Here is a 56304-nt window from a genome sequence, read left to right on the forward strand (position 1 = left end):
TGCTTCATCCCCAGGAAAACATGTTGTCACATTTGAGGGAACTTAGGCATTTGTCCCTGACAGATTGTGTGCTTGGGCACTGTTGTGATGTTTGATGGGAAAAGATAAATGTCATACACTGTTTACTCTAAGATCCCTCCACACTCAAAGATGGAATTGCTTTCGTATTTCTTATAAATCGGCCACTAAAAGTATGAACACTAACTACACATGGGTGCTGGGCTGTGGGTGCAGCTCCCTGCTAGGATTCTAATTCTATGGGGCACTTGCTAGCTGTCTCTTCTCTGAAAGTTACTGAACTTCTGCTGGGTAAGACCGATACCAACAGCTCCATGTTGTTGCAAGGTGATAGATTAGTATGTAATCTTAAAATCAGCCTTCACGGAGAGCTACTACAGGATCCCTGCCAGCTCTGGCTGTTATGCGTTCACTCCTTTCCTCCCTCCATCATTCCAGAAACACTACTTTTTTTTGTTTGTTTTTTGTTTTTTCATACTTTGTAGCTTTGCGCCTTTCCTGGAACTCACTTGGTAGCCCAGGCTGGCCTCGAACTCACAGAGATCCGCCTGCCTCTGCTTCCCGAGTGCTGGGATGAAAGGCGTGCGCCACCACCACCCGGCGAAACACTACTTTTAACCGATGTGGAAAGTGGTTCCTGCCAGGAGACCACCTAAGCTTATGCTTGAACTGGCAGCAAAGCCTTGACATTTAGCTGGGGAATGGTAGTTTAGCCTGGGTATGATAGGGTACACCATTCCTGTAATTTTAGCACTAAGGAGCCTGAGGCAGGAGGATTGTGAGTTCAAGGCTAGCCTGGGCTATACAGGAAACCTTTCCTTGAAGGGGCATGGGGCTTAAAATGAAGGGAGTGAAGAGGAATTTCAGGAACTGGGGGAAACAGAACTTAGGTATGGGTGCTTTCTACTTCACTGAAAACAGCAGCTCTTTCAAAACCTCAGTCAGGGGCCGGAGAGATGACTCAGCAGCTGAACACTTGTTCTTGCAGAGGACCTGGGTTCTATTCCAGGCATCCAGGAACTGGCTCACAGTCATCCATACCTCCAGTTCCAGAGGATCTGAAGTCCTCTTCTGACTTCCTTCCCCACCAGGAACACAGGCAGTGCACATACACACATACATACTGGCAAAACATTCAAACACATTTTAAAAAGACATTAAAAAAAGCAGCTTCCAGTCACTGTCCTCATTTGGTCATTTCTCATAGAATCCTAAGTAGAACATCCACTTTTGGGGGGGTGGTATCCTCCTCTATAAAATGAGGACAATGGAGAGAGTATGGCCCCTGAGCCCTCCACATGTCTCCAGCTCCAATGTAGCTTTGGAAGGTGTGAGTGAGAAAGGGTGAAACCCCACCCCGCCCCCATCTCCCACGACCTCTCTACCATGGTCAGCAGGACACCTACCCTGGAGGCTATAGGGACAGGTTCCAGGGGATCAGGAGGGAACACCTTCAGAGCACCCTCCTGGAGACTGGGGATGCTGGGGGTGGAATGCTCCACCCTGCTGGGCATCTGAACCCCGGGGCAAAGCTAGGGACACCTGCCGGCCTGCAACCTGGAACCCAGGAGCACGTGGCACAATCACGGGCCAGGGAATGCAGCCCAGGCAGTTCCCACGGCTCCCTTCTCAGGGTGGGACCCCTGGCTTGGCGGGGGCCATTGGAATGTCACCTGACAAAATATTAATTACTGTTGCTTCCAAGGTCCCACCAGTCACAGCGGTGGCGGGCCCTGCCCAGGAAGTCCAAATAATCGGCATCGCTGGTATTTTAGTCACCCCGATGGGGAGCCGGGTCACCTGACTCCACAGCTGCTTCCCGGGCAGTCTCAGGCAGAGCCACTTCCCGGAACCGAGGGGACCTAGGCAGGTCAGGGTGGGTGGCGGTTGGGGGGCGTGTTGGGGAGGAGGAGAGGAGAGTATGGAAGACAGAGTAGAAAAACTTGCCATCTGAGCACAGCGTGCTTCTCTTTAATCCTAGCAGAGATACATGACTCTTTATTTTACCAAAACAGGTTGAGAAATCTAAGAAAATTGCCCGAAGTCCCAGCCTGGCAAGAGCCAAGGCTGGGACACTTTCCACTAATGGCAGGTAATTTCACAGGCTGGAAAAACCGCTCCGGCCTAATCAGTGGTTGAGCATATTGAGAACGTGAGAAAGCAGTGGGCAGACTAATCAAGATGACCCTGGGCCTGTGGACACGCCCTCCTTGGTGGCATCAAAAGGACCCCGGGAAGAGGAAGGTGGGCCCACCTGCACTCCCCTCTCACCCACTCTGGGTTGTAGGAATTGAAGCAAACAGCTTCCCCCAAAACCCCTAGAAATAAAATTTAGCAGAGGTCAAATGTCAATTAAGTATCTGCTAGTATTTCAAACAATAATTCCTGAATCTGAAATGGTTTTTGTTAAAGGATATTTGTAATTTCTACACACACACATCCGGTCCCCCCCCCCCCAACTCCCCAATCCAGTTGTTAGGGAATGGTGATTACCAAGAGTTAACACAGGGAAGTGCAAATATTACAGGGCAGGCTGTGTGCACACAGCTAGGTACACAGACCATCACAACTGCTCAAAGGCTTGGTAATGAAGTGCCCAAATCCTCCTGCCCAAGGCCGAGGGCAGATCAGCCCAGGGCAGACCACAGTCAATCAAGCCCGACTTTCCAGCCCGAGGTCTGGCTCCTGGTCCCCGAGGGCCCTTGGCTGCCACTGCCTTCACTGTGCTGTCTGGCTGTGGTGACAGGTCATCCCCAGCACACTCTTCAAGCAAAATGGCAGTTTTAGGCCCTTGCTACTCTGGGGCTACAGATGTTTTCATTTATTGCTTATTTTTCGAGACTGTCGAGTCTCAGTTCCCTGCCAATTCTATGCAGTGGACCCTCTTGTTTAAGATTGCCAGGCTGTTTCTATGACTTGTCAACTCAAGTCCTGATCCCTATCAGCCACTAACCACTATTCCAGAGCAGGGCTCCAATCAGACATGCTCATCATGTCCTATGCATTCAAGTACCCTGTGCCTCCCACTCCTGTCCTAAGTGTGATGGAAATTTCTAGAAAATAAACCAGAATCGTTTTCTTGAAAACATTTTCAGAGGCTGAAAACCTACCACCCACTCTACTACCGTGGGAACAGGGAAAGCCATGTTGTGAAGGTCAGGAGGCTAGAGGGGATGATGCAGAGGATGGAGAGGGTGCAGGGGTGGGTCAGCCTCCCTGGCACTTCCTGCCTGGCACCAGAGGCCTGACTCAGTAGAGGCCTCCTCCCCACCTTCCTTGACCTTTGGAATCTGAGAGAGGAAGCCCTGGTGGGTTGGGCCCCCATGGCCCCTGGCATGCCCCGCTCCTGTGCTGGACAGTGGCAGCTTGTTTACATGTCTACCTCCATGCAACTGTTAACTTCTACAGGACAAAGACTGTGCCTTTTCCACCCTGAATTCCTGATGCCTGGCACAAAATGTCATTAGAGTGAATGGGAAGGTAAATGCACGGAGGGAGCTCCTTATCTCCAGCCGAGCAGCTGCGCCACCATTTAACTAGGATTTTCCAACAAGTCTTGGTTAGGTCGAATAGCCGTGGCCTTTAGCACTGATAAACTGCTTGGAACTCTGGCTTCTAACCCGCAAGCAGACTCCTCCCTAACCTCTCCTGTGCCTCCTTCTCCTCATCTGGAGAGTGGGGTAGAACAGATACAACAGTGCCTGTGCCTGGTGGGCCCTCAGGACAGGCTGGTGTGCGCGTCCTTCTCCCACACTTCGTTCTGACTCAATTACTCCTTCCTGTTCCGCACCTGAGGAAAAGTCCAGAAATGGGGCAAAGGTTAAGTACACTAGAGCCTACCAGAAGACAAGAAAAAGATATTAGCAGTTGATAAAAGGTTTGACCAGTGATTTTTTTTTAATGGCATAGAAAATGTGTATTCACGTGAGATGGAAAAGGAGCTGAAGGATACATATGTTATACTGTGCATACTTACGCTTGTATATATAAGGATACATATGTTATACTGTGCATACTTACGCTTGTATATGTAAGGATACATATGTTATACCGTGCATACTTACACTTGTATATATAAGGACACATATGTTATACTGTGCATACTTACGCTTGTATATGTAATAGAGAACTTCTGGAAGAGTCTACAAGAAACTCTAAGTGATTTCCTTCTATGGAATGCGAAAGGTAGAATTTGACTTCTCACTGTATAGCCTTCTGTTCTGTTTGTATTTGGGTGTGCATGTATAATTGTGCTTTATGGTATGTGTGTACACACATATGTCTATGTTTTTCTGTGTGTGTGTACACATATGTCTTTGTTTTACTATAAGTGTGTGTGCACACATATATGTCTGTTTTATTACATGTGTATACACACGTTTGTATGTGACATATGCATGTATACATGTTTGTGCGGAGTCTAGAGGTCCACTTTGGGTGTCTTCTATTATTCTCCGCCTTATTGTTTTTATTTATTTTTATGTGTATGAGTATTTTCCCTGAATGTATGTACGTGCACTGTTATGCTTGCCTGGTGTCCACAGAAGTCAGAAGAGGCCATCAGATCCCCAGGACTAGGGTCACAGACAGTTGTGATCTACCAGGTGGGTGCTGGGACTCTGGAAGAGCAGGCAGTGCTCCCAGTTGCTCCCCACTCAGTCACTCTAGCTCCCCACACCTTAGTTTTTGAGACAAGGTTTCTCACTGAACCTGGAGCTCATTGATTTCATCAAGACTAGCTGGCCGGCAATCAGTCTCCAGGATCTCCTGCTTCTGCCTCCCCAAAGCTTCAACGACAAGACACTACCTTGCCTGGTGAGAGCTGGGGAGCCAAACAGCTGCTCACGCTTGAGGGGCAGAGGCTTTAATGACGGAACCAGCTCTCCAGCTCCACTGTGAGTATATGCTAATACTTCCACGAACACCAAAAACCAGACCGCTTGGTATGGTAGTGCACACTGGAATCCAGCACTGCAGAGGCAGAGGAGATGGATCTGTGAGTTTGAGGCCAGCCTGGTCTACACAGTGAGTTCCTTCCAGGATAGCCAGAGCTGCATAGAGAGACCTGTCTTGAACAAAACAAAACAAAAAGACAAAAAAGAGCAACAGCAACAAATAGACAAAAATAAAGTAACAAGATCTCAGTAGTGGTTCTGTTGGCAATAGTGGAATTATTGAAATATTGTTTATATTTTCCTGCCTCAAGTGCTGGGATGAAAGGCGTGTACTACCACAACTACCCTAATATTTTTTAGTCTTTCCAAGCTGTACACAACTAGATTTTATTTCCTCGATAATGTGCATTAAAGACAAAAATCATTTCAAGTAGCTTCTCCCCTTCAGGGTGGGGGGCAGATAAGTGACTGTGTGTGCCGTGTGGACAGAGTGGAGGCTGCCATAGTCCTGAAGCCATGAGGTTTCTGCTGAGTCATCTAACATTGCTCAGCCTCAGCTGGCCAGTGGAGGCGAGCAATGCTCCACTCTTGGCTAGGTCATTCTTAGTCACCCTCTGGGTGATCAGGGCAGGGGGCAGGGGGCAGGGGCAGGAAGCTAGTTGGAAGGAGCTTCATTCTGGCCCTGGAGCCTTCTAGACTGAAGGAGTCAAAGACCTAGGCCTCCTACCCATGTGGCACTGTCCCCTGAGGGCTGCCGGCCCGCTGGGTGGAAGGGTTGGGACAGGATGCAGGAAAATGCCCCTGGCCTTTGGCTGGCACCATCATCCTAGGGAAGCTGTTGTGAAAATTAATTACCATTTGTCTGGAACTTTGAGATTCCCCAGATGAAAGACCCAGTAGAAGGAGACTCATGATGAATACGTGTTTACGGTACTGACTTTCATCCTAAACATCCGACATGACAATCACATGTCCCTCCCCTAGCCTCCCACTGCCCGGACATCCTGCCTCAAAGTGTCAAAGGTCGTGCTTCAGAATTGAATCAGCACCAATGTGGGGAGGAGGGAGGGGAGGAGGGAGGGAGGGGAGGAGGGAGGGGAGGATATGAGACAGGTGACATCCTGTGTTTCAGATAGCTGAACTCAGGTGCTCCATTCTCCCAGGACTGCGGCAAGGCTGGGGACCTGAGGCTTGCAGAGAGGGATTATGGGATATTCTGAGCTAGTCCTCCTTCCTGCCACTCTCTAGAATTGAGGAACGGGAGGAATTCCAGAATGCTCTAGCTCTGGCCTCATCGCAATGCTTCTCCTCCAGCAAACCGCACTGACTCTTTGTCGATGGCTTCTGAATACCGACGAGACTGAGTCCCGCTGTCCCTGCTTCCTGGAGAACTCTGGTTTTCTCGATTCTTTTTTTGCCTTTCCATCTTCATTTCATACATGATGACAGATGATCTGTAAAACCATGGAAAGTTTTCTCTAGCCAGGTAGACAGGGTGAATCCATTGTCGGGGGAGGTCTTTGGTTTCTTTATTAAGTTAGACAGCTTCTCATTGTCTAGCTCTTGCTTTTGCACCAGGCTGGCTTTGAACTCACAGAGATCTGCCTTCTCCTCCCCAGGACTGGGATTAAAGGTGTTGAACACCATGCCTGACTGTTTTTAAATTTTGTTTTGATTTGGGTTTTTTAAAACATGGTCTCATGAAGCCCCCAGACTATCCTTGAACTTGATAGGTAGCTGACCAACTGGCCTTGAGTCCCTGACCTTGCTTCCACCTCCATGCACTGAGATTATAGGTGTGTACCACCATACTAGCTTTTTATATACTTATTTTTTTAATTAATTTTTTTTGCTTCCTTCTTTTTTAGACAGGGTCTTGCATTATAGCCCAGGTTGACCTAAACTTTAATCCTTCTGCCTCTGCTCCTGAGTGCTGGACTTATAGGTACAGTCACCATACCTAGTAAGAGAGGATCTTGAAGGCTCCAGCCCCTCCCCCAAGAAGACTGAATTAACCACCTAAGGGAATAGTTAGGCGGAGACTGGCCTGTGCTCTGAACTGGAGAAGTCAGGAAACTGTCCCAGGCTCCAGGTGTGGAGGTCCAAAGGCATGCAGCTGAAGTAGATCTTGTCAAGAGAGCCCAACACGGCCAGAATGGAAGAATCCATTCCCGTGAGGATGGGGCTGGCAGACAGGCAGGCGGGGCAAGACTATGGAGGCCCTGAAATGCCAAGTCAAAGATCTGGGATTTGCCCAGAAGATTCTAGAGACCCCTGCAAAATCTCTGAGCCGTGGGGGGATATGATGCAAGTTTGAGAGGAAGATGAGATATTCCAGGAGATGAATCTCATCGTCTTCCTTCTCAAACCACCCAACTTCTATTTTAGCCGATGATGACACATTGGCACCGATGTCACCTCCCCCTGCTCTCTGACACACTAGCCAGTTTTATTTTCATGGCACTCAACGCCCTCAGCAATGGCCGTATATACGCTTGCTTACTTCCTGTGCTGCCGTGTCCCACAGAACATAAACAAAATAGGGTAGGTGGGGGATCATTAGCTTGTTTTGTTCCCGGCTGCCTCTCCAGCACCTGTGACAAGCTAATGGCAGATGCTGTGAGTGTATTTGTGGAATGAATAGATAGATTGATAAATGGAATGATGACATCACTATTTCTGTCCCAGGGCCCCAAGCCCCATGGTGATGCTTGACTCATTCTCCTGTGCAGAATCCGGCCATCTCTTTGTCTAGCTGTGCTGTTTCTGTTTCCCTCCCAGCCCTCCGCCTGTGTGTGCAGCCTCTACCCTCCCTAACAACTGCGGGCTCCTTGGGCAGAGGTTCTGCCCAATGGTTTTCCCATGGGGCCCTGGAGCCTTGACCATGACAGTTCCCATTGACCCAACCTCTATGATAAATGAATGACTGCTGTGTACAAGATTGACAACGGGGAAAACTGGAGGTCGGAAGGGCAGCTGAGGAGAATGTTGGTCTTCACTGACCCCAAAAGACAGAAAACCATAGGAAGGCAAATGAATGGAGATGAGGAGAGTGGGTGAGGCTGGAAAGCCCAGGCTGACTCCCCAGAAAGTAGATCGCTTTGTCCATGTGCTATGTGTTCCCTCTGCAATCATCTAGTTATTTCAGACAGAAAAAGCACGTAGGTAACCTGGGGGAGGGTATCAGAGACAAAGTAGAAGGGGCACCAGGATTCTGGGTCCAAAGGAAATCATATTTACTGGTTTATGTGAGTTTACTATTTCTAAGAAAAGAACCAGTTCCCCTGAGCAAAAATTAGTATGCAAAGGACAAAAAATACATAAATTTAAAAAAAACCAAAGCTGGATATGATGGTATACTTTAATCTCAGCTACTCAAGAGGCTGAGGTACGTGGGTCATTTGAGCTCCCAAGTTCAAAGCCAACTCTGGTGGGCTGCAGAGATGGCCCAGCAGTTAGGAGCATGTTCTAATTCTGCAGAGGACCTGAGTTCCATTACCAGAATCCACCCAGCCTTACAACCAGCTATAATGCAAGATGTGAAGCTTCTGGCCTGAGGACACCAACACTAATGTGAACATCTTCATACACATATACATACCTAATAATAAAATAAAATACAAATTTTAAGTCCAACCTTGGCATGATAATAAAACTATTCCAAACAAACATTGACAAAAGAGTTGGGTCTGGTGTCACAGACCCATAATCTCAGCTCCTTGGCAGAGGGGCAAAGACAGGGGCAAAGGCAGGGACAGAGGGGTAGAGGCGGAGGCAGAGGATCACAAGTTCAAAACCTTCTTAGGCTATAGGCTACTGAATGGATTCAAGGCCAGCCCAGGCAACTTAGTGAGACACTGTCTCAAAAAACAAACAAACAAACAAATACAGACTAGGAAACATATGTCAGTGACAGACGCTTATCCAGTATGCATGAGGCCCTAGGACCAATCTCCAGTGCTGGGGTGTGATGGGGATTAAACAGTTACTTCACCATTCAGCTAAAGAAGCTGGGGGTCTAGCTCTATTGATAGAGTATTTGCCCAGCATGCACAAAGTCCTGGGTTCAGGTCCCAGTACTGCCTACAGCAAGTCAGATTATGTTCACCTGTAATCCAAGTACTCAGGAGGTGGAGGCAAGAGGATCAAGGGTTCAGGGCTGTCCTTGGCTACATAGGAAATGTGAGGCTGCCGTTCTGGGCTACATGAGGGAAGTGAGGTGTCTGGAAAGCTGAGGCTGTCTCCGCAGGGATCAGACTGCTCTGTCCAAGGGCTATGTGTTCCGTAATGAGACTGTCTCAAAGAGAAAGAAAACGTTATTTTAATGTTTTAGTGTTAATGTGTAAAACCTTTCAGATTATATAAACATAATCACGAATACTTGTATTTATAAACTGCATTCACATGAAAATATTTAATATATTCTATACACTTATATATAATCTAAATTAAAAATATTTACACAAGTGTACGTATACACTGTTGTTAGTAAGATGGGATTCATAGTTTGTGGTGGTTTGAATAAAAATGGTCCCCGTAGGCTCATAGGGAGTAAGTGACACTATTAGGAGGTGTGGCTTTGTTGGAATACCTGTGGCTTTGTTGAAGTGTGTCATTAGGGGGTGGGCTTTGAGGTCTCAGAAGCTCAAGCCAGTTCTCTGCCTGCTACATGCAGATCCAAATGTAGGACTCTCAGCTACCTCTCCAGCACCATGTCTGCCTGCATGTCGCCATGCTTCCCATTATGATGATAATGGACTAAACCTATGAACTATAAGTCAGCTCCAATTAAATATTTTCCTTTATACGAGTTCTGTGGTCATGGTCTCTTCACAGCAATAGATACCCTAACTAAGACATAGTTTTATAACCTGCTTTTTGTTTACTTAATTATATGTGTTGAATACAAAGGTGCTTTTATAAGCCCAAAGGGCAGTTTGAAAAGATAACCTTTGGGGTAAACAGGAAGGTAGGAATGATGTATGGATGTGAAGTGAGCTCTGTGGTTTTGATAAATATTATTAAAGTAAATAAATCTTAGCTGTGCTGCCAGGGTAGGTACTCATTAGCTCTGTGAGCAAAGCCACCAATGAAGACTCCTGGAACAGTGGTGCTTCAAGGAGCCATTGAGGTCATCGAACTCAATCCCCTTACCTTCCTCCTGAGAAGCTACAAGCCAAAAGCCATTAAATAATACACTAAAGAGATGTCACAGGACTGGTGGCACAGTCAGGCCCATAACCTGCTGTCCCAGCCACTCAGGAGGCTGTGGTAGGAGAGTCACAACTTCAGGGCCTGCCTAGACTACAGAGTGAGTTTGAGGCCAGTTGGGGCGTTTAGTGAGACTTTGACTCAAAAAGAAGTAAAAAGGGGCTGGGGCTATAGTATAGTGAAAGAGTATTTGCCCAGCAAGCGTGAGGCTGGGATCAACCCTTAGCACTAAAGACAGGAGGAGGAGGAGGAAGAGGAGGAGAGGGAGGAGGAGGAGGAGAAGGAGGAGGAGGAAGAGGAGGAGGGAGAAGGGGCGGAAGAGAAAGAGAAGGAGGAGGAGGAGGAAAAGAAGCAAGAAAAGACAAGATGAAAAATGAAAGAAGAGATGGTTGATGGATAAATGGGTCAGAGCACACAACGCTCTTCCGGAGGACCCGCATTCTATTCCCATTACCCATGTCAAGAGGCCCACAACTGCATGTAACTCCAGCTCTAGGGTGATCGTATGTCTCTGGCTTCCATAGGCACCTGCACTCGTGTGGACACACACATACACACATACACATAATTAAAAATAAAAAGAAATCGAAAAAGAAAGAAAGAAAGAAAGAAAGAAAGAAAGAAAGAAAGAAAGAAAGAAAGAAAGAAAGAAAGAAAGAAAAAGAAAGGAAAGAGAATTGCTGTGGGGTGTTCTGTATGGCAAATGTGTTGCTGATTAGTCAATAAATAAAACACTGATTGGCCATTGGCTAGGCAGGAAGTGTAGGCGGGACAAGGAGGAGAATAAAGCTGGGAAGTGGAAGGCTGAGTCAGAGAGACACTACCAGCCACCATGATGACAAACAGCAAGTGCTGGTAAGCCACGAGCCACGTGGCAAGGTATAGATTAATGGAAATGGATTAATTTAAGTTGTAAGAACAGTTAGCAAGAAGCCTGCCACGGCCATACAGTTTGTAACCAATATAAGTCTCTGTGTTTACTTGGTTGGGTCTGACGGCTGTGGGACTGGCAGGTGAGAGAGATTTGTCCTGACTGTGGGCCAGGCAGGAAAACTCTAGCTACAGAGAATAGGGAAAGTCACTGTAAAAGCTGGTCTGAGAACCCAAGCCCGACTCCCAGTTAGTATTTTCAACACCGACCGCACTAGTTACAGTCTGTGCTCCAGTCACACCAGACTGGCGTGTGCAACAGAAAGAAAGGAGGCCTGTTCTGTTTGCTTTCATCTCCACATCTGAAAAAGGGGAAAGCAGTCATCTCTCCCTTGAGCACTGTGGTGAGAATTAGGAAAAAACACACACAGAAGATGCAGCCGCGTGTCTGCACGTAGAAAGAGCAGAGTAAGCGTGAGTTTACCGTGTTTATTCACACTCTGGCAGGAAGGCTCTGTCCTGTAACCTTTAACGGAGCTTGAAGTCACAGAGGACATCCATTAGAGAAGACAGAAGAGCGCCGTCTGTGTGCTGGGCAGCCCTGTCTACTAGACGGCAGTGACCGGGAGAGCACACTACTGAAGACAGGTGTGGAGAGTGAAGCTGTGGGCTCTGGGGACTCGAGGACCGTGTGACACTTACGACAGAAGGACCCCACCCCAACAGTAGCTGAGAGGTCACATCCAAATTCCTTGGACCAGCCACTTAACCAATTAATGGTCAAGGGAGGCTGCTTTTCCTGTATTAAATATCTATCTTAACTGCAACCAGCTGTTTGCAGCAATGATAGTAAGTCACTGTGGGTTTATAACATATCAAAGTGAATTAAATTTAACTTATTACAATAGCACTTTTTTTTTTTTTTTTTTTTTTTTGGTTTTTTGAGACAGGGTTTCTCTGTGTAGCTTTGTGCCTTTCCTGGATCTCGCTCTGTAGACCAGGCTGGCCTTGAACTCACAGAGATCTGCCTGCCTCTGCCTCTCAAGTGCTGGGATTAAAGGCGTACTCCACCACCGCCTGGCAATAGCATGTATTTTTAAAGAAGGGAGTCACATAGGTAAATCATTATGTCTTTCATTCTACACAGAGGATAAGAATGACGTTGTTTAAAGGTAATGATCAGGGGTATATCATAAATCTTGGCTAAACTATTAACAACAAAAGAAATATAATCAGTCTGGATATGATGGTATACATCTTAATCGCAGCACTTGTGAGTTCAAGGCCAGCCTAATCTGCACAAGGATCGTCCAGGGCTGTTGCATGAAGTGGAGAAAATATGAAATCATCTAAAAATACTCAATGTATCCAAAAGAAGGTAAGTACAAATAAAGGATAAGCCGAAGAAAAACAGCAAAGGATAGATTGAAGTTATGTTGATTGTTATATAAAAACTAGTTTAACATAGAAGATTCAAAGAGAAACACGAAGTCATACTGTTTGCTACTTACAAACAACTCTGGGGGCCTGGATCTATCTCAGTGTAAGACCCTTTGCCTGGCATGCATGGGGACCCAGGTTCACTTTTGGTAAACCAATGCAATGTGCAGGAACAACAAACCCTCTGAATATGAATACACAAACTCAAAGTAAAGGGGCTGAGCCTGGAATGATGGCACATGCCTTTTATCCCAGCACTCTGGAGGGAGGCAGGGACAAGTGAGTTCTGGGCCGGCCTGGTCAACACAGCAAGTTCCATCACAGCCAGGCCTACATAGAGAGATCCTTTCTTAAAAACAAACAAATGAACAAACAAACCCCTTACCCTCCCCCCCCCCCACAAAAAAAGAAAACAAAGGAAAAGTAAAGGGGCTGAGGAGATAGCTCAGCAATGGAAGAGCATAGCTCCTCTTCAGAGGACTGGGGTTCAATTCCCAGCACCCACATTGTCTTAGTCAGGGTTTCTCTTACTGTAAAGAGAGGCACCATGACCACAGCAACTCTTATAAGGAAAACATTTAATTGGGTGGCTCACTTACAGTAACAGAGATTCAGTCCATTATCATCATGGTGGGAAGCATGGCGGCATGCAGGCAGACATGGTGCTGGAGTAGCTGAGAGTCCTATATCTTGCAGGCAGCAGGAAGTGGACTGAAACACTGGGCGGTATCCTGAGCATAGGAAACCTCAAAGCCCATCCCCACAGTGACACATTCCTCCAACAAGGCCACACCTCCTAATAGTGCCACTCCCTGTGAGATTATGGGGGCTGATTACATTCAAACCACCACACACGGAGGCTAACAGCTATCTGTAACTCCAGTTCCAGGGTATCTGATGCCCTTGTTTGGCCTCTGCAGGTACCGAATGCATGTGGTGCACACATACATATATACATACAAAATACAAACAAAACACGTACACACATAAAATGAAAATATCACTAAAAAGAAAAGAAAAAGAAAAAAAAAAACCAACTAAAGTCAAAGTTAATACCATTCAAGGCATGGTGGGACATGCCTGTAATCTAACTACTCAGGTTGAGACAGGAGGATTACAAGTTTATCCAGTTTGAGCAATATAGCAAGATTCCTCCCCAACACACACACACACACACACACACACACACACACACACACACACACACATTTTGTAAGCATACATATATATTTGTGTGTGTGTGTGTGTGTGTGTGTGTGTGTACACCATGAAAACACTAACGTAAAAAAGTGAAAGTAACAATATTGAGCATGATATACAACATATTAAGAAACATTACAGGGACATTTCCTAATAATAAATGGATGAATTCATCCAGAGAACACACCAATTCTAAGCAGAACTTCAGTATTCTAACAGTGATAGAACCAAAAAGAGAGGCACTCAGATTCCAGTTGTAGTTGAACACATTCATTCCTCAGTAATTGCTAGAACAGCAGACAGAAATCCAGTGTGTATGATGAAGAATTAAACAACATTATCAATCAACTAGACCTAATTGACATTTGTCCCTCCAGCCTCAAGCAGCGGATTGCACATTTTCCATGTGCATGCAATGGTCACCAAGACAGAGCACATTTGGGGCCATCAAATAAATCTCAATACATTTACAAGAATTGAGATCATACAAAATGTATACTCTAGCCACTACAGGATTAGACTAGAAACCAGTAACATAACAGCACCGGGAAAACCCTCCAGTTAAAATGCATTGAGTAGGGCCGGAGAGACGGTTAAGTGGGTTAAAAACTGTTCGTGCATGAGCGTGAAGCCATGAGTTCAGTCTCCAGAACCTACAACGGAAGGGAAAGAGCAGACTCCCAAAAGTTGTCCTCTGACCTCCACATGCACATATGAGCATACACACACTATATATATATAATAAATACAGAATTAAAAAATATTAATCAAGCTGGGCACAGTGGCACAGGTCTGTAATCGCAACACTCTGGATTATCGTAAATTCAAGGCCAGCCTCAGTGACATAAATGAATTCAAGACCACCTAGGGTTCCATGCAACCCTAAGTTGCTAAAATTCCTTCTCAGAGGGAGACGTAAGTAACATCCACCCCTCCTCAACTACAAGCCCCCAACTACAAACCAAAGTGCAGTTCCACCAGAGTTCAGTCCAGGTAACCAATGAGATTATTGGACTTCTTTCCAGAGCATAGGTGAGGCTTACCTACTGGGTGTGAATGCTCCCTCCACCAAAGGCTGCATCAGAAAGTCTTTGCCCGGCAGGCAGAGTTAGAGCTCTCACACCCCAGTCTTCCTAGACCTATACACTCTGCTCCTCCCCAAGGCCACATGCATACGACCCTTCCTGACCCCCTATAAGGGTACAAACAGTCAACAAGCCCAGTTGGGATGCAGCAGAATGCCCCAAGACTGCAGTTGTTTGCCTCAAAGAAGAGTCCTACCCAACAGCTGTCTCAAATAGATAAAAACCACAGCAATCTTAAGAACAAAGGCAACCTCCAAAAAGCCCAGCACAAATTTAGTTGCTTCAGCGAAATGAACAAAGTATCTGAAAGATGCCAATCTACTAAAGCTCACCCAACAACTAAGTCCTGGGACCGCTCTCTTGCTACTAAAAAAACGTCATGCATGTCTCACAAACCTCACAGAAAATGTCAGGCCCCAGTGCCTACCTGGCAAACTCTACCATTTAGAGAAGAAACAATAGTAACTCTATGCAGTTGTTTATAGAAGATGGACAAGAAAAAATGCCTGCTAGTTGTTTTACTTATCTATTTAAAAATTAAAATTACATTTATTTGGTCTGGAGAGATGGCTCAGCATTTAGAGCATGTGATACTCTTCTAGAGGACCTAAGTTTGATTTCCAACATGAACATCAAATGGCTCACAAACACCTGTAACTCAATCTCCAGGGAGAACTGAAACCTCTGGCCTCTGTGGACATCTGCTGTGTGTGTGTGTGTGTGTGTGTGTGTGTGTGTGTGTGTGTGTGCATGTGCGAGTGTGTCTGCGCGCGCACACACGCACGCACACACACACACACACACACACTCAGAGTAGTACAAATAAATTATGTTTATTTTAGTGTATGTGGCAGGCTCATATGTAGGTCAGAGAACAGTTGGCAGGAGTCTGTTCTCTCCTTCCACCAAGTGGGGTCTGGGGATCAGACTCACACATCAGGCTTGGTCAGTAGATACCTTTACCCGATGAGCCATCTCACCAACCCCTCTCTAAGAATTTTATGAGGGAAACATTATTTCTGGTACCAAAGCAAGACAAATGCATCTCTAGAAAAGATTGGAGATGAGTATCCTTCATAATGACAAAATCTTTAACAAAATATTAGCAAACTAAAATCAGCAGTATGTTAAAAAAAAAACACAGTGGGGTTACCCCAGAAATAAGGTTTGATCAGTATTTAAAAAGCAGCCCACAGCTGGGTTTGATGTCACACGCCTTTAATTTCAGCATTACCAAGAAAGACAGGCAGATCTATGAGGTCTACACAGTGTCTATATAGTGAGTGCCAGACCAGCCAGAGATACATAGTGAGACTCTGTCTCAAAACGATGATGATGATGATGATGATGGTGATGATGATAACCAATCCGTTGGCCAGACATAGTGGCACACGCCAGCACTCAGGAGGCAGTGGGCAGGCGGATCTCTCTGAGTTTGAGACCAGCCTGGTCTACACCGAGAGTTCCAGGACATCCAGGGCTACACAGAGAAACCCTGTCTCAAACAAACAAACAAACACCAACTCACATAGGCAAGCTGGTTAGATGAATTCGAAGGAAGAGGAGTTTGTTGCTAGGACTGAGGACTTGAATTCAGTTCCTGGAAGCTACTTGGTGGAAGGAGAGAACTGACTCCATGGCACATACACACTCCCCACCCCAAAAATAAATAAATAAACATAATTTCCAGTAAAAATATACCCATGTGCTAACTCTAAGGAAAATTTCTTCTACAGTATCCTCAAAAGCGCTGGAGGGCTATGGCTGTAACTTGATGGCAGAGTGTGCCTGGCATGTAAGGGACCGTGGGTTCGAGCCCCACCACTGCAAAAGAAATAAGGAAATAGATAATTCTTAGGAATAGTTTGACAATAGTAGTCCAAGACTCACACAGTAGAAACTGCAGAATGTTGACGGAACAAGTTCCAGAATACCTAAACAGGGGCCAGGAAAGTGGCTCTCGGGGGGAGGGGGGGGAAGCACTTGTGGGAAGAAGCGATGACCAGAGTTCAATCCCCAAGACTCACATGAAGGTGGAAGAGAAGAACCCACTCCATGTGGAGTCCTCTGAACTCCACAAGTGCACTGTGACATGCACACCCTCTCCACTCATAACACACACAGGCACACAGACACACACACACAGAACACCCCCTCCACACACATAACAGACACACCCAGAACACCCCCTCCACACACAGCACATGCATGCAGACACACCCAGAACACCCCCTCCACACACAGCACATGCATGCAGACACACCCAGAACACCCCCTCCACACACATAACAGACACACCCAGAACACCCCCTCCACACACAGCACATGCATGCAGACACACACAGAACACCCCCTCCACACACATAACAGACACACACAGACACACACAGAACACCCTCCTCCACACATAACACACAGAAGCAGACACACACGGAACACCTAACTAAATGGAAAGGCATTCCATATGCATGGAACAGAATGCTGACTGTTATTAAGATGACGTATCCCTTCAGTCGATCTATAGACTCAATACAAGCTGTGTTTAAATATTTATTTATTTATTTGTTTATTATTTCAGTGGTGGGTATTGAAACTGGGGCCCTGCACATGCTAGGCAAGCTACCACTAAGCAAGCCACATCTCAACTCTCAAAATCCATACTTAATTCCCTTTGTGCTATTGCTCCGAAGAGAAGGTGCAGACAGGTACCAGGAACGATGTTTAATATGGAATCGTAAAATCTAAGAAAGTTTCTGAGGAAGGAAAACTGTGAGTGGGGTAGGAAGTCCACGAATGGGCAGGATACGGCAGAGGGGCTGTGTGCTAACGTCTTGGGCTTGGGTAATCCTCACTGCAGCTTCTCTAGCAGTGTGCAAGCTTGCCCAAACCCCACTCCATTGTCGTAACTATTGTAATTGATCATCACGACTACTGTTTCCAGAGGACCTGTTGTCCTTGACCTCATAACCTCACACAAGGCAATTATTCCTCATCACATTTACCTTTCACAATTGTATCTACAAAGTACTTTGGCATATTTCTTTTATTTCAAAAGGTTAAAGCCTTTTGGACTAGTCAGGGAGTGGTGGCAGATGCCTTTATCCCAAAACTCTGGAGACAGAGGCAGAGGGATCTCTGAGTTCGATTGAGGCCAGATTGGTCTACAGGGAGAGTTACAGGACAGCCAGGGCTACACAGAGAAACCCTGTCTCAAAACAAAAACAAAAGAAAACAAAAATAAAAATGAAAGCCCTTTTGGACTTAGAGAAATGAAATAATTAGTCCATCTCCATACTGCTGGTGAGTGACAGAGACAGAATTCCAGTATTAACTGCTATCTCATTAATCAGAACCCATGGTACCACACCACTCACTGGTCAGCCTATGGGTGGGCTGATTTTGAGTCAGGTGTCCATCTTGGGACCAATCTGTTTCTTTCAGTTCAGAGACCTGTCTACTCAGATCCAATGACCAGGGGCCCTCCTCAATAAACCAGTTCCAGCTAGAAGCAGTGAGCAACTTGCCTTCTATGATGTCCAGTTAAATGGTCCATGCTTCCATGTCTCATAAGAGAACCCAGGAAATGTCCATATAAAATCCATCCCTAAACTGGCCACTGTGCTGGCTAGTTTTGTGTCAACTCGACATAAGCTAGAGTTGGGGGTGAGGGAGGAGGACCTCAATTGACAAAATGCCTCCATAAGATTCCGAGGTAAGGCATTTTCTTAATTAGTGATTGATGGAGGAGGGCCCTGTAGCTAGAGTTTTCCTGCCTGGCCCACAGTCAGGACAAATCTCTCTCACCTGCCAGTCCCACAGCTGCTCAGACCCGACCAAGTAAACACAGAGACTTATATTGGTTACAAACTGTATGGCCATGGCAGGCTTCTTGCTAACTGTTCTTACAGCTCAAATTAATCCATTTCTATAAATCTCTACCTTGCCATGTGGCTCGTGGCTTACCGGCATCTTCACATGCTGTTTGTCATCATGGTGGCTGGCACTGTCTCTCTGACTCAGCCTTCCACTTCCCAGCTTTATTCTCCTACTTGTCCCGCCTATACTTCCTGCCTGGCCACTGGCCAATCAGGATTTATTTATTGACCAATCAGAGCAACACATTTGACATACAGACCATCCCATAGTAGGGCCCAGCCCATTGTAGGTGGGGCCACCCATGGGCTGGTGTTCCAGGGTTCTATAAGAAAGCAGGCTGAGCAAGCTATGGTGAGCAAGCCAGTAAGCAGCACTCCTCCATGGCCTCTGCATCAGCTCCTGCCTCAGGTTCCTGCCCTGTTTGAGTACCTGTCCTGACTTCCTTCAATGATGGGCTACACAATGTGAAAGTGTAAGCTGAAATAAACCCTTTCTTCTCCAACTTGCTTTGGGTCATGGTGTTTCATCCCAGCAATAGAAACCCTAAGACATCCCCTATTGGACTACTCTGCCCTTATCAATGTAAACCCATCTAATAAGTACCTTTTAGATGATATATTTACATTATTTTGATCCTGCTCTGGAGAACTTGGCCAAGTCACCAAGGAAGCCAGTCCCACCAATGAATCCTTCAGAGACAGGAGGACAGAGCATCCATTATTTCTGCGTTCTGGAACCAGAATACCTGGCAGACCTTAAGGGAGGAAAGATTTACTTTGCTTCATGGTTTCAGTCCATCACATGGGGAAACCATGGCAGAGGAAGGGATGGTGCATCAACTCAGTTCTTGAGGAGGAAGTAGGGAGGACCAGGAAGTAGAGAACAGACACGACCCAGAGGACAGTGCACCCAAAAGCCCACCCCGAGGGATCTATTTCAAACAGTTAGACTCAATCTCCTAAAGGTTCCACAGATGCCTGAAATATATCCACTGCCTTGGGAATACACATTTGAAACATGAGCCTGGAGGGAGGGGGCATTCCAAGTTCAAATGATAGACAGCAGCACACAGGCCATAGGTATGTATTCCTCACTTCTTTCCCTAAATGGTATATTTAGTCTTTAAATGGGGCTTAAAGGGTTTATGGTTGCTTTAAGTATCTGAGAAAATGGAAGTTAAAAAAAAAAAAAAGAAAATTGGGAATTTTTTTTTAATGAAAATGAGGTTGAGGTTGAGTGGATAACAAGAATACATTCTCTGTGCTAGGCATGGTGGTGTGCTCCCTGATCATCTCTGCACTGAGCATGGTGGTGTGCTCCCTGATCTCTGCACTGGGCATGGTGGTGTGCTCCCTGATCTCTGCACTGGGCATGGTGGTGTGCTCCCTGATCATCTCTGCACTGGGCATGGTGGTGTGCTCCCTGATCTCTGCACTGGGCATGGTGGTGTGCTCCCTGATCTCTGCACTGGGCATGGTGGTGTGCTCCCTGATCTCTGCACTGGGCATGGTGGTGTGCTCCCTGATCATCTCTGCACTGGGCATGGTGGTGTGCTCCCTGGTCTCTGCACTGGGCATGTGGTGTGCTCCCTGATCTCTGCACTGGGCATGGTGGTGTGCTCCCTGATCATCTCTGCACTGGGCATGGTGGTGTGCTCCCTGATCTCTGCACTGGGCATGGTGGTGTGCTCCCTGATCTCTGCACTGGGCATGGTGGTGTGCTCCCTGATCTCTGCACTGGGCATGGTGGTGTGCTCCCTGATCTCTGCACTGGGCATGGTGGTGTGCTCCCTGATCTCTGCACTGGGCATGGTGGTGTGCTCCCTGATCTCTGCACTGGGCATGGTGGTGTGCTCCCTGACCTCCACACTCAGAAAATCCAGGCAGATGGACTGAGTCTGAGGCCAGTCTGGGCTACACAGCACATCCTGTCACAAAACATAAATGAAAGACTGAACTAAAAGCAAAGCATGTCATTGTTTCCTGTAGGTTAAAAGCTTAGTTCTTAACTGCCACATAGCCTAAGAGAGAGACAGGCAGTCCTGAGTTTCAGGATGCTCAGAAGATAAATTACTAGGAGTTCAGACGGTACCACTGTTCAGGCTGTTGAAGTTGGGGAGGGTCCTTGCCATGGATGCATAGGGCTCCAGACACACTCTGGGTACTTGTGTGACCCCCACCCTCCTATAACACCCAGCTCAGAAATTAGGGTGAATCTGAGAGGTTTGTGCATACATGTAGTTGGGAAATTAACGTCCTATCCTCTCAGACTCGGATGCGTCTTCACATAAGACAATGCTGGAGACCGACAGAGCGTGGTTTCCCAAACCCTGGAGTTTAACTGACAGTAACACTAGCTTGACTTCTCCACCTGCTGCTGGACACCAGTGTGAAGTTGACCCCGGCAGAAACAGAGGTCTGATTAACAGAGACTAGCAAGCGGAGTGACAGCCCCAGCACCTACCCCAGCTGTGGGGCTTCACTTGGCCTGCCCCCCTCTGCCCCACCATGACTCACGGGGCTTATGAGCAATCCTCATATGCCTGGTTTAGAGGGCTTACTCACCCTTTAGCAGCAGACTTTAATGCAACAAAGCAAGTGACAGCGAGTGGGCTGCGGCTTAGCACAGCAGTCCAGCCTGCAGCTGGCTTCCTATTCCCAGCTGTCCCTACAAGGTCCTCTAGCCACTCGGCACCTGGACAAAACTGCACAGTGCTTCCAGGGGATACTCCAGGGCTCAGCAGAGGCTTAAGGGATGTGGGACTTGGAGGGGGTCATGAATCAGGCAAGCCACGCCTCAGTCTGGTTGCAGATTAGCTTCAAAACAGGAGTTAGTGGGAGGTGAGGACTTCCTCCCTGTCCATCGCTCTACACAGAGGAAGACTTACTTGGATGTGGTAAGGGAGTGACTCAAAGTGATTGGGTCTTCTTGGTCTGGGTGGCCTTCCCATCTGTGGGCTTTCTCAGGAGTCTGTGGACCTTGATTTGGGGAAAGGAAAGGAAGATAGCAAGGTCTCATGCAGTCTTAGGAGGTTGTGTCTGGAGAAAACTGGGCTACTCTGCTGCTGTCTTGCTATTTGCCAGCAAAGTGCACACTGGGGTAGCTGCAGAGCTCTTTGGCCCTTTGGCCCTTCTGAAGTGAGAGGTTTGGCTGGAAGCATCAGCTGAGTGGGATGGCATAAAAGACATTTTCCTGTTGGCCCGAGTTAGGGACCATGCCCTGACTCTGCAACTTAGTCTGTACCAGCCACACAGTTGATTCTGCTTTTTCCTTCCTCCACTTACGCACAGGAAATTACTGAGGAGGCACTTTGAGCTTCCCTTGGATTGAAACCCACTCACTGAGGGATTTACCTAGGAACTCCAGAGGGAGTTATCTGGAAGAATTAGTTATAAGGGTAAAAAGAGGGGGGCAGGCCATTAAGGGGAACCTTTACCCCTCAACTATCTCTAGACAACCTTTTCTGAGTCTACCATGTGCCAGGCAGGGCAGAGGGAGGCTGGCCACAAGCCTGGCATTTGGGTTTTCTGGAAAAAAGGGCTGTGCATTTCCAGGAACTTGCAGAGCATCTAGCTCCTTTCAGTCCACTTCAGGGCTGAGGAACCAAAAGTTAAAGCAGGCTGTTAAGGAAAGAGCCAAGGTGGGAGGTCTGGCTACCTTGAGGGCTTTTCTAGCAACAGTCTATGTCCTTGCTAAAATCAGACTCAAGAGCAAACATAGTGTTTCACATCCACCATACCTCACCCTACTGTTCATTTGGATAAAATGGAGCTGGAAAGATGTTCACACAGTTAAGTGCACACTGGCTGCTCTTCCCGAGGACCTGGGTTTGATTTCCAGTACCCACATGGCAGTTCACAACTATCTCTACCTCCAGTTCTAGGGAATGTGACACCCTCTTCTGGCCTCTGCAGGTACTAGGTGTGCATGTGGTGTAGAGGCAAAACACCCACACATATAAAACAAAAATCTAAAAATAAACACAGAAAACAGTAAGGCACGCTTAAGTCCCTGCTCAAAAGTACTCCTTCCTATCCCAAGTCATCATTAACAGGAACAAGTACTTCTTATTTTATGTTATTTTTATTTTGCACTATGTAAAAAAACAACAACCGGCAACATACTGCTTTTCTTCACATTCACATGGGGTTTGGGGGACTTATTGCCTTTCCCCTGGAGAAATAACCTATCAAAGAACATAAGTAGTACCACATTGCAAAAGATGCAAATCCCAGAATCAGTAGCTTGAAGACAACCCCCCTCAGGGGCAGGGAGGGGAACAAGTGTCACAGTGGACGACAAGTCGGCACACAGAAGGACGCTAAGCTGAGTAAGGACTGTCACCACCCCTGACCCAGAACACAGTGCATGCCCCTTTTCTCGGGGCGCTTCCTGACACCTCCTTCAAAGGGGTGATTTTTGGTCTCGGGTCCAAAAACTCTTTGAACGTTACCAGAGTTGCTTGAAAGAGAGATACAATGGGACAGGTTCAAGTATGCATAAAGATCATGCCAGAGTCCAAGGTCACGGAGGAACCCTTGGTGAGAGGGAAACCCTGATGGCTCAGCATCTTCTCCTTCAGCCAACAGCTTTCATGGGACCCAAGACAGAATCTCAGAAACACTTCTGGGTTCAGATTGGCAGGTACTTCTGCCTTGACAGATCTAGCAGGGGTAACTTTTCCGACTGGGTGGTGACCAGCTTTATTCCCTGAAGCGACAGAGACAGACAAAGTTTGCCAACGTTCAAAAAATAGAGTGAAAATTGTGCTTCCTTCGAAACGAACTGGCTCGTCTCTGCCTTCTCCCCTGGTCCAGTGGCGTCTCGCTCCCCCTTTGCTGCGGGTATTTATTGCCTTATGCTTGGAATGAAAAGGCGAACTTCTTGAGGTGCAGGGATGGGGAAGTCCTGAGTGGGCAGGGTTCTGGAAGTACAGTAGTCAGCACAGGTTGTGCCGGAGTCATGGCTTGGCCTTCCTACGGCCCCGAGACGCTGTCCTCGGAGTCAGTCTGAAGTGCACCTGCTGGTGACCATCACCATCTCACCGGGGCAGCGGGACAGAGAGAGGTCTTCAGGATTGCACGGGTTTGAAATGTCCACACTTTTAAAAAAACAAAAATCACAGTTGCTCTTGGAGATTCACTGGGAGCCAAGCCCAGTCTCAGCAGGATGTGGCTGTGGCCACAGGGCTCCTGTGGAGCTCTGCGACTGTGGAGTGGGTGGGCACTGGCGCCAGCACTGAGGTAGGAAATGTGCAGTAGGCACCCTGCATATCAGGGCTCAGTGTCTGTAAGTGGTCTATAAAGGAGGAGCTGGCTGCCTCCCCTTGGCAGGACGGAGGCTGCGGGGTGGGTGTGGAAGGCAAGATCTCAGACTCATACTGAAGAAGCTGTCCCATGAAGCCAAAGTTGGGAGAGATCACGCTCCTCCTCTGCTTGACATAGTCGAAGGCCTCCTTCAGGCGGAACTGCTTGGTCTTCATGAGGTATGCCATGCAGATGGTGGGCGACCGGGAGACCCCAGCCTCACAGTGGACGAGGACCTTGCCTCCTTCTTCCTTGACACAGTCTGGAACGAAGCATAGAGAAAGGCAGTAGGTCAGAACTCGAATCTAAAGGCAGTACCAAATGCAGGACACACATGGGACAACCTCCGTGACCTAGTGGTCCTCCACTGTGCAAGTTCAAGGGCCATGGTCCTCAAGCTGAGCATGGTTTATATCTATAGTCTATAATCCCAACATCTGAGAGATGAATGGGAGAACCACAAGTTCAAGGCCAGCTTGGGCTACGAAATGAGACTCTGTAATAGAGTTTGAAATTCCAGTGGCATATGTCCCCATGTAGGACTTATCTGTGAAACTGTTTCCCAGGACAATTGCACAGATCCTTTCTGGAAGTGACAGACCTGGAAGCGTCCTGTCTAGAGACAGCACCTTAACCTGTGTTCTAGATCAGATTCAAAGGGGCACTGGAAAATCCTCAAAATCCTATGTATTCTTTATTGGGTATATGTAATTTCCTGAGTGTTGGAGGCTCAAAGATCGACCTGGAAAAACAACTTAGCCTCTCCAGTTCTGATACTAATGGTGACGACATAAGCCCCATCCTGGAAGAGGTCTGCTGGATTCCCTGAGCACACTGTCTGGCTGTGACAGGGCAGGATGCTTGGTGAGGTTCCAGGGTTCTCATCACCAAACACACAACAAACAGTGCCTGGCCACTAATTACAGTCCTGGCTAAGTGACGCTTACTAGATGGAGGACATAAATGACTTTTGCAAACTCCATCTTGCTCAACAATGGGAGTCACTGCTGTAAAGTTCCCACCATCAGTTAGCATTCTCCTGCTTACTATGACAGAGCGTGTGTGTGTGTGTGTGTGTGTGTGTGTGTGTGTGTGTGTGTGTGTGTGTGAAGAGTCTCTCTGTCCCTGCTCTACTCTTTCCAGCAAAACAACTGCTAAAAACAGGAAAGGCTATAGGTGAACACATATCAAATCAAAATCACCCAAAGGTCTCCCCAATTCCCTCTTGATAGTGAGGAAGTAATTACCTCACAGGAAGTCAGATGTAGCTATAACTGGTATTGTGTAAGACCATAGTATTTAAAAAAAAAAAAAGTGAAGGGAAAATGTTACTTCTCTTAGCACCTTCCACCAAGTGCTTAAAGTTCAAGAAGTTTGAGAACGACTCTATGTTTAAAAGATCAAATTTCTAAGGGGTCAGGGAGGAACCTTTGAGATTTCCAATCTGAACAACAACAAAACTCCAGAGCATGCCCAGAGGAGCTCACTGGAGGTACTGCAACTCATCAATCCAAAAGGAATAATAAAGAGCTGGCCCCCAACAAGAGTCCCTGTAAGTCAGTTCAAAGGAGAGACCCTCCCCACCCCCCAGTCCTTGGGATTATGGGGTTGAGGGCAATTACAGAGTTTTCCTTTGCTCCTCCACTGGCTGTGAGCATTTAGTGGGCCACTGGCACATTCAAGCCCCGAAAGGATATGGAATGCACTGTTTCAGGAACTCTTTCCAAACCTTAGGCTCTTGCCACCCACAGCACCCTCCTCCCTTAGAAAGGGTCAGTGCTTATTAGCAGGGCATGTGTCTGGGTTTAAAAAACATCAGGTGCTTTTGAAATGGGACTGTGGGACTGTGTCCACAGACAGACACAACATACACACAGGATGTGGAGGGAGGTTTCCCAGAACTGGACAGGGGCAGGTTGCATGACCTCATTCTACAGCTATCCAGGTAATTAAGTAACAGGCTGAGAAGGGCAGAGCCCTCCCAAGGGCATGAAAAGTCACGCGTTCCCACCTAGAACCCACCACCTTGGCTGCTTCTCAGCCCAGTGACTCCGGTGATGAGGAAAGCCGCAGTCTGTGCCTCTGGTGAGTTTGTCAAGACTTCTTAGGACAGACACTGTGTGTGGTGAGCAGGCCCTTCCACGTGGCTGAAGGGGGCCTTTAATTGCTGCCTGAGTCAAGTAATCACCCTTGTGCCTGACACCTGCCTTTAACAAGACACAGGAAAATGATGTCTCAATCCCAACAACTATGCATGCTAAAGAGAAAGAAGGAAGAGGTCAGGATCACGAGTGTATTTGTACATTCGAAACAGAAAAGTCAGGCTAAACACAATGGGGGAAAGGGATCCAGAATGTGAGGGCAACCAAGGCAACACGGAGTAACAAGACACCCGAGGGCCCAGGCTCTCTCCGGGCAGAGGGACTAGAGGCCGAGGCTTCCGTCCTCAGGCTTGTACGACAGAACATGACAGCTGCCTCACAAGGCTACAGGGATGCAAAAGATGCCAAGTTTTCTGTGCACCGGGCGCAGGGCTCGAGTCCAGCGCTATCTTTGTAATCCAGAGTTAGCTGAAAATGCAAAATAAATTGCCTCCAAAGCCGTTTGCCAGAACTGTGCAAAGCTGCCGGGCCCTGGAGGCTTGGTGCGTAAGGAGCGCTCCCTCCAGCCTTCTGTTTGCTTTAAAAATAGCCTAACCTACGTAGAAGGAGGCCCGTCCATCCCCTGCTTTCCTCCTGTGGAACATCACACACAGACGCACTCTGCTCCTGACTGGTCTAAACAATAACCAGAGCAGCAAAGCACCGCCATACAGTGATATTAATTCATTTATCTCGGAAACTAAAACTCTTAATAATAGTAACTCAGTCCTCCCCTTGCCCGTGTGATGGCTAGAGCTCCTGTTCTTGGTCCCAACTCTTTGGGCTACATACACAGGACACTTTTCTGGTACAGTGGTCAGTTCCTGATCCCACCAGTTGGAAGGTGGAAGAAGATCAGGGCTTCAAAGTCATTCTTGATTGTGTAGCAAATTTGAGGCCACCCAGAGCTACAGAAGTTGCCGTTTTCCAAAACAGATTTCTTTCTCTCCAAGAAGGTAACCATACCAAGATATCAAAAGATAAGAATATATATTCCACTCCAAGGAGATTCCCAAACAATGGAGAGGGGGGTGGAACCTACCGATAAACTCTATTGCTTCTTGAAAGTGGGAGCTAATGTCAGCGGTGTGGCTGTCCTCCACAGGGATCCATTTGTAGTGTAAGTGGGTGGTGCAGGCCTCAGAGGTCCGGCGGGAAACATTCAGCAGGGCTGTGATGTGCAGGTTGGCGAGGAACTCGCACTTGGATGCGTGGTAGGCACTTCCAAGGTAGAGGAAGGGAAGGATTTCAACAGGGCCACCCTAGAAGCAGGAACAAAGGACAACCAGGAAATATTGGATTAGCTTGCTCATTTGGGAGAAGAAAAAACAACAACCCTGACCTATTTGTTTCTTAAGGTGGGAGGTTCCCTTTCTGGTTCCCAGGTAGAGTTCAGAGCCAGGGCAAGTCAGCCAAGAGTGTGGGTGGCGCCTCCATCCCAGCAAACCCTCTACCCTTGTGACTCTGTGACAGCAAAACTCACGGGGACCACAGTTTCATTTGTTGCACAATCGAGAAGGTTAGAAGACCTAGCAGCCTTCCCAGGTGGGAAGTGGTCAGAACTGAAAGGGCTCTTGTTTAAGTTCGAACTCCCCCGAGACAAGCAGGGAAAGGCACTGTCCCTGCTGGGCAGCTTCTTAATCCACAGCTAACTTGGAAAAGAGTTTGACAAAGTCTCCTCCTTTACAGCATTTTATATCACGTACTATATAAACTCTTGACACACTGCTGATCTACATTTTAGGGATAGATAGTAAAAGTACCATCCCACCCCCACCCCACCTCCCATCCCATCCCACCCCCGCAAAAAAAGTATGTTTCTTAGAATCTACCTACTCAGAATCTAGACTCAGAAAAGCTGTTAGACCAGAGCAGAGGGGCTTCCCCACCCCGACCTTCACATGGAGTGTAGGAGTTGGAGGCTGAGGTCATCACCCACACCGCAGGCTTCCATCGGAAGCTCCCTACAAAGGCGGGGCCGAAGAGCACCTACCCGCTAAGTGAAACTGAAATGGAGCTCGGGGCCAGACAGATTTAGTAATCTGTGCATTTACAGGGTTCTAAGATGCCAAGCGAAGGCCAGAGACTATAGGAGCCCTCCATTTCCTGCCCCAGGAAAGGGGTAGAAAGGAAATTCTTAGCCAGACCCATAGTAAGGAAAAAGGTAAGGGGCCAAGAGATGGGTCAGCAGCACGCACGTCTCAACCCACCCAGCACTCAAGGTGTTTAAGCAAAAGCCAATTTAACTACATAGAAGAAAGTAACAGAGGATTTATGTAAGGTTAATAGTAACCAGCATGGGAACACACACACACACACACACACACACACACACACACACACACACACACACACTTTTTGAGATGGGATCCCACGTAGCTCAGGCTGGCCTCAAACAATACATAGCTGGGCTGGGCACAGGGTGTAGTTTGATATTCCTGCCTCTGTCTCCCAAATGCTGGCATTAAAGGCATGTACCGCCATACCCAGTTTATGTGGTACTAGAGACTGAACCCAGGGGTTCAGTGTTTGGTAGGCAAGCACTCTACCAACTGAGTTACGTATTTACAACCAGCATTTTTATTAGCACCTACAATTTCCAGGGCTTGAGATACCTACATTCTAATCTTCAAACAGACCTGTAAGACAGTAACAATGCCATTTTACAGACAGTTACTTGAGGCTGCGATGGGATGAAAGAGTGTCAGAGGCAGTCAGAGGGAGAGCTGGACTGAAGCCTAACTGACTGCTCAGCACGAGTGGCAGGGCTCCCCGAGTCTTGTTTGAGAAGACAGGGCTAATTCTGTTTCACCCCTCCCTGACACATGGTCTCTGCATGGGCCAGGCTGGCCTGGATGGCACGCACTGTGGAGCTCAGGCTGTCTTCGAACGTACGGCAATCCTGGTGCCTTATCCTGATAGAGAGCTGGAATTATGGGTGTGTACCCGGCTTAGATTTCAGTATTTCAGGTAAAAATGGGAAGAAAATACTTCCCTTCTTACTTGCATTTCTCTAGAAATTCTCTAGTAATAAGAGCTCTGGCCAGAGTCCTCGCTTCTCACTGAGAGGAGCTCGGGCAGCTTCTCTAAGTCCTGAATGAAAACTGGTGCTAATTTCTGTCCTCTGGGGATATTGGTAAGACATAAAGGAATACTGGCTGCATTATCAACTTGTACATATGCAGCTGCCATCTTCATCCAGCTGAAAACGAGTAAATAGAACCCAGCTTCTCTCCCTGGGGAAGACACAGGGCGGCAGACCCTGACAGCAATCCCAACAGGTCTGGTCTTGGCCTGAGGGCAGATTGTCCCCTGTATCCAGCCGAGCCAAGTCCAAGTTCCTCACTGGTTAGAAACTAGAAAAAACGGTAGAGGTGGTAGACCCTTCTTGAGAAAGAGGTCAGAGGCTCAAGTCTAATTCCATCCTACCTGTGATCGGCTATAGCCCCACCCCACCCCCCTTGCCCCATGGCACCAATAGCCACCCCCTCAGAGAAGCAGGCTGGACACTGCCTAAAACCTCTGAGTGCCTGGAAAATGCTGATACACCAGCCTGGATACCATCCAACTTCCCCTGCAGCTTGGCCCACCACACCTCTGAAATTCTATTTCTCTCCTTTTCCGAATCTTCTGTTCAACTCTGGAGGAAGACACCAAAGCTGTCAGAAAACTCAGAGGCTTTGACAGCTTCACTCAGCCTCTCTCAGTGTACGGGGATCCCCAGGTGCGTGCTGAAGACACATCAGAGCACCCCACCCTGAGTGCAGAGCTTTCACAAGCTGCTGCCAATTCCTACTTCTCTTTCACTTTCTGAGAAAGGGGCCGGACACAATCTCAACACACACACACACACACACACACACACACACACACACACACACACACACCACACATGTCCAGCTTAGACACAGGCTGTGGCTGTAGGCTCATCCCACATGCTGGTTGTTTTTGAAAGAAAACAAATAGAACCCATGACTCTGGCATCTGGCCAGGTTAAGAGGCTTCCAATGACCATGAACCCCATTAGAAGCAAGGCCACCTGTTTGTATTTAGAACTCTGTCTCCAGGGGCTGAGTTTTGCCCAGGGCAGGGAGCTTGCATTTCCAGCTATATCTAGAAGGCTCTTTATTAGGCTTTGCTATGTTCTTTGATTTGAGGGAAAGACTGAAAAACTTCTTCCAAGTCAGATGTGTAGGCCAAAGGGCAGATGGAAAACAGAAGGTTCGCCGGGTGGTGGTGGTGGCGGCGGCGGCGGCGGCGGCGGCGGCGGCGGCGGCGGCGGCGGCGGTGCACGCCTTTAATCCCAGCACTCGGGAGGCAGAGGCAGGTGGATCTCTGTGAGTTCAAGGCCAGCCTGGTCTACAGAGCGAGATCCAGGAAAGGCGCAAAGCTACACAAAGAAACCCTGTCTCGAAAAAAAACAAAACAAACAACAACAACAACAAAAAACCCAGAAGGTTCTAGGAGGAACCAGAGCTGGGAATTGAAGAGCGGCTGCCTAAGCCTGGGGCTGCTGTGGACCAGCGGCCGGAGTGACATGATCAGACATCCATCCCACTGGCCAATGAGAAGTACCTTGGCCTCTGTGAGACCAAGGCGGGGTCTGAACTCTGCTTTCTGTCAGGCCTGGACTTTTGCCTGCTTTTTCCCCATATTCCCTCATCATTTTATAGGTACCCAGCCTCCTAACTGTCAGTGAGTTGTGCAAAGTATACCTTTTTTTAAAGGAACAACAACAACAAATAAACAAAAAACCCATACGCTTACAGAAACATCTAGCCTTCTCATATCTCCGTTCCCTGTTACCAGAATCTATGAAAATAATACCAGAAACCTTTAGGAGACAGCCAAGGACGGCGGCACAAGCCTACAACCACAGCCTTTGGGAGGTTCAGGGAGGAGGATCCTAAATCAAGGCTACCCTGGGCTACATAGCAAGCCTATCCCAAAAAAACAAGAGAGAATGGGGCTGGAGAGATGGCTCGGCAGCTAAGAGCATTTGTTCTCGATTCCCAGCACCACGTGGTAGCTCCTAACCCTCTGGATGTCTAGTTTCTGACCTCTGCAGGCATGCACGTGGTGCACATACATACATACATGCTGGATGTCTAGTTCCTGACCTCTGCAGGCATGCATGTGGTACACATACATACATGTTGGATGTCTAGTTTCTGACCTCTGCAGGCATGCATGTGGTGCACATACATACATGCTGGATGTCTAGTTTCCGACCTCTGCAGGCATGCATGTGGTGTACATACATACATGCTGGATGTCTAGTTTCCGACCTCTGCAGGCATGCATGTGGTGCACATACATACATGCTGGATGTCTAGTTTCCGACCTCTGCAGGCATGCATGTGGTGCACATACATACATGCAGGCAAAAAGTCACATACATCAAATAAAACAACAGCCACCAACAAACAACACAGGAAGCCTGAAAGTCAGCTCTGAATGTCTTCAGGGAAATCTAAACCAGTATGTGCAAGCTTCCCTGAACTGCCCACGGCAGCTAATAACAATGTCCCCCTCTCGCTTCCTCTTTTCTCCAGAAGCTGCCCAGCATCCTGTGGTCCCCGGACCCTAGTTAGCTGTGTGTGTTCTGGAAGACTGCCCACTAACTCTGCGGTGGGACCCGCGGGCAAGCCACGGCAGCGCTCTGAAGAATAGTGTCACAAAGAAGCAAGCTGAGTCAGGGTGCTGAGGAGGCACAAAGGCAGGAGCAGGGACCCACGTACCTGGTCATAGGCTGGTCTCTGGGTGACACTAAGAACGGGCTTTCCACACTGGCTGAGGAGGCCTCTCTCACTTTCCATCTTCTCCTGGGAAATGGGCTTCACATCCACACAGCACTCAGGATATTGTGAGTAGAAAGTCTCATAGCCCCCTTCAAAAAGAAATGAATAAACAAGAGGTGAGACAGGAAACGGCATTGGGCTCTCGGCCTGTCAGAAAACGTCCACCCCGACTGTGTGAGTTAACGCAACACAAGCCCTGCTGAAGCAACAACTTCTGAGAACTGAAAAACTAACAAGAGCAAGTGAGCTGGCCCAGTGGGCAAAGCCACCTGCCACCAGACCTGACGACCCAATTCCACCCGAGGACCATGTAACAGGGAAAGAATCAATTCCTGCAAGTCATCCTCTGGCCTCTACATGTGCACTCCGACACATGCATGCTCAATAAAAAGTAAATAAATGTGATTTCAAGAAAACTGAACAAAACCACCAGTTATAAAATTTAAAAAAAAAAGGACTTTACTCACATACCCCCCCCCAAACACACACACACACACACACACACACACACACACACACACACACACACACACACACCTAAAATTCTGTCATTTGGGGCTAGAGAGATGGATAGCTCAGCAGTTAAGAGCACTTATTGCTCTTGCAGAGAACCTGGGGTTCAGTTTGCAGCACCTACATGCCATCTCACAACATCTGTAATTCAAGTTCTGGGGGCAGGGGTCTAGCACCTTATTCTGACCTCTTTGGGTTCCTGAACATACATGGTACACAGACACCCACACATACACACATAAAGAAATAATAAAGTTTTTAAGGTCTCTCAATGAGGGACAATGACTAACTTTTTGTGTCTATCAGACACAAAAGCAGCTCATCTGGCATCTGGTAAATATTAACCATATCCCCTCAGAAAACAAAAGCAATTTTTCTCCTGTTTACCTAAAACAAAGGTGTGAGTATGTAAAATTTCATTACTTTCTAAGAAGACTCCTTAACTGTTTTTTCCCCTGGCCCATTTGCTCTAGGCAAAATTATAGCTGTATCCTCTCCCATTCACAGAAGCATGCCCGTTCTCACTCCTAAGGTCCTAAGGTCACAGACAACCCCTTCTATAGGTCCAACTTAGTCGTAAATCAAGTTAATACATTCTAAACCAAATGGAAGAATGCAGACTTCTGGGCATGTAAGGATGCTGGTATTACATTTCAGTTCCTCCAGAAGGTTCACTTTAGGTTAAAGGGGATCCTCTAAAGCTGAGAATGGTAGCACATGCCTATAATCTTAGCAGCTGGAGACTGAATTAGGAGGGTCATGAGTTGAAGGCCAGCCTGGGCTATATAGCAAGACTCCCCCTCCTTAAAAAAAAAAAAAAGGTAAAATGACCAGGTAAGAGAAATGCACCCACATCAATGGTCTCAGGATCAGTGAGGAAGAACCGTAAATCTGGCCTGGAGGCCCAGAGAAAGCCAAGACATTGTAGTAGATACGTTCTTGCTTAGGAACCTTCTGTTTCACAACCAGCAACCTGAGGTGCGTCTGCGAGTCTCCAGAAAACCCAACTGTCTTTCATTAGCCTCAAGGATTCACTTGGTGTCAAATCATCAGTTACGTAAGCATCCTGGGACAAGGGCCTTTCATAGAAGCTTCCTTTGGCTTCTGTCTTTGGTACTAGATAGCCCAACAATGGAGGGCTCACTCCTGCAGCCAGCAAATGGTTAATGGATTACATGGCAGTCTCCAACTCCCTCCCAGGAGCTGCAGCCAATTCCTAGAATGAGTCATCTTGTCATTCTGGCTTCCTCTCAGCTTCTGCCACTGCCTCTGCCCCCATTTAGTACTCCCAAATCTCCCCTGTGGTCACTAGACAAAGAGCCCACTGGCTCCCCGGAGAAACTTCTGGTCCTCCACAAATGGTCATGTTCTCTGTCACCAAGAAGGGGAAGGGAGCAGAGGTGAAGGCTGTGGTGGCTTAGCTTCCCTAGGCAGCCCCCTTCCCTTGAAGGAGGCAGAGGGAATGTTACAGATTTACACTAACCCACATAGCCTTGGGGGCGGGGTGGGGGGGTGGGGGGGGTTGCATTTCCTAGTCAATAAATCACAAGGCTAGGTCTGGGTTCAACAGTTTGGGTTCCAAGAAACAAAATGACAGGTTTGTGGGCATCTGGAGAAAGAATAGCCCAGGCACTCCCAAACCTGAGGACGAGAAGCCTTCAGGCCACTTCATCTCTAGGCCTTAAATAGACCATTTAAGAGCTGGCAGGCAGGAAGGCAGAGAGAGGTGCTGGTTAGGGCCGGAGACTGCTTGCCAGTTAACAAAATGAAACAGGCAAAGTGTCTCAGTGTAGCTGAAGGACAGATAAACAGGGCTTGCCTGTTTGAAGCAAACTGGGGTCAGGAGATTAGGTCTCTGCCCTCCACCCACTCCCATCGGAGGTGTGGAGACAGAACATTCTTCTCTGATGTCTCACTTGTGTCTCACTCAAATTGCAAGAGTGCTAGCAATTCCTAAGGCCGCTTCAACCTTTTTCAGCGTGAGTCTACTTTCAATCACCACTGTACCGCCAGAGGAAGAGGCAGCACACGGCACTGTATATAAATAAGCACCAGCTACCCGACTGGTCTTCATCGCCTCATTTCAGTGGGAGAGGAGGCTGTAGGAAGTGCAAAAGGCCTGGTACCAACATCTGGATGCCACCAGGTCAAACCCCGAATGCCCATCTGGACATGTGCTATTTGCTAAGATAAAGGAATTCTCCTCTGCAACAGTGTGAACTTCAGCAGTGTTATAAGGGTAGCAGTTTCTACTGAAATCCCAAATGCACATCACTTTTGATCTTGGCGTTTACATGGTTTGAATGAAAAGACGAGACTGCACATGCCAAAGCACCTTACAAGGACATCTACCCTCTCCTTCACACAGCCATGCTGGGAGCAACCTAGGGTTCATCACCAAGCACTATCATGAAGCAACATGCATGTCTCCAAGATCCAGTTGGGTGAAAGAGGCAGAACTGAGAAACAGATGGATTCCATTTGTTTAAAATCTATCCGTAAGAGGAATTATCTAAAGGCTGACAAGAAATTACTGGTACTGTTTCTGGGGAGAGGAACTAGGTTTTAGGGTGTGAGTAAGACATTTCCTTATACACACTTTGTGCTATTCATTTTCACCTGGATATATGTTACTTCGTTTTTAAAAAGTGAGAGACCTCTGCAGAGCTTAGAGAAGGCCATCTCCACACCTTGCAGCTGTCATCCACTCCTGTTATCTCCCAATGGGATCAACAAGGGACAGTTAGCAAGAGGTGTTAATAGATAGGGAGCTACTCACAAGCCTCTGGAATCTTCCTGGCCTGCAGTATGTGAAATTCCAAGCTGCATGGCTTTGAAACAGGGTCTCAGCTCACTGCACTTGAATTCTGAACCACATCGTGTTTTTGTACAAGCTGTTGAGTCAAAAGAATTCTGGGGCCCTATCCGAGTTCACCTCTGCACCCAGGCCAGGGTTCCCACACATTTGAGGTTAGACAGCAAGAGCAGTCACAGGAAATGACCCAGAAATCAATGATGTGGGGTTTGAGAGTAATTCACCCACCCACAACCGGAAGCCAAAGTTATCTCCGCAGCAGGTGAAATGGTCGGGCCTGAAGGCAGCCCTTGAAGGCCTAAAATCAAAGGCCACAGAATCTCCTCCGTATCTCGCAGCCCCTGCAGCACCTCTCCTAACCCGGCTGGCCTCTTGGCAGTCTCTAACTGAGGCTGCAGTCCCAGGGATAATCCCCTGCTGGGGAAGAGAGGACGAAAAAGGGGTGGGAAAGCTGTCAGCTCCAAATTAAGCTTGAGAAAGGCCCAGGATGGGAGAAGGAGGCTGGAGGAAAACAATAAAAAGCAATAAAGGGAGAGGAAGGGGAGGGACTTGCCAGGGTCAAAAAGGCAAGAGGCCCACCAAGACACTGCCTAACGCACTGTAATTGTCTAGGCGGGAAGAAAGGGGACACCGCGGCGCCACTCTCCCGGGGGAGGAGGGTCTCGACTTGTTTGATCGCGCCAGATCTGTTAAGAATGATTCCGACCCCCGAGGGTCTGCAAACGGCGCCAGACCAGCACGAGCCCTCCGCAGCACCTTCCCAGCCCACCTAGCCCAGAGGACAGACAGGTTGCCAGACGCTTTCGAGGAAAGGCGGGTGGGGAGAAGGAAGCCCCGGACGCTGACGTTTGCAAGGGCCTCCCAAGCGCACGTGAAACCCCGGGGTGCACACTCCCTCAAGTTGTGACTTTCTCCGGTCCAGAGTTCCTCCGCAGCGAGGGATCCCTGGAGCCTCCGGTGTCCCGGCACAGGATGCAGGGGAAGGAGGGCGGGTGGCAAGGGACCCCTCTGCTCCCGGACGAGCCTCACCTTTAAGGAAGTAGACCCGCGGGCCGGCCGGCAGGCAGGCCAGCAGCGAGGTGAGCACAACGCGCGCGGCGCTCTCCTCCCGCAGCTTCTGCCAGTGGCGGCTGCCCTGGTCCAGCACGACTACCGCCGCCACGCCGCCGCCGCCCTCCTGCAGCAGCCGGGCGCGCGCCGCCTCGTCGGGCAGCACGTAGCGCGCAGACACCGCGCCGCCCCGGGCCCGCCGCAGCACCACCGAGTTGAGGTTGACGTTGAGCGAGCCGCGCACGCTCGACGCGGCGAAGGCCAGGTAGGGCCGGCAGTCGAGCACCACGCAGCGCGCCTCTGCCTCCTTGCGGAGCATCTTGCGCAGCTGGCGCCCGTCGAGCGACGTGACCTTCATGCCGCTGCCGCCCAGCGGCCCGGCGCCGCGCGCCCCACAGCTGCCCAAGGCCAGCGTGCGGGCGGCCGAGGACCGGCGGGCCACCCCGCAGGGCTAGGGCCTTGCAAACGGTGCCCGGCGCGAGGGGCCGCGCGACGCTCTTCACGCCCCGCGATCTCAGCACCAGGCCCCGCCACTCGCTGCCCCAGAAAGCCGGGGATTCCGCCGGCAGCGCAGCGTTTTATGTGAATGAGTGCGCGTCCTGTGACGTGACTGCCCATATAAGGCCAAATATGGGTGTTTCCCCGCCCCTCGGCGTCGGCCACGCCTCCTGGGCGGGGCGTGCGGGCACCCGCCTCCACCCCAGGAGCGGGATGGAGGGAGGGTGACTTAGTCAGAGCGAGAAAGAGGAAGTGGCGGGCGCCTGCTACCTCTCTCGGGGGCCCAGCGCGGAGAGACTCACTCACACATCACCCCGGACTGCCGGTGGGTTGTCAGGAACGCCACCAGGCCGAGGTGACCCACGCTGTGCGGGAAGAGGAGGAAGCAAATTCGGTTAGCACCCGACCCGGGGGCCGCGCTGTGGTACCCCTGGGGCCTCCGGGTGAATCCCGAACGGATTCCAGTCCTAAGCAGATAGCATCTGAAACGAGCCGAGGGGGGTGGGGCATGGCTTCGTCATCTTAAACGCTGGAGGCTTCTAACACGTTTTCTCCACTTTTGTCATGTTTTAATTTTCCTTAATAAAAAGTTCCTGAAAGTAAACAGACAAACAGAATCCCAAGGGGAAATTGTGAATGGATGAGACAGGAAAGGCAGGAGAATCAAATGGATTCTGTCTCAGAATTGACAGCCCTCTTCTGTCTCTCTCCATAGATAAGAATAAACCACCAGAGCTAATGAGACCATATTTCAAAAAACAAACAAACAAGAACAATACACCAATTTAGGAGCTGTTCTCGGAAGCCTGTCTTGGACCCAGTAACAGCACTATCCACATGGATCCAGCAGAGGGGCGGGCTCAGTTCAGTAAACTTGTCCAGGTGGCTTCTGGATTTGGGGGGATTATGGTGGATCAGTGTAATCCCAGGCTGTCTACCCCGGCCATTCTCTCTGGAGCGTCATGTGGCCCGCCCCCATTCCCGGAAAGCTAGGTGTGATTCGTTCCTTCTGCAAGTATTTATTGAGCGCTCTGTCAGCTACCAGGACACGTGGGCTGCAAACGCATCTCTGCCTCCAAGCCCCACTGCCAACCATTTTACTGTTATCTTTTGATGAAAAAACGTCTGTCCATTAGAGAGGGTTTTATTTACAACTGACATAAGGGGATGGGATTTTTTTTTTTTTTTTTTTTTTTTGGTTTTTCGAGACAGGGTTTCTCTGTGTAGCTTTGCGCCTTTCCTGGAACTCACTTGGTAGCCCAGGCTGGCCTCGAACTCACAGAGATCCGCCTGGCTCTGCCTCCCGAGTGCTGGGATTAAAGGCGTGCGCCACCACCGCCCGGCGTGGGGATGGGATTTTTAAGAGAAAGCAGAAATCAATTTCCGAGATCAAATCAATCAATCCCAACAATAGTAATAGCTGGCATTGCTTCTGGGTCATAGCTGTATTCAGTCAAAAGCCTTGTCCTGAGTATACAGTGGCTGGTCTGTGATGCCAGCATTTGGAGGGGCTGAGAAAAAAAGTATCACAAAATCAAGGCCAGTCTAAGTGACATAGACCATGTCTAAAAAACAAAACAAGCAAACAAAAGATGCTGGCCTGATCCTGACTGTGGGGTCACACTGATGTCATAAGATAGGTTTTGTTGTCTGGGGTTATCTGCTGCAGCCTCCCCATACCCTGCTCTTCTTCCAGAGGATTCTGCCTCTGTAGTCGGCGGTCTCCACCCACAAGCATTTCATTCCAGGGGCTCGCAGATAATGTAGAGCACCACAGGGGCCAGACTCTGTGAGGTGCTTGGTAACACCACTGTCTGCAGGATTCTCTCCAGCAGCCCCAGTGATGAGGCCTGTCCCAGTTACAGGCCTCTAGGTGTCTGTGTCTTTTCACCCATGGTGGGTGGGCTGGGGTGGAGGCTAGAGAAAGTTTCTCAAGATATGAGAGCTAAGACAAACTTCTGAGAATGAATAGAAAGAAAACACTTGCTGTTAAGGAAACAATAAAACAACCAAACACACAAAATACCAAGCAACCCATCAGCTATGCGCTGGAGGTGTTCAAATAACTGCTGCAAAAACTCAAAAGAAAGAAATTAAGGAAGTGGCCTTCTGCGCTTCCTCGGACAGGGAGATGTGTCGTTCTGCACATGGAAAACTCCCTGCCTGTCCTTGCCTCCCCAGTAATGGCATGAACCCTATTTTTTTCTTCTCTTTGATTCATTTCCTTTCCTTGATTTTTGTTTATGTTGTTTACTTTATGATTTGTTAATTGTATTTATTATTATCATTTTTGTTGTTGAGGCAGAGTCTCATTTATCATTTGATTGGTCAGTTCTGTCCACCACCACCCCCCCCCCCCACACACACACACTTCCTGACCAGGATGGAAGATCAAGCTGTCATTTCCAGCTTCCCAGGATTTTAGGATCCTCCAAGCCCCACCCAACACTGACTTCCGTAAATACATGGTTTTGTTTGTATTTTATTGCATTTCTATTTCTTCACTTCGTTGGTTTGTATGTGTGTCAGGGTGCATGTGTGGAGGTCAGAGGTCAGCTTACAAGGGAACCTTTCTTTCCTTCCACCATGTGGGACCAAACTCCAGCTCTGAGCCTTTACCCACCGTCTCCTCAGCCCATGAAAACGTATTTTGGGTGGTGCTTTCTCCCTACAAAGCTGCAGGCTGCCCTGGAGGTCTTGATGAAGGCCAGGCTGGGTTGGAAGGGCACCACAGAGCTGCAGCCTAGAGCCCCGAGACCCTCACTCACTTAGGCCCGGTGCTGCCCTGATTTGCCCAGCAGAGATTGCTCGACCGGAAGTTAAATTCACGGTGGCTCACACTAAGGTCCTAGGATTCACACCAGCCAATTTGGACTGCCCTCCTTCAAGTGGCATGGATTACATGTCCCAAAGCTACACATCCTAATGTAAGAAGGCGTCCTGTTACCCTGCCCTACGGGGCCATTGCCCTAAGCCGCAGGTACTGCTCTTCATACTGCCCATTTACCTTCTTCCACTGTACTCAGTGAAAACTCATCCCATTCTTAAAAATTAGGAAGAATTAAGACATTTGGATCAGCTGGGCGGTGGTGGCACACACCTTTAATCCCAGCACTTGGGAGGCAGAGGCAGGCGGATCTCTGCGAGTTCGAGGCCAGCCTGGTCTACACAGCAAGATCCAGGAAAGGCACAAAGCTATACAGAGAAACCCTGTCTCGAAAAACCAAAAAAAAAAAAAAGACATTTGGATCTTATCTGCTGGGCCATAGTGACCTGAGTGGATTAGCATTTGGGGTCATCAGTGAAACTGTTGGGAGAATTCACCCTTGAGCTGCCTCTGTCTCTTGATTCAGAAGCAGCCCCGGAGGGTGGAGGATTTATTTGAGAGTGGAAGTGGGATCCAGATTGAGGTTAGGGAGAGAGACAGGGGGTTGCTATAGGTAGTTGACTTGAGCTGCTAAGGCCTTGCTTGAACTTGGCAGTGATCACAGCTGTGAAGAAGCCACACGGATGAGAGATTTAGAAAGAAAATGGCCCAAAGAAATGTGATGAAGACCAGAGGGGTGGGTGACGCCCAGGGGAGGGAACTTCGGATATTTCAGTCTGACTGGATGGATGGTAGTACCGTTAGATAGAGACACTACAGCAACAGCTTAGGAATTGAAGGGAAAGAGGGGATGCTGTGTGGACACACTAACAAGTTAGAGCTTGCCATGGCTACTCTAGGGCTGTCCGGTAAGCAGCAGGATAGCCTAGGAAGTAAGGTACAAAGGTCTGTCATCTGCCTTGCTGTGTTGTCTCTTCTCTTCCCAGGTCCTGGGACTGCTGTGTAGGTCTGTCTTCTGACCTGCCCTCTTCTGTCATGTCACCGGGGCTGGCTTCCCCACCCAGCTTGTTGCCCCGTACAGTCTTGTATCTAAAAGTTCGCCCCAGAGGTTTAATCCTATGCTGTCATCTTGAAATGTTGAAGACTTGTACAAGGAACCCCACATTTTTCTTTTGCAGTTGAATCCCATAAATTATACAGCTGCTGCCGCTCGGAGCTGGAGCACCCCCTCCTCAGACCCCACAGGAGCTGGAGCACCCCCTCCTCAGACTCCTCAGGACTAGCATTCTGTGTCCCGCTTCCTAAGCCTTTTGGATCTCTTATCCTCTGGCTTGGTTTTAAGAATGAATTTGAACAGAGAGCCCACCTTCTCTGTCTCAAAACCTTTGATGACATGCAGATAAAAACCCAAATTCCACTGGGCATGATGGTGTACTTGGGAGGCAGAGGCAGTCAAGTGTCTGTGAGTTTGAGATGAGGCTGCTCTACGTGTAGTGAGAGCCTGTCTCGAATAAAAACAAATCCAGATGCCATCCAGCCTTCTTTTCTCCCCCTGTCCCTGTAGGAGGATCCTTCCCCTCCACACAGCTGCAGCCACAGCTCAGTTCTCCCTTCCCCCAGCCTGATACAGAGTGTTATCACTCTTGCCACACTCAGGGACTATCTGATGTCTGCGTGTCCCTCACATGGTGTGGGCCAGACAGTGCTGGTAGAATGGAATTCATTGCTTGCTGAGAGACATGGAGCAGCTGGCCCTTGGGGCGGCACCCAGACAGCAAGTTGGCAGCAACAAGATCAGAGCCCCAGACACTGGGAAAGAGGCAAGAGGAAGATCTATAGTCCACAGCCCCGGGTCTCAGGGGAAGGGGAAGAGGTGTCTTAGACAGGAGAGGCTTAACGGCATACTAGTCATGCCTGCCCCGCTCCTGATTTGGAACGGGATGAAGGTAGACTGGAGGCAGAAGCAGAATGCTACGATGAAGCCACAAGGCAGAGTCTCGTCCCCTTTGTTATTTTCTCCCCTCTGCCAATTGTCTTCAGAGTGAGCCCCCCCCCCCCCCCCCCCCCCCCCCGTGTTTTCTGAGGGTTTCCACCTTTGTTTGAGCCACATGCTTTGTCCATCAGCGCCTTGGACTTGGAAGACCTTTGTCAACATTGGGTCTCTCTTTGGAAAACAGCACACACCGTATTCAGCTAACACTTTCAGGGAGCTCCTGGACTTACGGTTGAGCATATATGGGCTCATTGCGTCCTCAGTCGGAGCCCCTGGCCTCTTGCCTATCCCTGTGTGGGCCAGACAGATAGAGGGAATGGATTAACGAGTGTCCACAGTGCAGAGCTCAGAGCAATCCCATGATGAGCCCAGGGTCTCCACAAGCCCCAGTCCTCCTGGAAGGGTGCATTCCCCCCTCACACTCCCCCCCACCACACTCTCTGTAATTCACTTGTTTGCTGCGCATTGTCAGAGTAGTGTGTGCTTGCCAATGAAGTAGAAAATTCAAAGAAGGGAAAAATGAGTGGAATTTTATTTTTATTTACCGGTGGGGATGGACACAAGCATGTCACAGCACGCATGTGGAGTTCTTGGGGGTTGAACTCAGGCTGCCAGGGTTGGTGGCAAGCGCCCTTACTGGCTGTGCCATCTCTCCGGCCTTTGTTTTGTTTTTTAGGGTGCAGCTTCTTCAAGCTAACAGATCCAGATCTGACACTTGCTTTGACCTTAGAGGAAGGAAAGGGACTGCGTTAGGAATCCAAGATCTGTATTGCTATCAAGTCTCTGCTGCCCCGTGTTTAATAGTTGCTCTGCTATTTATAGTGTGCAGCACGCCTTTCCCTCCCTGTGGCATCCCCACCTCTTGTCCCCTGGATCTTAGAACTGAACAAAGACAGGAGTGTGTCACTGCTGTGAAATGACTCCTTTTCTTAGAACCCGTGGGACTTGCTCACCGTCGCACAAAACATTCGACAAGCACAACCCCGAAAACTAACACCAAGGAGCTGAGTGACCTCCTCTCTCCTGTCAGGAAACTGTGCCAAAGGCCCTGTCCTTCACAGTCAGTTCCGCTTCACTCTCTCCCACTGCCCAAGGAGTCAGCTAATGAGCTTCTTAGTCATCTCTAGTGTAGTCTCTATCGGCCCTAGGAAGACAGTTTGCGCAAGAAAAGCGCAGCATGAGGACTAAGTCTTAGCACCCTGTGCTGAGTGATAAAGAAGAGACCAGAAGACTCGGTCCTGACCCGGGAAGGCTGGGAGCAGGGTTGGACCGGGGAGAATTTGCTCATGCAGAAAGGGGGAAAGGCTGTAACTGAAGGAGACGCTATCCCACGGGGAGTGGGAGGAAGGAAGCAGTCCTGTGTCATTTCCTGGGAGGATGAAACCTCCTTGGTGGGGGGCAGGGAGGTTCTAGAAAGCTGAGGAGGTGGGGGAGGTGCGGTAGAAGAGATGACACCTGCAGTGTGCCACCCAGCGTCACGCACACAAGGCCTAAAAATGTTTATTGCCTTTTCACCTAGTAATTTCACTTCTGGGAAGTAATCTTAAAATCTAAATACGAGGGAGGTAAAAGTATATCCACAGGAGTGTTTATCGCAGAGCTATTTATAAAAAGGTAAAATTGGAAGCAGCCGACACATCTACCAGAAAACAGTGTGTTCGGCAGCCATTGAACGTGACACCCTCAGAAACCGCAGAGCACTCCCAATCAATCATGCTAACACGCTGGGGGGGCTGACAGTTTAAGACAACAGGAGCGGTCCTTTATTGTGTGACGTTGTCAACTACACTGACAGGGTGTTTTCCATAGAGTGTCCCGTTCACGTCACATCACATCACATCACATCACAGGGTGGGGTCATTTGCATGTAACAGATTTAGAGACTGCGGCTCACCGGTCACGGTCACGTGGTGGCTTGAGCCTGAACTTCCAGGAGTGTGTTCCCATCATTACCTTCTGCGGTGGACCAGAGGCAGGGAGCCCACCCCCACCCCACGCCGGGGGGGGGGGGGGGGGGAGCATTAACTACAACAATGGCTCTTTCTTAGGAATAGGAGGTACAAGGAGGGGTAATTTCTCACCCACCCCCATTTTTCTTCATTTTCTAAATTATTTTTTTAAACTTTTATTCTTATTATTCTGAGAGGAGGGTACACGGTGCAGTGTGTGTAGAGGTCAGAGGGCAACTTAGTGAATTGGGTCTCCCACCTTTATCTAGGTTCAAGGGACTCGAACTCATGAGCTCAGACTTGCACTATAACTGCTTTTAACCCCCTCAGCCATCTTGCTGGCCCAATCTTCTAAAGTTTTCCTCATGAAATGGTGATATATTTTGTGTCCCTTTCCAATTTCCAGTCATCGATTATGCTTCTCAGTCTGCTGCTAGCTTTACCTGTCCCTTACCTATAGGTCTTGGTGACATTATCATCCTCTGATGCCTTTAATCTTTTTGTGGAAGGAGTTTAAGGGAAACACAGAATGTATCGAGTATGGATTTGGCAGAATTTATTTACCTTGAAGGGCATTTAGAAGATTTCTGAATTTTAATTGATTTATTTTGGGTTTTTGAAACAAGGTCTCAAGTAGTCCAGGCTAGCTTTGAATTCTCTGTGTAGCCAAGGATGACCTTCAGCTCCTGATCCGTCTGTCTCCACTTCCCAAACGCTGGAGCTACAGAATGTAGCACACCTAGCTTAGAAGGTTTCTAATCCTTCACTGATACAGACAACCCAGCAAGGAGCATGTTTGAACCCCTTTGGGTAGAAGGTATTGTTTGCTTTTCACAGAAAAGACAGGCTCTCACAGATTGAGGGTGCAGAAATTTAATTGCTGGATCTGCATGGGAAAAACAGTCACCATCGTTAAAAATGGTGGTCTAGGGTGCACCAGTGGTATAGTAAACACCCTGGATTCTATCACCAGGATCCAATGAAAGTGAGGATGTGGTCAGGGGAGAAGTTTCTCTATCAGTATCCCCCTCACCCCATCCCCCACACACTCCCCTTACATTTCCCCTCAGAGCATTCCTACAGGAGAACTTACCAGGGCATGTCTAGAGCTTTTCTCTTTAAGGGAAGTTATAGATCAGATCCCCTATCCCATCCAACCCTGCCAGCTACCCCTTGACAGATACTAGCATGGGGTTCTGGGGTGTGTGTGTGTGTGTGTGTGTGTGATGGGAACACCAGGCACCAAACAAACCAGGGTATGGCGGATAAACTACCCCTGAACTACACCCCCAACCCCCTTTTTTTTTGCAGAGTCTTGCTGTTCAGCCCCCAAGACCTGATACTCCATACACAGCCCAGGCTGGTTGAAACTCCTGGCAATCCTCCTCAGCCTCCCTAGTGCTGGGATTACTGATGTACCTCCATGCCCAGTGAAGCAGCTTGATTCTGTTTAGCTTTGGGCTAATCCTCTTCAGAAAGACAGTTACTCTGCTGCCCACGGGGCACCAGGATGCAAACGTATTTCCACTTCATTCACATCCACTCTTCCCCTGGAGGTGTTTCAAAAGCAAATGTCATTTGAAAATCTGGGAACCTCAGTCAATTCCTTACACCTGCCATGTGGCCGGCAGCCAGTTTTGTAGGGGGCCCTGCACTGCTGTTTGAATTATGTGAAGGAAAAGGCTAGAGTTAGAGGTCTTAAACAACTCAGGCCTTTGGCTATGATTCCTTAGACCCTATAAGAAAGTCACAGCTCCACCCCCTGACAGGCTGTGTGACCTTGGGCAAGTCAGTTTCTCTTCTATAAGTAGGGGTCTCGGAAGCTACCTGATAAGGTTGTATGGAGTAAATGAACTGGCACTGTGCACTTCAACCAACATTCTGTCTACACCTAGAGAATAAATGATGAGTCATGAGTTCCATCCACCAGGATCCTAGGAAGGAAGTTCCTTTATCTTTATGAGAGCTCTGCTGGAGAACCTCTAATCCAGGTTGGAAAGTCTACTCATTTCTCAGGCAATGAGATGGTAGCTTGAAGCCACGTAAGCAAAAGGACAAAATGGGCCATAAGCAAACACTGTTTTGAAGGCAGTTCCTAAACAAACAGGAGTCCAAACCTGTCCTGCCGCTGGACTGGCCAGCACGCTGTGTACCATCTCCTTTCCCTTTTATCTTCATCCGATCTCTTCCGCTTAGCATCAGCAGCCGGAACACCAATCTATACCTAAGAGGAAAAGCATCAACTCAGTGAACTTTAAAGATTGTGTTCAAGATGTGTTATTAGAACCAAAAGCTGAGTGTCAGGGTAGTGGCACACACCTGTATTCCCTTGGGAGGCCGAGGCAGGAGGATTACCTGGAGTTCAAGGCCAGCTGAGTTTCATATTGAAAACAAGGGGCTGGAGTGATGGCTCATTGGATAAGAGCACTGGCTATTCTTCCAGAGGACCAAGGTTTAATTCCTAGCACCCACCTGACAGCTCACAATTACCTTTAACTCCAGTTCCAGGGAATCTGATGCCTCTGACCTCTGAGGGCCACACACCACCACCCACATAATATGCATGATTAGAAAATCAAGGTAAATCTTTAACAGCAACAAAAAAGAAATTAAAAAACACACTGCGTTCTTGAAAACATCTAGAAGGTAAACCATTTGCAGCAGATATAACTGTTGTTTATTCCGTGATATAAAAGTGCCTGTAGCAAGAAATTGAATCTAGAAGTTCAGCCACAGGAAGCTGAGTCATGGAGAACAAGCTCAAGTGGGAAGTCCAGTAGACTAGACTGCCTCAACTTCCCCAGTCAGTGTCTGCTGGGTATTGTGAGTACTTGATCTGATGATGTCATCTCTATCTGCCCCTTTTTGTTCTTGTACTTGGAGACCTCACCAGATGGGACAGTTCCCTCTGCCCTGGGTTCTCTCTGTTGGGAACTCCAGCTTTCCTGCTCGCTTTCTGCTGGATGCTCTGAGTGCCTGATTCGGTGATGTTTTGCTATCTCTCCATCTATCCATCTGTCCCTTGTTATTTATTCTCTTACTTTGGCTTGTTGTATACTTAATGAACTCGCTCATTCACAACCTCAAGTATAGCTGTCGTGGACCATTCCCTGGACTGTGCAGCACAACGTAAGAAGACAGCAATAATAAAACTGACCTCATAAGGCTGTTCGTCAGGCTAAAGAAGCGGATCTGTACGCCTAGCAACGTTTGCCACTCAGTCAACACGCAAAAATGCACTGGATATTACTTGTATCACCAAAAAGAAAATGTAAGTGTGTGTGTGTAGTGTGTGTGTGTAGTGTGTGTGTGTGTGTGTGTGTGTGTGTGTGTGTGTGTGTGTGTGTGTTTGTATAGCTGGATTATGTAGCATGGTAGCATATGCCTGTAATGCTAGCATGCGGGAGATGGAGGCAGGAGGATCAATAGTTAGAAGCCGACTTAGACTACACAGTGAGAACAGATTACAAAACTACAGGAGTAGGGAGGTGGCTTAATGGACAATGTGCTTGCCGTGCAAACTCAAGGGCTGCTGTACGGATCCCCAGCACCCAGGTAAATGCTGGGCAGGTAGAGTGCCTGCTGTAATCCTGGCTCTCAGGAAGCAGAGACAGGGATCCCCAGGGCAGGCTGGCTAGCTAATCAGCTAGCTATGGGTTCAATGAGACTCTGCCTCAGTACATGAAGGGAAAGCAATTGAAGAAGACCCCCAGGCATCAACTTCTGGCCCCTGCAAACGTGTGTCCATCCATGTGGTAACATGAATACATGCTTGCACATGCATACAGATGCAAATATATATAAATATATGTGTGAGTGGTGATTTGGATGAGAACGGCCCCCATTGGCCAATATATTTGAATGCTTGGTCCTCGGATAGTGGAACGGTTGGGAAAGGATTAGGAGGTGTGGCGTTGTGGGAGGAGGTGTGCCATTGGGGGTGGGCTTGAGGTTTCAAAAGCCCATGCCAGGCCCAGTGTCTCTCTCTCTGCCCAAGTATCTGGATGTAAAACTCTCAGCAACTGCTCCAGCACCGTGCCTATTGGCTTTCTGCGGTGATGACGTAGATTAGTCCTCTAAAACTCTAAGCAAGCCCCCAGTTAAATGCTTTCTTTTTTTTTAATGTATTCTGTTTTCCTTATTTATTTTTAAATTTTCTTTATGTATTTTATGTATATAAGTACTTTGTGTGCATGTACATCTGCACACCAAAAGACAGCATCAGACAGGTGTGAGCTGCCGTGGGGGTGCTGAGAATTGAACTCAGGACCTGTGGAAGAGCAGTGAGAACTTTTAACCACTGAGTCATCTCTCCAACCCCAGATGCTTTCTTTTTTAAGAGCTGCTTTGGTTATGGTGTTTCTTCACAGCAGTAGACCAGTAACTAAACTGGGTGGTGGTGGTACACACCTTTAATTCCAGCACTTGGGAGGCAGAGACAGGCGGATCTCTGTGAATTCGAGGCCAGCCTGGGCTACAGAGTGAGTTCCAGGGCAGCCAGAACTATACAGAGAAACTGTTTTGAAACACAAAAAAAAAAAAAAAAAAAAAAAGGACCAGTAACTAAAACAGGAGCACCCAGCCAGCTTATGCAAAACAATGATCTCTAGGTTCAATGAGAGAATCTGTCTCAAAAAATAAGGTGGAGAGCAACTGAGGAAGCCAGCCTTCATCGACCTCTGACCTCCACTTGCACTCATGCACAAGCGTGTATACCCGCACCCTCATACACGCACACACAGAAAAACAAGCAGACAAGGGGCTGTGGTGCAGCCCGATGGTCTAGTGTGCCCAAAGCCATCGCTTCGATCCCTAGCACTACACTTAAGAGAGGGAAAGAGAGTTAGAAAGAAGGAAAAGGAGGAAGGAACGGGCACTCGAGAAAACCAGCTGTGAAAACCACTCTACCCTCCAGAAAGACGATTAAGGAAAACACTGATGGGGGCGATAAAGGCCCAGCGGATAGTCTTGACTCCCACTGTGGGTTAGCCTTTGGGAAGACTGAAGAAGGACAGGAGTTGGTCTTCTCTCTTGCCTGGAAGCATCAGAAGCAGCAAGGGGAAGTCCCCTGCCCATCCAGGGACTGTGTCTTGGGTGCCTGTAGAGTATTAGCACCGTAATATCTGGGTGTACATGCCTATAATCCCAAGGCTTGGGAGGTCTCTGGAGGCAGAAGGATGAGAAATTCAAGGTCATCCTTGGCTATATAAAAATTTCCGAGTCATCTTGAACTACACAAGACCTTGCCTCAAACAAATAAACAAACCTGTTTTGTTAGCAAATTGTCACACTTATTTGGAAGGCGTGTTATACACAGCCTCGGGACTTCCAAAGCAGATCCTCTGGTCACACGTTGCAAAGCCCAGGGAGATTGCAGGTGGTGTCACGCGCCCAGGTTTGCATGGTGCTTCCAAGAGAAAGAAATCCCAGTGCTGAAAGGCAAACCCCAGAAGAAGCTGCCTTGCTGAGCACGACCACATCACACACGTATGACTCAGGTATGACTGGAAGAGCCTCTTAACATACTTGTCTGAATCCCACCGCTCCCCTTCAATTCACAGCCTCCTGGATCCGGGGCTGGCCTGTGGACTGCGCTGGCCTTTGGGTAGTCTGTGATGGAGACACCCTTGGCCACCCTGAACCAGCCTTCGACCCCTAGATTTTCAAAAATACTAGGTGTTCAGCCTAGTGTCACATCTATGTACTTTAACTATAATGTGTTTTTATGCTGGAATGTTCCAGGTTGATAATTTTACTTTTATTGTTTTTCTTTAAGCTTCAAAACAAGTTGGTAAAGGAATTAAAGTTCTTATGAGGAAATCAGGCCTGTGGAGTGAGGACAGATGGTTTATCTGACCCCAAACCCAAGCTCTCTGGCACTTCCCTGAATTGCTTTGATCCTAATGACCTATTGGACTTTCTGTTGCCTGTCCTCACCATCATATTCAAACTACTTGAGCAAAAGTTGAGTTCATGGCTGTGACTACAGATCAAAGTTTCTTTCTGGGATTGTCTCCCAGAAAGAGAACTGGGCTGAGCCCCCAGGTCCCAAGCCCCCGTGGAGCTTCTGTGGAACTTTCCAGAAGGCCCTTGCATGCGAGCACTCAGTTCTCCCTTCCTTTTGACAAGTCCTTCCCTTCCAGGCTGGGAGTTTCCACACGGGATGAGGCCCACCTCCCCAGGGCTGTCTCCCCCAGAGCAACACCCAGTGGGCTCCCGGGGAGCTGACTCCTGAGCATTAAGGCTTTAGGAGCCGGAGAGATGGCGCAGTAAGTAAAGCCCTTTCTGAACAAGCACGAGGACCTGAGTTCAGATCCCAAACAGAAAGCCAAGTGTGGTGACTCATGACTGTGACCCCAGCCCTGAGGAGGTGGAGGCAGGCAGATTCTTGGAGCACACTGGCCAGGCTAGTCAAATTGGTGAGCCCCGGGTTCAGAAGGAGACAAAAATTCAGGTGGAGAGCAGTTGAGAAGACGTCTGAATTGACCTCTGACCTCCACACTTGCATGCATATGACCACACTTTTGCATACACATACACCACCCCTAAAAAAAGATTCCAGACTTCTTTAAATATAAATCAAGAACTCTATATATTTTTTTCTCTGACTCACATTTCTTTGTATTTAATTTATTGAGTACTAAGTGTCAGGTTCAAGTGCTAGGGATTCAATAGTAAACAAGGCAACTGAGTTTCCTAATGTCTTGGAGCTTCTGTGTGGTGGGAAAGACAGAAGGAACATATGCAACAAAACTGGTTTCTGGGTCTGTGTCTGCAGAGGCCCATTAGAACTGGAGGCCACAGAGACTTTCTGAGGAGTCAGCTTCTGAAATGACCATAGATTGACCAAGATGAGCTAGCAGGTCCTTGGGCCTGGACCATATTTAGGATTTATGGATGCTGATATGGCTACAGCTCAGTGGGAGCTAAGGGATGGGGAGGATGAACCAGGAGATGCTAGCCAGGCCCGATTGTATAGAACACTTGCCTGGCATGCCTGAAGGCCAGGGATCAACCTCAGCATGGCCCAGGACTGGCATGGTGGCACAGGTCAGCCGGTAATCCCAGCACTTGGGAAGTAGGGACAGGAAGGATAATGAGCCCAAGGCAATTTTTTGGCCATATAGAGAGTTTGAAGTCAGTTTGGGCTACATGAAAACAAACCAACCAAACCAAAGCAAAGCCGAGAACAGGAGCTCATGAGCTGCTTGGGATAGCCACAGTGGAGAGGACAGTGTGGAAGCAGAGACCTTAGGAGCCACGGTCGTGGTCTCGATGAGGCCTGATGGCAGCTTGGAAAGAAGGAGGAAGAATTTGAGAGAGGGGACGGCAAGCCTTTCCTACAGCAGTGACAGGCAGGGGCCCCAGGGAAGCGAGAATCAAGCAGATCTCCAAGATTCAAGGGATTCATGGGAGGAAAACTGTCTGAGGCTGAAATAAGGCAAGAGCAGAATGAGCGGAGAAAAATCAAGAGTTCCAGTGTGCTCCTGTTGACAGTGACAGGCTGCATGATGGCCCCAACAATGGCGCTCCTGAACTTTACCTGGAGACTTTACCTGGAGAAAGGGACTTTGCAGATATGATTAAGCCAGGAATTTGGAGAGCAGGAAAGTATCTTGGATTATCTCAGTGAGTCACTGTAAACACAAGGGACTTTAAAAACCAAAGAGGGAGGGACAGAGTGGTTTGATGAGAGGATCGCACTTGGCTTGGCTCTGTGTTTACTTAAGATAGAGGGAGGAAATCCAGGTGTGGCAGAGCACGGCTGTAATCTCAGCACTGGTTGACTTAGGTGGGGGGAGCCATAGTTTGAGGCCTGCCAGCCAGCCTGCTTGGTGAGCCCATGTCTAAAAACAAGAATAAATGAAAGGAACCATAAGGTAGGGAACGCAGACATCTAGGAGCTGGCAAGAGAACTCTTTTCTTCACTGGAACCTGCAGAGGGGTACTCCTTATAGCCCCTTGCATTTTAGCCCAATAAACCCCATTTTGGACTTAAGACTTCCAGAACTGTAAGATAACGTGTTTGTGTTGTTTTCGGCCTTGTCACAACCGTGGGAGGAAACAGGCGTCCATGTGGAGAGGTGTTGACCTGAACCCAATGGAAACAGTAAGGCTGGAACTGTAACTCTCCACCACACAGTGGGAATTTGCTGGAGATGGGCTGCTAATCACTCGCAGGATTCTATACTCTCCAGGTGGAAAGCGACAGGCTTCTAAGGAGAGAACCTTTGGCCCAGGAGACTAGAGTGGGCTTCTACAGGATCAGGCATTGTGGCAAAGGGTGAGAGTGAAATGTCAGGTTGGCTCCAGCCTTGGTACACAGGAGACCTCACCACTGATCCTGGCTGTCCCGTTGGGGAAGGTGAAACCCAGATGGAAATGTTTGCGTAGGATCTGCTCAGTGCCGAGATTCTGATCTGGCCAGTCAGGACTGGTTAAGAATCGGAAGTTTTATAAGTGTCTTCAGGTTACTTGCAGAAGGTCCACAGAGCACACGTTGAAAAACAGTGGCCAGCAGGCAGAGGAGGCCGTGCTGACCAGCGAACTGGACTGTCACACTGCATGTGAAATCAGAAGTTGTTACTGAAGGTGTCTTAGTTACTTTTCTACTGCTGCGACAAAACACTATGACCAAGGCAACTTATACAAGAAAGTATTTAATTTGGGGCTCGTGGTTCCAGAGGGTAGGAGAGTCCATGGCAGGGAGCATGGCAGCAGGCAGGCAGGCATGTTGAGACAACCATGATGCATAGAGAAAGAGAGAGAGCTAGCTGGGAATAGCATGGGCTTTCGGAACCTCCAAGCCTGCCCCAATGACACACCTCCTCCAACAAGGCCACACCCCTAATTCTGCCCAAAAAGTTCTACCAACTGGGGATCAAGCCTTCAAATATATGAACCTATATGGGCCATTCTCGTTCTAACCACCGCAGGAGGTTAGACATTAAGCCACTCCGTAAGTGCCATGGAGAAGACTTAGCATAACCAAAGAGGCCATCCATCCTACAGGCCATGTCTCCACCAGGTCATGACAGATATTCTCCAATGACAGACGCCATTCATCTTTAGGCCTGGGGTGAACCTGCAGGAGGCTCCCTATAATAAATGTACCGATATATGGGGAATGCACAGGGATTTTTTCTAGCCACCCCCCAGCTGGCTAGTTTCAACCCCATAGACAGGATCTAAATGGTCCACACGAACCCAGAGGAATGGGGTAGAATGGGAGTCTAGGAGATGGTTTCCCAGCTCTGGTTTCTCTGTGGTTTGACTGGAATAAGGACTCCATAGCCAGGAGCCTAGAGAATTCAGATGCAAAGGAGGCTATGGGAAATGTGAGTGTGTGTGTGTGTGGTGGGAGTCCTGGGAGATGGGGTGGGGGTGGGGGGGCTCTACAGCCTGAACAGACTTCCCCTCTGATCCTGGCTTGAAATGCAAGGCCTGCATGTTACAGGCCATTGTGGTTTACTCAGTAAGTATTTACATATGCCCTGACAGCCAAGAGTTTCAGCTCTGTGGCCACAAGATCATAGTTACTTGAATTTGTGCTGTGTACTAATAAAACTTTATGTAGGGACAAATAAAGAGAGTACTTAAGCAACTACCACGGGCCCAGCCAGGCAAAGGGTACCAAGATGTCTGTACTTGGGGAGGTCAGACAGTAATGCAAAATACAGAATTAATTTTAGAGATGTTGAAAGAAATATAACCGAGTAACAGGGCAGGGGGCAGGGAAGTTCCTTTTCAGTGAGGATCACTGAGAAAAGATGTCTTCTTTTTTAAATTTTTCTCTTTAAAATTTTATTATAATTAATCAATTAATTAATTAATTAATTAATTGGTTTTTCGAGACAGGGTTTCTCTGTGTAACTTTGCACCTTTCCTGGAACTCACTTGGTAGCCCAGGCTGGACTCGAACTCACAGAGATCCACCTGGCTCTGCCTCCCGGGTGCTGGGATTAAAGGCGTGCGCCACCACCGCCTGGCTATTTATTTATTTTTGAGACAAGGTCTCTCTACATAGTTCTGGCTGTGCTGAAACTCATTATGTAGACACAGAGATCTACCTGCCTCTGCCTCCCAAGTGATAGGACTAAAGGCATGCGCCACCACACCTGGCTTAAGATTTTTTTATTCTCAAACAAGGCTAATTTGAACTTATTTTGTTAATAGCATATATATGTGGGTAGTTTTCTTTTCTTTTCTTTTCCTTTTCTTTTGAGACAATGTCCTGCCCATCCCGGACGTAGCTGAAGATAATCTCTGACCTTCTGATCTTCCCTTTTTGCCCCCTGGGTACACACCACTATGTCCCAGGATATTTTTAGCATAATTATGCACATGAAATAATGGTTTTGTTGTATTATCACAGATGTATAAAATGTACTTTGATCATGCCACCCCTCCCCTCTCTCATTTCCATCCTCCCCCCGTCCCCCGGGGAGTAGGCTTTTTCTACTTTCTTGTCTCTCTTTTTTAATCTCTTTAAGCTAAGCCTGAGTTTGAGGATCCAGCAGTCCCAGAGGTGCTGAAGTAGGAAGATACTCCTAAGCAAGAGGTAATTGTGTCCCTGGGTATTTGCCTGTATCATCTGAGGACTCATAGTTCTAATCTCAGGGACTCTGTAATCATGAAATAGTGGTTGTGACTGTGGCACACTTCGATGGAACCACATGCCCACATGCCAAGTCTGTCTCCCTTGAGTACCACAGTGGTTGTTTTCTCTTCTTTCATATTTTTCTTTTTTTTTTTTTGAGATGTAGCCTAGGCTAGTCCCACACTTGCTATGGCTTTGTGGCCAAGGGTAACCTGAACATCTGAGCCTCCCACCTGTGCCTACCTCTCAAGTGCTGGTATTGCCGATGTGTGCAGTTCAATGTGCTGCTGGGGATGCAGTCCAAGGCCATGTGCACGCTGGTGATACCGACTGAGCCCCATGCCCAGCCCTCTACTTACTCTCCTTTTTATCCAGTCCTGGAACCCCAGGCGTAGGGTGGTACTGTTCTCATTGAGGCCAGTTCTCCCCACCTCAGTTAAATCTCTCTGGAAACACTCTCACAGACACCCCAGACTCCTCAGCATTCTAAATCTCGTTGGATTGACAGTAAAGATTAACCCTCACAGAATTTTACTGACTGGGAGGTTGACTCTGAGTAAAGCAAATTGCCCAGGACACTTGCTTATCAAGTGGCAGAACACAGATTTGAGTTCAGGGCAAACTGTCACCTCCCAAATAATCAGTCGATACAAGATGCACTTGGTTTGATATAATTTGCCATGCCTTACCCATCCTCCATGCTACTTTTCTCTTCAGCAGAAACTACTGGGTCTGAAGGTCACATCCTACCCTTAGGCCATGAGAATGACAGCGAGGCCTGTGGCTGCTGGTTCCCACTGGGAGCCTTAGACACACACGCGCACACACACACACACACACACACACACACACACACACACACACACACACTGCTGAGCGTGGACTGCTGAGGGCTATGGCTTGGGGGTGGTGAGCCACTGAAGCTCAGCTGGGCAATTTGTGCTAGAAGGAAGAGTTCCTGGCCCAGAGCTGTGTTCTGTCCCATCCTGCCTCCAGTCTGCCCCCTCCACAGCCCCAGACTTCCGCTTGAGTCAGCCCAAGGCCTGCGTGGGGGTGTCCTCTGGCCTTCAGCAACGTCCTGCGCTCTGCCGGCTGCATACCTAGTTTCCATTCCCAGGGAATTCCTCCCATCAGGGTTTTGTTTTTTCCTTCACCCAGGAGCCAAACAGCCCACAGAACAATTAAAATGGCTCCCCAGAGGTACCCCAGAGCCATCCCGGCATTACACATTCTCCTGCCTCCAGGGTCTGACAAGGACCTCCTTCCTTCATCCCCAAAGGAGCCTGCAGCTCTCCTGCAGCTTCACTATTAAGACCTTTTCGTCCACAGAGTCTCTGTCCTGACTCCACCGAGCTGTCTGAACTACTAGGGTACACATCCGCCATATTGCCTGCCCAGCATCCCTCCCATCCTCTCTGATGGCAGCATTTAATTGCCCTGAGACACTGCTCAGCCCCAACTCCCTGAGAATAGGTGGGGCCACTAATCATGCAATGCATTTTCTTCCAGCCATCATGATTGGCCAAGGAAGAGACATCAGGCCAATCAGAACTGGCCTGGGTTTTGTCTAAGGTCTTTGGCATTCCTTTGGATTTGACTGGCTGCAGGATACAAGCTGCTGGTTCTTTCTCCTACCTTGCCAGGGAGGGACTGCTATCCTTCGGAGGAAAACCTGGGGCTAACACAAAAAGAAAGGCAGAAAGAGTAAAAATGTAAGCAGCTCACTTTAGAGTTTTTAGCACAGTGATGCCATTCCCCTTAGTCACTGAGCCAGATTAATGTATTTGCTTACTTGCTACTTTTGCCTGGACTAGTTTTTGGTGTCAGTCACTTGCAATCAAAAGTCCCAACATGCACAGTCATGAGTGGGGATCTTGTGTTATGACATATCAATGCATTTGATCCAACTGTCTTCTTAAACAGACACAATCCCCTTCAGAGCAGGAGGCAGGAAGCATTTCTTTAAAATCGTTTTTTGTTGTTTTTATTGCCTGTTTTAAATTTCTTTCATTGTTGTTGTTTGTTTTGAGAGAGGATCTCACTTTGTAACCCCTCCTACCTCTGCTTCCTAAGCATGGGCATTACAGATGTGTGGCACTATGCCCAGAAATTTGTTTTGGGGTATGAAAGATTATAGGTAATTGTCTTGGTGTTTTATTGCTGTGAAGAGACACCATGATCATGGCAACTCTTATAAAGGAAAATATTTAAGTGGG

The 56304-nt window shown here is 48.2% G+C and overlaps 1 protein-coding gene across 1 annotated transcript; it reads right to left on the minus strand.

Annotated features, from left to right (window-relative positions):
- Positions 1-22665: 22665 nt before the first annotated feature.
- Positions 22666-37295, minus strand: Dusp5 (dual specificity phosphatase 5). The gene is made up of 4 exons (XM_052712851.1): positions 36201-37295; positions 31784-31932; positions 27085-27304; positions 22666-24163 (listed from the first exon to the last, which is right to left on the minus strand). The coding sequence occupies exons 1-4, from the start codon at positions 36577-36579 to the stop codon at positions 23757-23759; spliced, it is 1155 nt and encodes a 384-aa protein (XP_052568811.1). The 5' UTR covers positions 36580-37295; the 3' UTR covers positions 22666-23756.
- Between the last annotated feature and the right edge of the window lie 19009 nt (positions 37296-56304).

This window comes from Peromyscus californicus, unplaced genomic scaffold, assembly GCF_007827085.1.
Source record: "Peromyscus californicus insignis strain IS unplaced genomic scaffold, ASM782708v3 Scaffold_4__1_contigs__length_199733344, whole genome shotgun sequence".
Taxonomy (NCBI): Eukaryota; Metazoa; Chordata; class Mammalia; order Rodentia; family Cricetidae; genus Peromyscus; species Peromyscus californicus.

Coding starts and splice junctions, on each gene's coding strand:
- Dusp5 (XM_052712851.1), bottom strand. CDS start 36,579: ATGAAGGTCACGTCGCTCGACGGGCGCCAGCTGCGCAAGATGCTCCGC. Junction 31,933..36,200: donor GCGGGTCTACTTCCTTAAAG/GTGAGGCTCGTC, acceptor TTCTTTTTGAAG/GGGGCTATGAGACTTTCTAC. Junction 27,305..31,783: donor AGAGACCAGCCTATGACCAG/GTACGTGGGTCC, acceptor TCCTGCTTCTAG/GGTGGCCCTGTTGAAATCCT.